General features: G+C 41.8%; 4 protein-coding genes across 8 annotated transcripts; 2 read left to right on the forward strand and 2 right to left on the reverse strand.

Moving 5' to 3' along the window:
- Positions 1-5,993: 5,993 nt before the first annotated feature.
- Positions 5,994-11,664, forward strand: LOC136174396 (olfactory receptor 52B4-like). 2 transcript variants are annotated; one of them, XM_065944561.1, is made up of 2 exons: positions 5,994-6,912; positions 9,953-11,664. In XM_065944561.1, exons 1-2 carry the CDS (start codon positions 5,994-5,996, stop codon positions 10,123-10,125), a joined length of 1,092 nt encoding a protein of 363 aa, XP_065800633.1. In that variant the 3' UTR covers positions 10,126-11,664. The 2 variants fall into 2 exon arrangements, with proteins under 2 accessions (XP_065800633.1, XP_065800634.1); XM_065944562.1 differs by lacking the exon at positions 9,953-11,664 and having other exon boundaries at positions 5,994-6,944.
- A 1,198-nt stretch (positions 11,665-12,862) lies between these two features.
- On the reverse strand, positions 12,863-24,344 carry TRIM21 (tripartite motif containing 21). Of its 4 annotated transcripts, none has more exons than XM_065944560.1 (9): positions 24,281-24,320; positions 23,455-23,590; positions 23,244-23,373; positions 22,713-23,031; positions 21,937-22,032; positions 20,444-20,674; positions 15,326-15,348; positions 13,994-14,094; positions 12,863-13,700 (listed from the first exon to the last, which is right to left on the reverse strand). In XM_065944560.1, exons 3-9 carry the CDS (start codon positions 23,330-23,332, stop codon positions 13,150-13,152), a joined length of 1,410 nt encoding a protein of 469 aa, XP_065800632.1. In that variant the 5' UTR covers positions 23,333-23,373; positions 23,455-23,590; positions 24,281-24,320; the 3' UTR covers positions 12,863-13,149. The 4 variants fall into 4 exon arrangements, with proteins under 4 accessions (XP_065800632.1, XP_065800628.1, XP_065800629.1 ...); XM_065944556.1 differs by having other exon boundaries at positions 22,509-23,031; positions 24,281-24,319; XM_065944557.1 differs by lacking the exons at positions 23,244-23,373; positions 23,455-23,590 and having other exon boundaries at positions 22,509-22,952; positions 24,281-24,344.
- Positions 24,345-40,865: 16,521 nt separating this feature from the next.
- LOC136174170 (olfactory receptor 51G2-like) lies at positions 40,866-41,819 on the forward strand. Its single transcript, XM_065944121.1, has one exon. The coding sequence runs from the start codon at positions 40,866-40,868 to the stop codon at positions 41,817-41,819; it is 954 nt and encodes a 317-aa protein (XP_065800193.1).
- A 13,115-nt stretch (positions 41,820-54,934) lies between these two features.
- Positions 54,935-55,882, reverse strand: LOC136175303 (olfactory receptor 52P1-like). The gene has a single exon (XM_065945634.1). It carries the CDS (start codon positions 55,880-55,882, stop codon positions 54,935-54,937), a length of 948 nt encoding a protein of 315 aa, XP_065801706.1.
- Between the last annotated feature and the right edge of the window lie 15,573 nt (positions 55,883-71,455).

Below are 71,455 nucleotides of genomic sequence, written 5' to 3' on the forward strand. Positions count from 1 at the left end.
CAATAGCAAATGCTATTTGGAGTATGGATCAGTAGGACTTTTACTCATTGCTGGCAGAAATGAAAATGGTAAAGCCACTTTGGAAATGGCTTCTGCAGTTCTTCAATTTCTTATAAAGCTAAACATACTCTTACCACATGATCCAGCAAGCACACTTCTTAGTATTTACCCAACAAGTTGACAACTTATGTATACAGGAAAGCCTACACACAGATATTTACAGAAACTTTATGCATAATTGCCAAATTTTGGAAGCAACCAAAATGTTTTTGAACAGGTGAATAGATAAACAAACTCTGGTACATCCAAACAATGGAATATTATTCAACAATAGAAAGAAGTGAGATATGAAGCCACAGAAAGATGTGGGGGAAATTTAAAAGCATTATGCTAAGCAAAATAAGGTGATCCACAAAGGTACCTACCGTATGATACAAATCTTGTGAAATTCTGGAAAAAGGCAAAACTACAGAGACAGTAAAAAAAAAAAATCTTTGGCTTTCAGGGATTCTGAGGGAACAGAAGAGGGATAAATAGGAAGCTTGCAAGTATTCTTAAGTTTTTGAAAATATTCTGAAAGTCATTATAATGGTGTACACATGTCACTATACATTTTTTAAAACCCCTAAACTATACAACACAAAGAGTGTACCCTGATAGAAGCTACAGACTTTCATTAATAATACTGTATCAGTATTGGTTCATTAGGGCTTCCCAGGTGACTCAGTGATAAAGAATCCGCCTGCCAGGCAGGAGACACAGAAGACGCAGGTTCAATCCCTGGGTCGGGATTGGAGAAGGAAATGGCAACCCACTCCAGTATTCTTGCCTGAGAAATCTCATGGATAGAGGAGCCTGGTGGGCTACAGTCTATGAGGTTGCAAAGAGTCAGACACTCACTCCAAATTTTCTCTCGCAACTCCTTTCTCTCCTAAGTTCATATAACCTATCAGGCACACTTTCCACATGAGGCTTCCAGCACTCAGACAAGAAGGGTTAAGGATTTTCTGGTTATGTCACTGAGGAGACCAGCAATAGAGGAGATCCTGGGGGAAAGAAAGACAACATGAGTAAGACCATGGTCCCCAAAGATGCTCAGAGAACAAATAACTTGCCCTGCAGTTTCTCCTCCGGCTTGATCTCCTGGCCACTGAACACAGTCTGCTGGTTATAGGAATACCCATCTAGGCAGGGGCATGACTCCAGTCTGTGGTTCCAAATGGCTATGATGACAGTTTGGGGTGAGGAGAGATGTAGGTTGGTACTGACCAGGGTAGCCTGGTGCCTCTTTGGGTCCTTCTGCCTATGGGCAGGAATGGTGGGGATAAAGGAGGTGGGAAATGCTGAGTTTATTAATGAGAGACATGAGAAACAATAATGGATTGCCTTCACCATTTGGTCACCCAATAGAGGCTCTGTTTGGAATTCTCCATCCCTTGAGAGCAGAGTCAGAGGGCAGACCAAAATGTATCTGCTTTGTGATATGGTGGAAATAGTGGAATGAGAGGCAAGAAATCTTAGCTCAGTTCCTCTGTGACCTTGGGGAAATTGCCTTTCCTTCATAAATAATAAATCATACAAGATTATTTTAAAACAGGGATCACCAAAAAGTTTTTGTAGAGTAACAGCAAATATTTTAAGTTTTAACATGGTCTCTGTTGCAACTACTCAATCTGTCCCATGAAAGCTGTCATAAACAGTATGTAAATAACTGGGCATGGCTGTGTTTCAATAACATTTTATTTATAAAAGAAGGTGGTGGGCAGGATTTGGCCCATCGGCTGCAGTTTGATGATTGCTGATATAGATTGCCAACCAATGTTGATATTTTACATCTCTGATTCATGTTTGGGCAATTCCAGAAGGAACTGGTGAAGCAGGAGATTATCTTGTGAATTGCATTCCCAGAGACAGTTCTTCCTTCTGGCATAGATTAGAGGACTGTCAGGCTGGAAGCAGGGGCAAGAGCTGAATAAACTTTGAAATATCCACCTCCTTGAGGAAACGGATTTAATGAGAGGAGAGCCAGCATACCGAATGGAGATTGGCAAAGTTATGACTTAGATAAGTGAGAGTGAGCTTGAAGGGGTAATGACTATGAGTTTGGGTGGGTATATATACGAAGGAAAATTTAAAACTGTGTGTGTGTGTGTGTGTGTACTTAGGTTGAAGGGGTGTTTTGTGTGAACAGGGAAAATGTGTGTTAGTATGTAAATCGTCAAAATTTGTATGAGTAAATAATGTGTGTTGTGATTGGATAAATGAATGTGTCTGATAATATGGTAATACGAATGGAAGATTGTTTGTAAGTGGATTTGTAGCAAGCAGAGCTGGAATTGAACTCAGGTAGGTCTAAAGTCCATATAATTTTTCCTATATTATATTGTTTACATGTCTTAGACATTCTGGTGAAATAAGAGAATGAGAAGGGAGTGGAGAGGACACCAAAGAAAGTGGTTACGTAATCAACAAAAAAAATGTCTGTTTCTAAAACTAATGGAAGGTTTGACTCAATAATCTGGGACTCAAATATCAGCTTAGCCTCTAACAGGTTGTTTGACTTTGGGCTGTTGCTTAATATGAGATTAGTTTCTTCTTGCAAGAACTAGTGATACTTTCAATTCCATAGGTTTTGTACAATAATTAGAAATAATAAATACATCTAACAGTAGGAATGGTTGCTATCATCAAAGAAGTATTAATGATAGAAATTGGATATTACTAGCAATAAGAAATGAAAAGTAATATTAGATTTGGCAACCATGATATGATAGATTATTTTAGAAAAGGAAGATTTATATATAGTAGTGTATATAAGTTAATTCCAATCTTCCAATTTATCCCAACCATCCTTCCCTCATATGCTTGTTCTCTACATCTGTGTCTCTATTTCTGATTTGCAGATAGGTTCATCTGTACCATTTTTCTAGATTCCACATATATGCATTAATATACAATATTGTTTTTCTCTTTCTGACTTACTTCATTCTGTACTAGATTGGAATTAACATATACACACCACTATGCACAAAACAGACAATTAATGAGATCCTATTGTATAGCAGAGGGGGGAAAAAAAGAAGATGCAATCTGTTTTTAGGACATATATTAAAGCGCAAATTGCTCAGTCGTGTCTGACTCTTTGCAACCCCATGGACTATATAGTCCATGGAATTCTCCAGGCCAGAACACTGGAGTGGGTAGCCTTTCCCTTCTCCAGGGGATCTTCCCAACCCAGGGATTGAACCCAGGTCCCCTGCATTGCAGGCGGATTCTTTACCAGCTGAGTCACAAAGGAAGCCTAAGAATACTGGAGTGGGTAGACTATCACTTCTCCAGGGGATCTTTCTGACCCAGGAATTGAACTGAGGTCTCCTGTGTTGCAGGTGTATTCTTTACCAACTGAGCTAACAGGGAATATTAAGTTAACCTTAAAAATGAATTTCAATATACATTCAGTTCAGTCCAGTCGCTCCGTCGTGTCCGACTCTCTGTGACCCAATGAATCGCAGCACGCCAGGCCTCCCTGTCCATCACTAACTCCTGGAGTTTACTCAAACTCATGTCCTTTGAGTAGGTGATGCCATCCAGCCATCTCATCCTCTGTTGTCCCCTTCTCCTCCTGACCCCAATCCCTCCCAGCATCAGGGTCTTTTCCAGTGAGTCAACTCTTCGCATGAGGTGGCCAAAGTACTGGAGTTTCAGCTTCAGCATCAGCCCTTCCAATGAACACCCAGGACTGATCTTTAGGATGGACTAGTTGGATCTCCTTGCAGTCCAAGGGACTCTCAAGAGTCTTCTCCAACCCCACAGTTCAAAAGCATCAATTCTTTGGTGCTCAGCTTTCTTCACAGTCCACCTCTCACATCCATACATGACCACTGGAAAAACCATAGCCTTGACTAGATGGACCTTTGTTGGTAAAGTAATGTCTCTGCTTTTTAGTATGCTGTCTAGGTTGGTCATAACTTTCCTTCCAAGGAGTAAGCGTCTTTTAATTTCATGGCTGCAATCACCATCTGCAGTGATTTTGGAGCCCAGAAAAATAAAGTCTGACACTGTTTCTACTGTTTCCCCATCTATTTTGCATGAAGTGATAGGTGCAAATACTGTTTGATTCTACTTATACAAGGTACCTACATAATCAAATTCTTAGAGTCAGAAAGTACATTAGCAGATGCCAGGGGCTGGGGATAAGAGTGGTGGGGGAGGGAATGGGGAGTTAGCATTTAATAGGGACAGAGTTTCAGTTTAGAAAGATAAAATATTCGGAGATGGATGATGATGAGAGTTGAACAACAATGTGAATGTACTTAGTCCCACTGAAACGTGCAGCCAGATATGGCTAAAGTAGTATGCTTTATAATATGTGACTTAACACAATGAGAAGCACTGAAAAAGGAAAAGGAAGTTTTAGGTGTTATAAGTTAAATGGCATTTGGTAAAGATTAGGAGGGTGGTAAGGGGATAAATGAAGAGAGAGTGCAGCTCTGCTTTTGTGAAACTGAGATGAATGGGGGAAGAGACACAGTAAGGAGAAGGAGTCAGCAGAGAGGGAGGGTTTGAAATGACCAGAGTGACAGATTAATGGAGAGAAGCTTGGGGTCCAGTGCACAGATGGAGAGCTGAGCCTTGAGTGGGAGAAAGAGGGAGAAGACAATTTAAATATAAATTTGTAGCTGGCAGAATGAGGGCGGTTAAGGGAATTAACAGATATTCTTTTCCTTGAACCAGGAACCAGGAAATCGCAATCACCTGATGAAGGGGACCCAGGTGGAGTGAGGTGGACATGGTGTGATTTTCAAAGCATCTCGTGTGTAGCCAAATCCAGTTTCACCATTTACTAGCCAGGTGACCTTGGGTACGGGGGATGAAAAACTCCCTAAGCTCTGTTTGCTCTCCATCAGTAAAATGGGAAAATGACTACAGTCATTTCCTGCTATGTTGATTGAGAAAATGCACGTGCAGCCCTTAGAGTAGAGATACTCTCAATTGATCTCGTCCCTGGTCCCTGTTCTCCAACCTGCCTCCTCCCTTCCATATCCTTCCTACATAGCAGGGCCAGAGAATGACCTCAAACGCAAACTTCACCATGCCCCCCTCTCATGGCAAACCCTTCGGTGGCTCTTCCTGCTTCAACATAAATCCTAAATTCCTTACATCAGTACCCAGAACCCTCAGTGAGTTGACCCCTACTTCACTGCCTCACATTATTTCCTATCATTTCGTGCCATGTCCTCCAGGCTATAGTAACCCTGAATCATTATAATTTCCCTACAAGCTCCTTGTCCTTTCAGATCTTTGTGACTTTGTTCATGTTCTTCCTCCTCCCATGACTTTACCTGGCAAACTCTTTAATTTTTTAAGGTTCAACTCAGAGTGGCAACTTTAGAAATCCTTTTCTGAACTTCTAGGAAGCTTTCCATGTTTCCACAGCTCCTGTGTTTACCTTTTCCTCTACACTATCTGTATTGTATAGATATTTTGTTTAATTGTCTGACTCTTCTCAGGGAGGTCCTCCAGGAGCCATGGTATGTGTTCAGTAAGGTTTGTTAAATTGATAATGAACTCAGTTACCATTTTCCTTTTGAGATGTATATCACATTCTGATAAGGTGGAAAATGCAGGGTTATTCACAGCTCTCAACTGTTTATAACAACCTGATGCTAAGGTCTATGGCATTCTAGAGCTGGGAGAATTCACTTAGAAATATATAATGCAGAGTCTCCCTGACTTTAGTTTTAAAGTGACAAATAAAAGAGAGACCCAGAGCAGGGAAGTAATGTTACCAAGATAACATAGCTGTTGAATAGAATGGCAAGGACTTTTAACCCATGTTTCCTGGTTTCTAACCAGGACCATTTCCACTTCTCATCCAGAGAAAAGTGATCTGTTTCCATTGCCCCCACTCCAGCTCCAGCCACCTGTTTGGAAAGAGAAAAGAGATGACTGCCGAATCCCATACACCAACATCCAGATGACTCATCCTGGCCATGGCAACCCCCAACCACACTAGTCCCAGCCATTCACTCTTCATTCTGCTGGGGATCCCTGGCCTGGAAGACCAGCACACATGGATCTCCCTCCCATTTTTTCTTTCCTACCTTGTTGCTGTCCTAGGGAATAGCCTCCTTGTCTTCATCATCATGACTGAACGCAGCCTCCATGAGCCCATGTACTTCTTCCTCTGCATGCTGGGTGTGGCGGACCTCATCCTGTCCACTACCACCGTGCCCAAAGCCCTGGCTATATTCTGGCTCCATGCTGGAGAGATTTCCCTTGATGGTTGTGTCACCCAAATCTTCTTCATCCATGCCACCTTCATTGCTGAATCAGGAATTCTGTTGGGCATGGCATTTGACCGCTATGTAGCCATCTGTGACCCATTGCGCTATACCACAGTGCTCAGTCAGGCAGTAATCATAAGGGTTGGTCTGGCTGTGGTCCTGAGGAGTTTTTCTGTGATCCTTCCAGATGTGTTCCTGGTGAAAAGACTGCCTTTCTGCCATAGCAACGTGCTACCACATACCTACTGTGAGCACATGGCTGTTGCCAAATTTGCTTGTGCTGATATTCAGGTCAATGTCTGGTATGGCTTGTCTGTCCTTCTCTCTACTGTAGTGGTAGATGCCTTGCTCATCTTAGTTTCCTACATCTTCATCCTCAATGCAGTCTTCCGTCTTCCCTCCCGAGGAGCTCGGCAAAAGGCCCTAGGCACATGTGGCTCCCACCTTGGTGTCATTTCCATGTTCTACTTGCCTGGTATTTTTACCATAATCGCCCAGCGATTTGGGCATCAGGTTCCTCCTTATATCCACATTCTGCTGGCAAATGTCTGCATGTTAGCTCCTCCTATGCTAAACCCCATCATTTATGGTGTTAAGACCAGGCAGATTCGAGAATGTGTGGTTAGTACTTTATCTTTACCATGGAAACTCTGCTGAGTTTGTATGACAGGTGATATGATTATCAACATAGGATCTTGCAATTCCTTTGCTTACTTTGTAGAGATTTATCAAGTTATGGTTGTGTTGACTGTGAACAAAATGATTTGCTGTGATTTTGAAAGACTGAATGCAATGTTATCTTGAGAAGGGTAGTATTTAGGAAAGAGCATGAGCTGTTGGATCAAAATTATATTTGAGTACTGGATTTTCCAAAAGTGATGCATTTGACCTTGGGGAAGTTAGCTTATTTTCTTAAAGACTTCTCAGTGTATGCATAGGGCCCCAGAAAAACAGAAATATCAAAACCAAACTAAGTCATATTAAACAATGAGAACTATTTCCTATAATAAACCTATCTACTAAAACATCTAGACAGAATACATATTCATTTAATAATATATACATTTGAGGTATAATAAACTTTTATTCTGAATTAGAAATGGGACCAGTGGAACAGAAAAAAGAGCTCAGAAATAAACCCTTGTGTATTGGTCAGTGAATCTTTAACAAGGATATCAAGAATTCTCAAAAAGGAAAGGACAACCTCTTAATAAATGGTTTTAGGAAAATTGGATATTCCTATACAAAAGATTGAAATCAGGCCCTTACCTTACACCATAAACAAAAGTTAACCTGGATGAATGGATAAGGAAGCTGTGGTACATATACACCATGGAATATTACTCAGCCATTAAAAAGAATTCATTTGAATCAGTTCTAATGAGATGGATGAAACTGGAGCCCATTATACAGAGTGAAGTAAGCCAGAAAGATAAAGAACATTACAGCATACTAACACATATATATGGAATTTAGAAAGATGGTAATGATAACCCTATATGCAAAACAGAAAAAGAGACACAGAAGTACAGAACAGACTTTTGAACTCTGTGGGAGAAGGTGAGGGTGGGATGTTTCAAAAGAACAGCATGTATATTATCTATGGTGAAACAGATCACTAGCCCAGGTGAGATGCATGAGACGAGTGCTCGGGCCTGGTGCACTGGGAGGACCCAGAGGAGTCGGGTGGAGAGGGAGGTGGGAGGGGGGATCGGGATGGGGAATACATGTAACTCTATGGCTGATTCGTGTCAATGTATGACAAAACCCACTGAAATGCTGTGAAGTAATTAGCCTCCAACTAATAAAATAAAATTAAAAAAAAATAATAAATAAAAAAATAAAATACTGGTACAGGAAGAAAAAAAAAAAAAAAAAAAAAGTTAACCTGAAGTGAGTTAAAGACTTAACTCTAAGTCCCCAAACTGTAAAAATCTTAGAAGAAAATATGGCGAAAAACTTCTTGGCATCAGTCTTGTCAATGATTTTCTTGATATCACACAAAAGCAAAATGAGAAGTGGGACTACATCAAACTGAAAAGCTCCTGCGTGTGTTCTCAGTCGTGTCTGACTCTTTGTGACCCCATGGACTGTAGTCCACCGGGTTCCTCTGTCAATAGGATTTTTCAGGCAAAGATATTGGAATGGGTTGCCATTTCCTCCTCCAGGGGACAGTCCCGACCCAGGGATCAAACCCATGTCTTCTGTGTCTCCTGCATTGACTACTGAGCCACCTGGGAAGACCCCATAAGCTCCTGCACAGCAAAGCAAACAATCAGTAAAATGAAAAGGTAACTATGGAATAGGGGAAAATATTTGCAAATCATGTATCTGCTAAGGGGTTGATATCCAAATATATAAGGAACCAATGAAACTCAGTTAGCAAAACTCAATAGTAAAATAACACACACACACACACAAAATCAAAAAGAAATAACCTGACTAAAAAATAGGCAAAGACCTGATTAGACATTTTTTGAAGAAGACATATAGTCAATAGGAACATGTAGAGATTCTCAACATCATCAGGGAAATGTGAGTTAAAACCACAATGAGGTATCAACTCAAACCTGTTAGAATGGATATTATCAAAAATATATGAGATGACAAATGCTGGCAAGGATATGGAGAAAGGGGAACCATTGTGTGGTGTTGATGGGAATGTAAATTTGTGGAGCCAATATGGAAACAGTATGGATATTTCTTAAAAAATTAAAAGTAGAACTATCATATGATTCAGAAATTGCACTTCTGTGTATTTGAAAACAAAATCGGTATCTCAAAGAGATATATACATCCCCATGTTCACTGAAGCATTATTTACAATAGCCAAGGCATAGAAACGACCTAAATGTCCATTGAAAAATTAATTGATAGATAAAATATTACACACACACACACATACACACATTTATGTTATCCAGCCATAAAAAGAAGGAAACCTTGCCAACTGTTACAACATGGATGAACCTTGAGAATATTGAAGTAAATGAAATAAGCTAAAGATAAATACTGTATGATCTCATTTATAAGTGGAATTAAAAAGAAACTCATAGAAACAGGGAAAAGATTGGTAGTTGCCTGAGGTGAGGGTCTGGGGGTAGGGTAAATGGGTAAAAGTGGTCAAAGGTACAAACTTTCAGTATTTAAGATGAGTATTTTATGAGGATGTAACATATAGTATGATGACTATAGTTAATAATACTTCTTTGTATATTTGAAAGTTGCTAAGAGACTAGATCTTAAAAATTCTCACCACAAACATGTATTAATACAAATACCACTATGTGAGGTGATAGATGTGTTAACAAAGTTTATTGTAAAAATTTTGCCATATGTATGTGTATTAAATCATTACATTGTGCACCTTAAATTTAAAAAATGTTATATTTCAATAAAGCTGGGAGAAAAAAAGAGAAAAATGTGGTACATACACACAATGGAATATTATTCAATCATAAAAATAAGGAAATCTTGCTACTTTTGATAACATGAATAAACCTGGAGTATCTTATACTAGGGCTTCCCTTGCAGCTCAGATGGTAAAGGATCTGCATGCAATGCTAAATGAAATAAGCCAGAAACAGAAAGACAAAAACAGTATGATTTCTCTTACATGGAGAATCCAAAAAAAACTGAACTCACAGAAGTAGAGAGTAGAAAAGTGGTTTCAAGAGGCACAGGGGTAGGGGAAATGGAGATATTGCTTGTAGGGTACAAACTTTCAGTTTGGGGATTCTATGTACAGTATGGTGACTATAGTTTAAAACATGGTATTATATACTTGAAATTTGCTGATTTGATCTTAAGAAATGTTTTAATTAAAATATTTTCATAAGTAAGTGAGGGGCACCATAATCTTTAAATTTCTTGATCATGCTTTTATCATATGGCTGTGATAGAACCGAAAATTTAAAGTATAAATAGGATCTTGAATATTGACAAAGAGTAAGCACTGGATAGATTTTTAACGTCTTCCTGTCTTAGCTTGTTTATCTTTAAAACTTTGCTATGATAATTTCTGCTTCTTCTATCAATACTTCAAAAGGAATTTGTGGTAACAAAGGAGATAAAAAAGTCAAGAGACCTTATTTGAATTTTAAAGGATAATATTAATCAAAATTAGAATTGGTGCTGGTAAATCTCTCATCTCTCAAGAGAACTAAAAAAATTTTTTTTGAAGCACAGTTGATTTACAGTGCTATGTTATTTTCAGGTGAATGGCAAAGTGATTCAGTTATACATGTACATGTATCTATTCTTTTTCAAATTCTTTTCCCTTATAAGTTAATACAAAATATTGAGTATAGTTTTCTGTGCTATACAGTAGGTTCTCAGTTATATATTTTATATAAAGTAGTGTATATATGTTAATCCCAAACTCCCAATTTATCTCTTCCAACCCCCTTTTCCCCTTTAATAACCATGTTTGTTTTCTATATCTGTGGGTCTATTTCTGTTTCATATATGAGGTCATTTATATCATTTTTTTTAAGATTTCACATATAATTGATACTTGTCTTTTTCTGGCTTACTTCACTTAGTATGATAATCTTATGTGTAACATGCTGGAGTGTACCTGGATCACTTGTTAGTAATTATCAGTGGGGATAAAAGTTGAGATACTATGAAATCTCTACTATTTAATTCTTTTTGGTGGAGATGCAGGGGATGGCAGTATGTCATCTGTGTAATATATCTGCAAACATCAGGGTAACCCAATATGCCAAGGTATTCAGATTTTGAGAAATAAAAATTTATTTAAGTTTGTATCATTATGGCAGTGTCCTCACATCAGCATATCAATGAAGGGGAAAAAAACCCACCATCATTTACATTGGCCACTCCCAGAGCAGAGAAGTAGAAAAGCTGATTTCATAATCTACCCTTCTAATAAAAAATATTTCTCTTTGACCCATGTTGGATATACAGAATCCAACCCTCCCCCAGCACATCCCATTCATGATGAACTAAATTCTCCATATTCTCTCTAGTGTATCAACCAAAGCACTGGTCACCTTCGACAACTTACATTAAGTTAGCTCTATGATGTCTCTTGCCTGAGGACTCCGTTGTTGCTATCTTTCCATCAAAGTGCCTTCTTTCTGTCCAGGGTTAAGACCTAAAAACAACAGCTTTTTTCAAGGTCACTGACATCCTTGTGTAGTATCTAAGTTTTTCATGAAATATTTAGCATATGTGCTAAGGGCAATCTGAGATTCTATTTTAGGTAAGGAATCACATTTCCTGGAAGGACAGTGGCTCTCAGGGAGCCTACTGATGTTCACATGTAGAGCTTCATTGTGCCAACTTAAAAAGTTTAAATTCAAAAGTGTGTGCTGAAATCAGGTGATGCTGTTATCTCCTTCCTGGCCTTCACACCAGTCAGGGTTCAACTGGAGGAGAACAGGAAATAAATATTATGAGATTTGCTTATGGTAAGAAATTTGCTTATACATCTGGGAAGGCTGGCCGGACAAGTCATAAAAACCACAGGGCAGATTATCCAGAAAGGTGAAGTTCAGACTCTTGGGCATGAGTTGAAGCTACTATTCACAAGTGGACTATCTTCTTCACAGGAACCTCAGATCCGCCCTTAGACTTCCACCTGATTGAACATTAGGCCCACCCAGCTTATCTAGGACAACCTCTCTTATTTAAAGTCAAATCTTTATGGACTTGGGTCAGATGGTAAAGCATCTGCCTGCAATGCTGGAGACCCGGGTTTGATCCCTGGGTCAGGAAGATCCCCTGGAGAAGGAAATGGCAACCCACTCCAGTACTCTTGCCTGGAAAATTCCACGGATGGAAGAGCCTGGTAGGCTACAGTCCATGGGGTTGCAAAGAGTCGGACAGGACTGAGAGACTTCATTTTCACTTTCATTATGGACTTTGATGACATCTACAAAAATATGTTTATAGCAACAATCTGGATTAGTGTTTGATTGAAAATCTGGGGGTTTATAGCCTAGGCAAGTTGGTCTATCAAAAAACCATCACATTGGTCATTTATGTTGATATGTTCTTTAACTAACTCCACTGTCATCAAGATGTGGTTGGGAGATAACAGTGGAAATGAGGGATCACAGCTGGTTAGATATTTAACATGGCAACCTAAGGCATGCATAATTCAGCCTTTATTTCAAAAGTTAATGCCTGTTTTCCTATAGGCACTGTGAAGCCACTTTTGATCAGATGTCTGTTGGGAAGATAATCTTCGAGGTGTACAAGGTAGGAATGATAGGATAGATTGAGACCAATTTATTTAGGAAGTCCTTTGCAAGATACATGGGACTTCCCTGGTGGCTCAGATGGTAAAGCGTCTGCCTACAACGCGAGAGACCCAGGTTCGATCCCTGGGTTGGGAAGATCCTCTGGAGAAGCAAATGGCAACCCACTCCAGTACTCTTGCCTGGAAAATCCCATGGACAGAGGAGCCTGGTAGGCTACAGTCCATGGGGTTGCAAAGAGTTGGACATGACTGAGTGACTTCACTTTCACTTTGCAAGATACATGGTAGAGATTGGACCAAAAGCCTAGAGATGGAGAGAAAGAAGCAAAACTTGAGTCACATGAAGAAGGTAGAAACATGCTTTAGTTGATCCAGATGAATTTGGGGGCCAAATGCAAGTAGTTTCTTTCATGGAGGGAATCATAAAGCAACATAGGGCAGGAATACTGGTGCTGTAGGTCATTTGACATAGATCACGGGTGACTTTTGTGCCAGTTTGCCTGCGGCATCCTGACACATCTGCAGAGACAAAGGTGGTTTGGAGTTCATGGGCACATGAGACAGGGTCACTGGCTGAGAAGTGGAACCAACAGAGGGGTTGCTTGTGTCCAGACAGAATCATCTGGATCTCTACCAGCCTGTCTTAAGTGGACAGAGGATCAGAGGGGCTGAGTTTGTTCCTCTATCATTGAAACCAGGATTGAAGAAGGGCCGCAGAGGTCCAGCAAAGGCACATTCGGAGAAAGTGTAGATGAGGGAGCCGTGGTCAGTGATGTTGTAGAAAGAGACAGTGCTGGCCTCATAATCCAGGAAGATCCCAACTCGGCTTGGAGGCACCTGAAGGTGGAGGGGAGTCTGAGGGCAGGTGCCAGCCTCGTATTTCTGTTTGTTCCACAGCCAGATTATCCAGAAGCCATTGTCAGGGTTGAGGGAAAACTGCCCCTTCCTTCTCACATTGTCTCTACAAACCCCCAGGTCCCAGGCTTCCTTTCCCGTCACATCTACCTCCCAGTAAACTTTCCCGGAGTTAAAGCGCTGGGCACCCAGGACCATGGGGTAAGTATCAAATCTCTCCTCATTTTCAGGCACGTCCTGCCGGGTGTTTGTAAGCCTCACTTGTCTCCGATCCTCCGAAAGGATGAGCCACGGATTGGCTGTCTGTGGATCCAGGGTGATGTGTACTGCAGAGAGAGGGTCACGGTCAGGCTGGGAGAGTGTGCAGTCAGCAACCCTGTGCCGGCGGTGGGGGGATGAGGATGAAGGGGTGACCCTGAGCCTCACTGTGTGAGGAGATGACCCCTAGCCAACTCTGACCCCTGCCCTGACCTTTGAGAGAACCACCTTCCCGATTTCTGCACCTGCCCCACCTACTCTAACTTGCCATCTTTTTCCAACCGAGGGATGCACTGGGCACCCTCCTTATCCCCTTCACTCCCTTGGCAAGCCAGTCCCACACCCCGGGTGCTGGCCTCACCTCCACACGTCCTCAGCATCTTCTTAATCCCGGGCACATAGAATACATTCCTCAGGTCTGTGGAGGCAACATCCAGCTCCTTCAGGTTCCAGGATTCACTCCTGTGGGAAAAAGAGTTAGAGAACCTGTCTCCAACTCCTACCTCATCCTGCCCAAATCCGATGGCTATACCACCCTTGTGGATGACTGATAATTTAATTCAATGCAAATTTGCAAACAGCTCTTGTGTTAGGGGGACTTCCCAGGTGATGCAGTGGTAAAGAATCCACCTCCCAATGCAGGAGACATGGGTTCAATCCCTTGGGTCAGAAAGATCCCCTGGAGAAGGAAATGGCAGCCCATTCCAGTATTCTTGTGTGGGAAATACTATGGGCAGAGGAGTCTGGGGCTACAGTCCATGGGGTTGCAAAGAGTTAGACACAGTGAAGTGAAAGTTGCCCAGTCATGTCCAACTCTTTGTGACTTCATGGACTGTAGCCTGCCAGGCTCCTCTGTCCTTGGAATTCTCCAGGCAAGATTACTGGAGTGGGTAGCTGTTTCATTCTCCAGGGGATCTTCCCAACCCAGAGATCGAACCCAGGTCTCCCACACTGCAGACGGATTCTTTACCATCTGAGCCACCAGGGAAGCCTGGACACAACTCAACAACAACAACAACAACAACCACAACAATCTGTGTTAGGATCCCTGGGGACGGAGGGCAAAAGTAGGTAGGATTTTGTTTCAGTCTAAGCCTTGATGGCTACATGAGCATCTGCATCATCTGGCCAGCCTGTATGTCTTTCTGGGTCATTACACAAGTACCTTCTGTTTCACTTCATAACTCAAGGTGTCTGACACAGGCTGAATCACCTCCATGAGGAACCTCAAGGAGTTTCGCCCATGCTGTGGGTCTTACCCATGGCTCTTTTGGAGAGGTTTGAAACAGGTTAGATACTTTTTAAAAGAGTCCCAGCCGGCTGTAAACTCAACTTCCCTGTCTGTTATAAGTTCACTTTGTGAAGATATGACATGCCAGTTACATTGGGCACCTCACCAACTGTGTGTGTTCAGTTGCTCAGTCGTGTCCAAGTCTTTGTGACCCCAGGGACTATAGCCCGCCAGCCTCCTCTGTACATGGGACTCTCCAGGCAAGAATACTGGAGTGGGTTGACATTTACCAACTGAGCTGTCCATTAATTAGCCTTCTGAGACCAGGACATATTTTAAGGAGGACTGGGTCTTTGAGAATAGGAAGGAGGATGGGGATGACTTCAATGCATGTTTTCTAACTAAAACTCTTTTTTAAGGTATAAACTGCCCCCTCCTCTAATGAAGAAAACCTTTCCTTACCTTTCCAGGACACTCTTCACCTCCTGAGGAGACAAGAAACAGACAGTAAGTTCTGGAGTCCTTAGTCCAATTGAGATTTCAGACCTGTGGGTAAAGCGATGTCACCCTGAGGTCTACAGAACACTGGTCTGCCCCAAGCCTCTGGACCAAGGCCTGAAAACTGCCTCTGACCATCTTGAAATGGATGAGGAAGCAGAAACCCAGCATGGGTGTGACCTGTAATCAGGGGAAGGAAGCTGCTGCTGCTGCTGCTAAGTCGCTTCAGTTGTGTCCGATTCTGTGCGACCCCATAGACAGCAGCCCACCAGACTCCACCGTCCCTGGGATTCCCCAGGCAAGAACACTGGAGTGGGTTGCCATTTCCTTTTCCAAAACATGAAAGTGAAAAGTGAAAGTGAAGTCGCTGAGTCATGTCCAACTCTTAGTGACCCCATGGACTGCAGCCTACCAGGCTCCTCCATCCATGGGATTTCCCAGGCAAGAGTACTGGAGTGGGGTGCCATTGCCTTCTCCGAGAGGGGAAGGAAAAGTAGCTTACAAAATCTGATTCAGAAAACAAATGAAAAAGATCAGATTCTTGGTGGGGGAGAAGAAAGGAGCAAATAGCTCTGCCTGGCTGAGGCCCAGACCCAGTCACAGAGAAAGAATGGCCAAGTCAGGACACACGAATGCACAGAAACTGCTCTCATCAGTAGACTTGCAGTGCTGGGGAGGAAGGGCTTAAAGTGCTGTCCTATGCTATGGTTAATGTCCCCGTCATGTATGTGAAACCAAAGCATCTGAGAATGTTCTGTGGCAGGGACTACGGTCCTTACCCAGGAACTGGCAGGCTCCTAGGCCCTCTCAAAAGTGCCTCAGAGAGCTCCACTCAGAGAAGGGCAGATGATTTAGATCATGGGAAGAAGAGAGCTGCCAAGTCAAATCAATCTTATTGGCTTTTATGCACAAAGAAATTTTCCCATGACTGTATCTGACCAAGAGACAATGAAAAGGTATGGGGAAAAGAGGAACAACAGAATGTTACAGCAGAGGGACTTTTGAGACCATGTAGTCCAAAGTTTCCCAAAGTGAGGCAAGCTCATCATTGCTGGGTGTGAGATGATTTTTAAGTAGAACATACTTCAGTGAATTTATTAAAAAAAAACAAAACAGAAACTATTTTAAAAATAAATTCATTGATGTGTGTTCTATTTAATACTTCTTACTCAGGTGATAATACCTCTTATTCAGGTCAACTTGGTTAAGTTTCTTAGCTTCAGTCTATCACTAAATCTCTTCACTTCTTTGTACCTTAAGTTCTCTCATCTATGAAATAGGGGTAATAATAATAGCATTCACCTCATTTCATTGTCATGAGGGAATGAATGCCTGAATAGCAATTTTATGTGCTATTTAAGAAATTTCAGTTATTCATAGTATTATGAAATAAATTAGAATTGTGTTGCTGAAGAAGACTCTTCAGAGTCCCTTGGACTGCAAGGAGATCCAATCTGTCAATCTGAAAGGAAATCAATCTTGAATATTCATTGGAAGGACTGATGCTGAAGCTCCAATACTTTGGCAACCTGATGTGAAGAGCCGACTCATTGGAAAAGACCCCGATGCTGGGAAAGATTGAGGGCAAAAGGAGAAGAGGGATGCAGAGGATGAGATGGTTAGATAGTATTGCTGACTCAATGGATATGAATTTGAGCAAACTTTGGGAAGCCTGGTGTGCTGCAGTCCATGGAGTCGCTAAGAGTCAGACACAATTTAGTGACTGAACAAAAAACAAAAATTAGGAAAAGTAGCAGTAACAACACATGGCTACTATGGCTTAGAACAGATTTTTTTTTGGTATAAATTGTTTAATTATTTCTAAACTCCTATTAGGTAAGTACTGCTATTTATATTCCATTTAAAGATTAGTAAACAGGCACAGAAAAAGCAAAGTGACAAGGATGGTTATATAACTCAATAATCTGTGCAATGAGCATATACATCAAAGCTGTATTACCAAATGAGAACCCTGGCTTAGGCCAAATGAGGGAGAAACAAAGTCATATTTTAATATTTCTCTAAAATTCTCATTTCTTTGTCCTTATTTTGCTGGGAGGGCAAAATAACTTGCACAGGGTTTAATTTTATTTCCTCAGTTATTTTACTTTTAGCTTTATTTTGTCATTTGCAACCTACTGTTTTTATATTCAGTAGGTCAGTCAGTCAGTTCAGTCATTCAGTTGTGTCCAACTCTTTAAGACCCCATGGACTGCAGCACGCCAGGCTTTCCTGTCCATCACCAACTCCTAGAGATTTCTCAAACTCATGTCCATTGAGTCAGTGATGCCATCCAACCATCTCATCCTCTGTTGTCCCCTTCTCCTCCTGCCTTTAATCTTTCCCAAGCATCAGGGTCTTTTCAAATGAGTCGGCTCTTTACATCAGGTGGCCAAAGTATTGGAGTTTCAGCTTCAGCATCAGTCCTTCCAATGAACACCCAGGACTGATCTCTTTTAGGATGGACTGGTTGGATCTCCTTGCACTCCAAGGGACTCTCAAGAGTCTTCTCCAACACACAGTTCAAAAGCATCAGTTCTTCGGTGCTCAGCTTTCTATAGTCCAACTCTCACATCTATACATGACTACTGGAAAAACCATAGCTTTGACTAGACAGACGTTTGTTGGCAAACTAATGTCTCTGCTTTATAATAGGCTGTCTAGGTTGGTCATAGTTTTTCTTCCAAGGAACAAGCATTTCTTAATTTCATGACTGCAGTCACCATCTGCAGTGATTTTGGAGCCCCCAAAAATAAAGTTTGCCACTGTTTCCACTCTCTCCCCATCTATTTGCCATGAAGTGATGGGACTGGATGCCATGATTTTAGTTTTCTGAATGTTGAGCTTTAAGCTAACTTTTTCACTCTCCTTTCACTTTCATCAAGAGGCTCTTTAGTTCTACTTCACTTTCTGCTCTAAGGGTGGTATCATCTATGGATCTGAGGTTATTGATATTTCTCCTGGCAATCTTGATTCCAGCTTGTGCTTCATCCAGCCTGGCATTTTTTTTTTTTTCAGCCTGGCATTTTGAATGATGTACTCTGCATATAAGTTAAATAAACAGGGTAACAATATACAGTCTTGATGTACTCCTTTTCTGATTTGTTAACAGTCTGTTGTCCCATGTCCAGTTCTAACTATTGCTTCTGACCTACAAACAGATTTCTCAGGAGGCAGGTCAAGCGGTCTGTTATTCCCATCTCTTTCAGAATTTTCCACAGTTTGTTGTGATCCACACAGTCAAAGGCTTTGGCGTAGTCAATAAAGCAGAGGTAGATGTTTTTCTGAAATTCTCTTGCTTTTTTGATGATCCAGCGGATGATGACAATTTGATCTCTGGTACCTGTGCCTTTTCTAAATCCAGCTTGAACATCTGGAAGTTCATGGTTCACGTACTGTTGAAGCCTGGCTTGGAGAATTTTGAGCATTGCTTTGCTAGTGTGTGAGATGAGTACAATTGTGTGGTAGTTTTAGCATTCTTTGGCATTGCCTTTCTTAGCGATTGGAATAAAAACTGACCTTTTCCAGTCCTGTGGCCCCTGCTGAGTTTTCCAAATTTGCTGGCATATTGATTAAACCATTTTCACAGCATCAGCTTTTAGGATTTGAAATAGCTCAACTGGAATTCCATCACCTACACTAGTTTTATTCATAGTGATGCTTCATAAGGCCCACTTGACTTTGCATTTCAGGGTGTCTTGCTCTAGGTGAGTGATCACACCGTTGTGGTTATCTGGGTCATAAAGGTCTTTTTTGCATAGCTCTTCTGTGTATTGTTGCCACCTCTTTTTAATATCTTCTGTTTCTGTTAGGTCCATACTGTTTCTGTCCTTTACTGTGCCCATCTTGGGCTTCCCTTGTGGTTCAGCTGGTAAAGAATCCACCTGCAATGTGGGAGACCTGAGTTTGATCCCTGGGTTGGGAAGATCCCCTGGAGAAGGGAAAGGCTACCCTCTCCAGTCTTCTGGCCTGGAGAATTCCATGGACTGAATAGTCCATGGGGTCGCAAAGAGTTGGGCACGACCAAGCAACTTTCACTTTCACTTATTTTCACTTTGCATGAAATGTTCCCTTGGTATCTCTAATTTTCTTGAACAGATCTCTAGTCTTTCCAATTTTATTGTTTTCCTCTATTTCTTTGCATTGATCACTGAGGAAAGCTTTCTTATCTCTTATTTCTTATCTCTCTTTCCTTGCTATTCTTTGGAACTTTGCATTCAAATGGGTATATTGTTCCTTTTCTCCTTTGCCTTTCACTTATCTTCTTTTCTCAGCTATTTGTAAGGCCTCCTCAGAGGCAGGTATTCAGTAGGTATTTTATAACATAAATGATAATAAAATTAAATAATATTTATGCAACCACATACTGTGTGCCAGGCACTGTTCTAAGCATTTTATATTTATGTACGGAAACCAAGCAGATCCCATGGGGTTCTCCCAAGAACAGATCCCTTGTGTTCTCTGCCTCTTTTTTTTCTTTTTATAAAATTGAAATACAGTTGATTGACAATGTTTCAGGTATATGGCAGAGTGATACAGTTATACATATATACATTTATACATATATAGCTCATAGAAGTGTAAACATGTTACATTTATAACTAAAGCCTGGGGAACTCCTTGTCATTTAGCCTATTCCCCGCTGCCCTTGTTTCACAAATGGAGAAATTAGGTTTAGGGAAAGAAAATGACTTAATTTAGAGTTACAGAAGGAATTGGTGGCAAGGTTGGGGCCCTGAGATATGTAATATTAAAATATCCATTTAACATAGGAGAAACCTGATCCTCAGAAAGAGTAAGGTACGTTCTCAAGATCATGAATCTGACTGTGTATTAGAACAGACACTTACTAGTGATGTCCATTTCTTGCATCATTCATGCATGATGTCATGCATGGAATATTCCTTTCTAATTTGTACCTTTTCAGGCCTTGAATGCAAACCACTCATAGGTCCGAATTCCAGTTTACTTAAGAAAATGCCAGGGACCAAGTTTCTGTGTGCCCTGAAGGTAGCCCAGAGGCACTCTGGGTTTTTTCAGTTACTCCCTGAATCTCAGAGGGGAGCTCTTCTCAGGCCTCACCTGCAGCAGCTCCAGCGCTGAGCCCCGCCTCCTCCTCTCCAGCTCTGCGATCAGCTCCTGTAAGGCCTGGACCTGCTGGGCCAGCCTGGCCTCTGTGTCCCCCAGGGTTCTCAGGTGTTGCCTCTCCTCCTCCTCTAGCTTCTGCAGTTGCTTTTGCTCCTCTTCGGCCAGGAAGTTTTTCTGCCTTACAAATTCTTCATGAATTCTCAATTTGTGCGCCTCAACTTTCCCCTTTGGTGTCAATGGAAAGAAAGAGGTGGTTTTTAATCATAATCCCCTAAGATTTAGGAATGCAAGTATCCATACCTACTCCTACTCCACTCTGGCTCTGTCTGGGAACACACACATACACAACTGTGCTGGGAAGGAAGGTGGGTGAGGCTTCTGGGTCTGAGGGGAATGGGACTGGTGGGGCGCGGTGGGGGAGGTGCACCATAGTTGCTCTCCTATCATAGCTGCATCAGCCTGTGGTATCAGAGATTTCCTCAACCTCCTTCAAGTCACCCCCGCTCCCCCAATGTGCCCCTTTGTCTTCATATCTTAGTAACTGAGCGAGTAACACCTGGCCCTACTCCAACAAACCTGCAAAGCCAGGCTCATAACCTGGTTCCTAAGTCTGGGAAAAAGGAGTCTTTGAGATATTCTATGCTTGCCCTATGCTGCTTCTAACTAGAGGGTCACTCAATACCACCGCAGCCTGCCTTACCCTTCCTGGGTCTCAAGTCTTCCTCTTCTGGGACCTCTTGGCCATGAGCTCCTTCTGTTCCTTTCTAGTCCCTGACCCACCCCACCTCCTAATCCCTGGGGTGGAACAAGCCGTAGCTCTCCCATTACATTCTGGACCAGTGAGCTGGACATGGTCAAGTAACTACCTGGTCAGACTGGTTTTCCTATCTTAGGCCTTTGAAAGTGAAAGTGTTAGTTGCTCAGTCATGTCCGACTCTTTGCGACTCTATGGGCTGTAGCCTGCCAGGCTCCTTTGTCCATGAGATTCTCCAGGCAAGAATAGTGGAGTGGGTAGCCATTCCCTTCTTCAGGGGATCTTCCCAATCCAGGGATTGAACCCGGGTCTCCGATACAGCAGGCAGATTCTTTACCATCTGAGCCACCAGGGAAGTCCATCTTAGGCCTTTATGGTTCCCTTAAGTCTGGTCCTCACAGCCACTGTCATTTCTTGACAACTTGTCATTTCTTGACATTGGGCATCTCTCCTGGCATTCCTCTGTCCCATATCCTGAGGCCCTGCACTGTCATCTCCAGAGGCTGGGCTCAAGAAGCAGAAGCATTAGGGTGTATCTTGTCCCTCAGCACCTTCTCCTAAGACTCTCTCTCCACCTGATTGGGAGCTCTTTTTGATCTCCATACTCTTTCAATCCCCTCCATCAAGAGACCTATGGGGCAGCTGGTTCTTGGGGAATGAGATATAGGGACTGGCATAGCTGGACCCTCCCCAGGTTTGTGACCTAAGATTCCCTACAGGATGTGACTCTTGCCTTCCAGGATGCTTTCTTCATTGCAATGTCCAATTCCAGCTTCTCAGCCAACTCCTGCTTATCTCTTAGTTTCTTTAATGCCACCTGAAGCTTCTCCTGCAGAGAATGAAAGCAAGATGATACCCAGTCAGGTCAAGAAGGAGGGTGCAGGGAAGATCATACTGGTTCTTAGAAGAGCCTGAGTGCAGAGGACAAGGGAGACTAGAGTCTCTTTGGGGTAGGAACTCTGTGGATGGGAAGGTTTTGGAAAAAGCCTGATATTTCTTATAAAATTGGGCCACATGGTTGGGGTACAAAGGGTGGGGGCACTGCTTGTTCCTAATTAAGCAGGAGGGCACAAGGGAAGATGATTCTTGAAGCATTTTCCCATGGCACATCCCTGTTCCTGGAAAATGAGAAAACTGTGCTGAGCTTGCCATTTCCCCCGTAAATAAGACATAGAAGGCAGGACACCCCTATCCTTTCCCCAGCCCCACAGGTAACTCTCTCCCATTCCCAGCTCTGGGGAACAAAGCCGTCAACAGGGCCCCATCTCCTTTTTACCTGTTCCTGCCTCTGGGCTGAGGCCTCACCTGGTACTCCTGAGCAGCCTCCTCAATAGGGACCATGGGATGACCACGGTGTTTCTGGGACTGGGAACACACCCAGCAAAGGGCCTTCCCATCTTCCTCACAGAAGAGGTGAAGTTTCTCTCTGTGCACCGCACACAGCTCCCCATGTGGGCCCTCCTTGGCACCCTGGCTGATTTTTTGAAGGTTGTCCACCATGTTGGCTACCTGTAGATTGGGCCGGAGGTTCTGGAGCAGAAAGTGGCACCTGCACACAGGACAGACGCTGCCCCCGTCCTTCCCGACCTCAGAGATGCACTCCTGGCAGAAGCTATGACCACATTCAATGCTCATGGGCTCCACCATGGGATCCAGGCAGATAGAGCACGTGACCTCCTCCCACATCATTGTCAAGGGTACGGCTGAAGCCATTGGGGTGATGCTCCTCTTCAGCAGTGCTGGGGAGATCTTGCAGTGAGGGGAGGAGAAGGGGAAAGGGAGGGAAGAGAAGAGCCAGGTGAGAAAAGGGAACCAGAGGGAGGGTGACCTGGAGGGAGTGAAAACAAGAAAAGACAAGGACCTCAACCTGAATAGCCAGCGCTCCTCTTCCATAGTCTGGGTCACTGATCCAGTCAGACAGAAGGGGACACTGAATCCCCAAGAGATAGCAAAAATTGTTGACAACCTGAGAGACAGCTGCTTATAATTCGACTTTCATCATGTTCACCTCTGCTTAACCCCTCAGAGTCCAGGCTTTACCTATTGATCTTCCGCCTCAGGCCACTGGTCTTCCACTCTGTTGAGAAGCTAATCTTAACAGTAGCGACCATTGACTGTGCTCCTTCCATGTGCCAGGTGCCACAAACTTCACATACATTCTCATTAATCTCTGCAATAGGCAGGGGTTATTGGTATCTATCTAATTATCAGTAACATGAATATATAAAAAAATATTTATATTTATTCTTACATATTCTCCTAAGGATACATGTATTATCTGTATTAAGTACATGGGCTTCCTAGGTGGTGCAAGTGGTAAAGAATCCACCTGCTAATGCAGGAGACACAGGAGACAGCAGGCTTGATCTCTGAGTTGGGAAGATTCCCTGGAGAAGGAAATGGCAACCCACTTCAGTATCTTTACCTGGGAAATCCCAGGGACAGAGGAGCCTGGAGGGCTACATACAGTCCATGGGGTAGCAAAGAGTCAGACACGACTGAGCACACACACATACGCATATGTATATGTGTGTGTATATATGTATGTGCATACACACAGAGGCGTGTGGTTTATTAAGAACTTCCTGGGCTCTTCTCTCAGCTACTCTGAACCTGGCACCGCCTTTGTTTCTTCTAGGGCATAGACCCACAGTTTTCTAATATCCTAAGCAACCCTGTCTCTCTCACCTCCAGTGGGGGCCTTTTGGGGACAGCAGTCTCAGGGATCGCGGATCTACCCCCACACCAGGCTCCCCTGGACCAACCCCGAGCTAGGCTGCCATCCTAGTTCTCCCAGTTTCTCTGGGTCTTTCTTCCCAGCTCAGGTGCCAGCGGAAGCAGGGCAATCCGAGCTCCTTCCAGGGGACATCCCAGTCAGGAGGAAAGCCCAGCCTCCTCCCAGGCTTCAGGGGAAGAACAGCTGGGTTAGGGTTGAGGGAAACCTATTGTGAAAGAAAACCTGAGATCGAAGTTTCTAGGGGTGGGGACGGCTAGGATGAGGCTCTTCAGACCCGGGGCAGGGGAGAGAGGTCCCCCAGGGAGAGTTGGGGTACCTCGGTCTAGCCAAGTTCACTCACCTTTTCAAGGGACGCAGTAGATAGCAGCCGCTTCCTTATTTCACTTTCGATTTCCCGTCTGAGGCAAATCTGATAGGGAGGCGGGCAGAGGGGGTGGAGAGTGGGCGGGGCCAAGGGAGGAGGAAGGAGGAGGGGTTGAGGTGCCGCTTCTTGGAGGCTGGGGGGAGTGAAAACTCCGCAGCGTTTAGTCCTTGCTTTGCGTTCCCTCCCGTGTCCTCCTTGTGTAATAGAGTGAAGCATCGTATCTGCTACGTGGAGGAGCCATGCTGCTTTCTTTGATGCTGGTCATCACCCCAGGCCTAGGTGCTGTGCCCTTGTGTGGGAGCTGCTTTTGAGGAGGTTTGGATGGACAGGGGTGCCTGGAGCTCTCCTCTAAAGGCCACCTTCTGTTCCCTACTTCCGTAAACAATTCCTTTTCAGGAGACTTGATATTCTTTTAACATCAGGGGAAGAGCGACTTATTCCGCAGTACCTCAGGGCATTATCACATCAGTGAGTGTTAAGAAGGGACTTGACATTTATTGAGGCACCAACTGTGTACTTCTCCCTGAGCCAGGGACTTTTCCAGGTTGTTTTATTATTATTTTAAATAATAAAATATTTATTTTATTGAAGTGAAGTGAAGTACGTATAACATTTACCGTCTTAACCGTTTTTAAGTGTGTAGTTCAGTGGCATTAAACACATTTACAGTTGTGTACTTCACCACGGTCCATGGGGTCTCAAAGAGTTGGACACAATTGAGCGATTAAGCACAAGAAACCTCAAAGAGCCAGGGAGCAGTGGCAAATTCCTCTTTATGAGAATCAGAGTTTTCACTCTGGTGGAAGAACTTCTTCCTTTACTAGACCCTTAGAACAAGGTTGAGCCCTATGTTGGGGGATGGAAAGAAAATGATCTGTAAATGCGTTACCAGTTTGAGGGAAATAGGAGCTGCAACCACCTCCCTTCTTTATTCTATGAAGAGTGTGTTTATAATGGCTATGAAAAATACCATCACCTGTTAGTTGTTGATCTTAGGTGTGCACCAGAATTTATGGTACAATGTTCTTATATCATAGAGTAGGGTTTTCAAACTGCTGCCATATCTGAGCCTTTAGCAGTGCATCTCATATTTTTACTGGACCATCTTTTTCTGGTTGATGATGTACATTGTAAGACCACTGCATTCCATAGTGCAATCCCATTATCAGAATTTTTGGACTGTAAAATAAGTTTCTTGGTTGTAAGTGATGTTGTTGGAGACCCTGAAGTTGTAAATCAAAAAACAGTGGTGCTGGCAGAAGCAATATAAGACAGCAAATGAATTATTCTCTGAAATAGTACCTATTTTGTGAGGATAAATTGCTGTTGGTTCAATGTCATTAACATGTCACTGAACGACTGTCTAGATTCTCTTAGAAATAGGGAAAAATCAGGCTCAGAGTTGGTCTTTTATGTACAGGTGTCTATAGCAGTAGGAATACAATTGCTGCCTGAGTATGGATTCCTTGGGTTTATCCACTTACCACTACTGATAAGGACACTTGTACAAGAGTCCATTGAATAAACACCAGGTGACTGAGAAAAGACTGATCAATACCTAGAGGATGGGTCATCTTATTTACCTGATTGTTGTTGTTTAGTCGCCCAGTTGTGTCTGTCTCTTTGCAGCTCCCCTGGACCACGCGTGACAGGCCTCCCTGTCCTTCATCATTTCCTGAAGTTTGCCCAAGTTCATGGTCATTGCACTGGTGTTGCCATCCGGCCATTTCATCCTCTGATGCCCTCTTCTCCTTCGCCCTCAAATCTTTTCCTACATCAGGGACTTTTCCAGTGAGTCATCTGCTGCATCAGATGACCAAAATACTGGAGCTTCAGATTTAAAATCAGTCCTGCCAGTGAATAGGATGGGTCATCTTATTCCCCTGATTATTGGGTGCCTTCTCTGCATTATATGTCCTCTGGTGGGAATTCACATAAGACAAAAACATTTTCACTCTGGGCCCTTTCCTAGTTGTTCAGTGTATACTTCTACCCATAACTCTGTCATCAATCTTTCAATCTTTTTTTCAGCCCTGGACCTACAGGCCAATCTGTAAGACAAAATCAGGTGGTGCATATACATCATATATAATTCATCTTTGGTTTCAAGAAAAATGGACAAGTTCTTGCTTCAAGTTCTGTACACTGGGAAGAGTTTCCATCACCATTGTCTTCCAGGGTGATGTGTATTGCATACTAATCTTGTGTACCATCTCAGATTCTCATGAACCCCTCTTATTCTCTTATTCAGCACCCTAGCAGTGCTGGTTACTGTTCTGTACACACACTTTTGGATTTGATAAGACATCACATACAGGGCATGGGACCCAGATTTCTGAGCAGTTGTTATAAGCAAATGGCACAAGCCCCAAAATTGCAGGGAGTTAGTTCCTCATGAGGTGAGCATTGATGGGAGAAAGTGGGAAAGATAAAATTCCCTTCATTTTCCTCCCATGGACTATTTCAAGGTGAGGTTCCCCCTTGTAGTTCTGATGAGCAAACCCATGACTGAGGGGCCTGTCATATATTTTTGAAACTCGTTATGAATGTCATCCACTGTGATAATGTATTGCATTGTTTTGTGTTTTTCCTTGCCTCCCTTCCCTTTTCTCCAAGGCTGATTGTCTGTCTTTTTTTTTTTCTTACTCTCATTGCCTGCTGAATAAAGATCACTAATTTAATTATACCTCAGCTCATCTAGAGGATCTGGTCAATCTTCCTTCAATATCTGCAATGCCTAAATCCAGTTAGTATCCTTTGTTGTGCAAAAGTTTTTAATTTTCCTTAGGTCCCATTTGTTTATTTTTGCTTTTATTTCCAATATTCTGGGAGGTGGGTCATAGAAGATCTTGCTGTGATTTATGTCGGAGAGTGTTTTGCCTATGTTCTCCTCTAGGAGTTTTATATTTTCTGGTCTTACATTTAGATCTTTAATCCATTTTGAGTTTATTTTTGTGTATGGTGTTAGAAAGTGTTCTAGTTTCATTCTAGCCAATGAGGAAACAGACAAAGGATTAATCTCAAAAATATACAAGCAACTCCTGAAGCTCAATTCCAGAAAAATAAATGACCCATTCAAAAAATGGGCCAAAGAACTAAACAGACATTTCTCCAAAGAAGACATACAGATAGCTAACAAACACATGAAAAGATGCTCAACATCACTCATTATCAGAGAAATGCAAATCAAAACCACAATGAGGTACCATTACACGCCAGTCAGGATGGCTGCTATCCAAAAGTCTACAATCAATAAATGCTGGAGAGGGTGTGGAGAAAAGGGAACCCTCTTACACTGTTGGTGGGAATGCAAACTAGTACAGCCACTATGGAAAACAGTGTGGAGATTTCTTAAAAAACTGGAAATAGAACTGCCATATGACCCAGCAATACCACTTCTGGGCATACACACTGAGGAATCCAGATCTGAAAGAGACACGTGCACCCCAATGTTCATCGCAGCACTGTTTATAATAGCCAGGACATGGAAGCAACCTAGATGCCCATCAGCAGATGAATGGATAAGGAAGCTGTGGTACATATACACCATGGAATATTGCTCAGCTGTTAAAAAGAATTCATTTGAATCAGTTCTAATGAGATGGATGAAACTGGAGCCCATTATACAGAGTGAAGTAAGCCAGAAAGATAAAGAACATTACAGTATACTAACACATATATATGGAATTTAGAAAGATGGTAAAATAACCCTATATGCAAAACAGAAAAAGAGACACAGAAGTACAGAACAGACTTTTGAACTCTGTGGGAGAAGGTGAGGGTGGGATGTTTCGAAAGAACAGCATGTATATTATCTATGGTGAAGCAGATCACCAGCCCAGGTGGGATGCATGAGTCAAGTGCTCGGGCCTGGTGGGCTGGGAAGACCCAGAGGAATCGGGTGGAGAGGGAGGTGGGAGGGGGGATTGGGATGGGGAATACGTGTAACTCTATGGCTGATTCATATCAATGTATGACAAAACCCACTGAAAAATAAAAAAAATAAAAATTAAAACAAAACAAAACAAAACAAACAAAAAAAAAAACCAAAAAAAATAAAAACCCAGTTAGTAACCAGGTCACAAGGGAGCCTTGGAAACCCAGCATTCAGGAATTAACCTCTTGCAATGAAGAGGGAGAAGGGATATATTTGAGAGCAAGTGACTGGCTCAGTGTTTTATACATGTCATCTCATTTATACCTCTCTAGATAGTCTTGTCATTTCAATTTTATAGAGAGGATGCTGATGCATTTAGAGTCCAGGTACCTGGCACAAGGTACCTAGTTTAAAAGTTAGGAGTTTAACGAAGTTCTGCTTGATTCCATATACAGTGATCTTAACTATAATCCAGGCAGGCTTTTAAAAATATATATATATTTAAGGCCAACTTATCCTTAAAGTCTCAACTCAAACATCATCCTCTTTTATATAAAATATTTCCTCTTTCTCTTTGTCCGCTAAAGTAGAGAATAATATACCATGTTAGTTTTTAGGCACTTTTACTAAAGAATACACTTGCCAATGGAAGAGCCTCAGGAGATACAGTTTCAATCCCTGGGCCTGTAAGATCCCCTGGAGGAGGAAATGGCAACCCACTCCAGTATTCTTGCCAGGATAATCCCATGGACAGAGGAGTCTGGTGGGCTACAGTCCATGGAATGGCAAAGAGCAGGCATGACTGAGCGTGCATTCTTGTTTAGAGGCATAAACTACTAGAGGGTAGGATTGGTGACTAATTAATCCCTGGGTAAAACACAGTGAGTAAATGAACCCCAATTTTGTGAGCTGATATGATTTTGGGTGGCCTTGGCCTGCAAAGTTTTGGAGCGGGGCTTGGGTTCCCAATCAGAGATTGGGGCCCAGTTGAGGCAGTGAAAGCACCAGATCCTAGCCACTCGACCAGTGGTTAGTGACAAGGGCCCTGGCCCTTTGGCTTTGTAGGAAAGAATTTCCACAAAGATGGAAAGTAGTGAAGCAAGTACAGTATTTATTAAGAGGAAAAAGAGTATAGTACTTGTGGATAGACACACGGGGGCAGACTCAGAGGGAGAGTCCCTGAGTTGCACCCTCGTGGCAATTTGAATTACTTTTATGGGTTATTTCTTTTGGTTTTCCTTTGGCAATCATTATAATTTGCCTGGTTCACAGTCTATATTTGGTAAATCTCAGGATCTTTCCACGTATGCACATGCATCTCTTAGTCAAGATGGATCCTTCCAAAGAGGCGTCTTTTTAGAGCATCCCTTGACATTGCTACCCCGTTGGCCTGCAAGTAACCTTTTCTGTGCATGTCTCACTGGGGAAGTCTCTTGATTTTGGATTGAGAAATATGTGGTCTGAGCAGGGCCCAGCCTCCTCCCGTAACTTTCCTGCTATTCTTGTCTTGGAGTTTTGGTCAGTAGAGAATGAATCTCCAATTGCCTTACTATGGGGGTGGTGTGGGGGTCATCTGCCTCCTGCCTCAAAGACTCTTGGACAATTTAGACTTTAGAATGAGCTGAATGGGGAGCAATCTCTCCTAAGCATATAGAATGAAGTTTCACCTGCTTACTTCCATTTATCATTTTCTATCCTATCCCTGATTTGAGAGACGATCTGGCATTAGCCATATTTATTACTTTTAAGGCAAGGAAATCATTTTAGAATTAGGTGCTAGAAAAGCTAAAAAAAGCATTTCATCAGAGAAACGTCAATATTTCAACAAACAGTTAAGAATCCATTAAAAAGTGATCTCTTTACCCCTAGAAACTGAAATATGACAAGAACCTCACAAAATTTTAAAATCTCAATGAATGAGAAAAGGGTTATTGGAAAGCTTAGATTAGGCTGCAACCCATTGAGGACAGAAACTGGTGTCCTGGTTGAAAGAACCATCCGGAAAACCCCAGGAACTGCTAACAGCCTCAAGCAGGCAGAATCTGAAAATATCCTGTTCTCTGATCTGCAGGAAACACTGGAACCTGGAGTGGAATAAAGAGGAGTCAGGACTCACAGATGTAGAGAACTAGTGATTGTGGGGGGCAGTATAGGTGTGGGGGAATTATTACAGGGAAGAATTGATCCCATGTTGGATCTGCTGTTTCTTTAACCTTTGCTTCTCATTATTATTTTTCACAAAAGGATACTGTTTATACATAATGGCCTGCCTTGGGGAAACCTGACCCCCTGTCTAAATATTAACCCGAAGAGCCTTTGTTCAGGATCCTGTTCACCTGGATGGCAGGAAGGAAGAAATTAACACATCCTTTCCCCAAGGCTTGCCATTCTAGGGAACCTTTGCAAGATAAATAGCCTTTAAAAAAAAATTTCCTCACCTTCCCCCATCTCTGTTCTACTAAAGAAGCTGGCATCCAGAACCAGATAAGATGATTTTTTTGAGACATTAGTCTGCCATCTTCTGGGTCAGTCATATTCCTTGCCTCAACACTTCATCTCTCGGATTTACTGGCCTGTTGTGTGGCGAGCAGAGCAAGCTTGGACTCAGTAAGAGAATGGGGGAGTACAAACTATTGGGTAAAGATAGCCTCAAGAGTGTATTGTACAATACAGGGAATAGAGATAATATTTTGTAGTAACTGTAAATGGAAACTAAGCTTTAAAAATTGTATAAAAAATAAAAATATATTTAAATAAAAAAAGAGTCAGCACACCCTGCAGTGTAGTCTGTCACCTCTACATTTTCTTCTCTCCACGCTGGAAAGAAAGGAAGAGGGAATGGATGAAGTTAATTCTACAAAATCACTATCCAACATTCTCAAGACTTGGTCATGAAAACCAAGGAAAAATTGAGAAACCGTCATGGACCAGAAGAGACTAAGGGGATACGATGACTAATTGCAATATGGTACCTACATTGAGTCCTGAAACAGAAAACAGACACTAGTGAGAAAACTAGTGAAATCCAAATAAAATCTGTGAGCTTTCATTAATAGTAATGTATCAATATTGGTCTTTTAGCTTTGACAAATGTACTGTGTTTATGTATTATGTTAACATTAAGGAAATTGGGTGAAGGGTATATGGAAATTCTCTACACTATCTTTGTAACTTTTCTGTAAATTTAAAGATGTATGTATCCTAAGATGTATCCTAAGATGATAAAATTTACTTTAAAAGATGCCAAACTCTGACTCTGAGTGGTGGAGGAAGTGTGGCATGTGGAAGGACAATGCAGAGAAGTCCAGGCAGATGACTGAAGCCTGTTCTCAATATCCTACTGGAAAGGAAAGGGAGTATGTACGAAATTTATATGATGTTCCTTTCTGAGTGCCCTCCCATTCTAATATAATTCTAACAACCATCCCATGAAATAACAATTGTTCCCAGTTTACAAGTGAAGCATGAAAGGTTCAAGGAGTTAAAGTCATTTGCTCATTATCATAGCTGATGAGTGACAGATTCAGAAATAAATCACCACTTTTCTGCCACATCATGCTTGATCCCTGAGTGTATTAACAGGTAAGAGCTGTTGCTTCATCATTACGACTTTATTTTCAACCACCTTCATTCCCTAGGTACAGGTGTAAATTTAGATAGAAAACTTTTCTCCTCTCCAACAGACTGTCCGTGTTTAAAGCACTCACACACGTGTCTTTGGTTACATGCCTGATTTCTCATTCTCTCTAGAAATGGAAATTCCTGGCAGCCTCTGTTGCCCCAGAGGAACAGACTACGGCTCGAACTCTGTTACCAACCGGGGTTCTTGGCCTTCCCCAATCAATAGAAATGGACTAATTGACTAGAGGGCAGACAAGAACTTCAGGCAAGGCTTTACTGCGGCCCTGCTGCAGAAGGGGTTAAGTGACAACCAGCAACACGTTCCCTTCTTGTTTGCTCCCTGAGGAGCACAAGCTTGAGGGTAAAGGTGTGTCTATCAGTGGGGCCAGAGGGGTGGCTTAGGTGCTCTGCCCACCTCTGAGGTGATGTCTGCAAGGGGTGGTTGTGCAATACCCTGCTTTTGTTCCCAACACACTGTTTTCCCTCCAGGCTCTTCCAAAGTGGCAGTTTTTTTTTTTTTTTTTTTTTTTTTTTTGTCTCTTTTGTATCTTTTGGAGCCAGAATTTGCCCCCACTGGCATGCATGCAGTTAATTTTAGTCCCATACAGTTTCTTTGTATTTTCTTGCTCCAGGAGAGGTGTGTCCAAGTGCAAGCTTTGCAACATTGCAGCAAACAGTCCCAGGCCCCAGCCTTCTCATAACCATCCTCTTAGTCCCCACCTACCTCCATTTATAGCCAGGCTGTTTAAGGGTTGGGTCTTTGGGAAGGAGCAGGCGCACTTTAACCTCCTTCTGGCGCCTCCTATTGAAAGTCATCAGGATGGACTGGTTTTTTTTTTTTTTCCCCCTTAAATGTTTACTTTGGCTGCACCCTGTCTTAGTTGTGGCACATGGGATCTTTGTTGCCTCATGCAGGATCTATCTCTGTGGCGCCCAGGCTCTCTAGCTGTGGCATGGGGAATCTAGTTTCCTGACCAGGAATTGAACCCAGGCCCCCTACACTGGGGAACGGGAAGTCTTAGCCACTGGACCACCAGGGAAGTCCCAGCATGTACTGCTTGATACTTTCTTCCAAGTCCCCCGGCTGCCTGGCCCAGCACTCAAGGGGTTCAGAAAGTTCAACTTCAAAAATCTCTTGGATTTGCATGCAGATCCCAGCAGACCTGTTATTTCCCTAACTTCATCAGGAGAATTATAAAGTACTGGTCTTCATTGACAGCAGAAAATGCGTTTCACAAACACTGGTTCAGATGAGAGGAGATGCAAGCTCTGGAGCCATGGTGAGTTCTGGGACTGGGGAGTCGAAGCCGGGGCCTGGGGCCAGGAGACTGAGCCTGAAGGTCTTGCACCACTGCCCTACACCAGCAGCATTTCAGCCCTACACATGCAGCCTCAGGGCAGCACTGAATGATCTCTGCTTAGGGCAGGCAACTATCCTTCAGGTCTTTCCATAACCTGAGAGGTGAGAGTTACCTCAAGGCCTTTGCTGATCCTCCTTATTATAACACACTGGGCTTGGTGGGCATCAGGAATGACTTTTTATCACATTAGTGTCCTTTCTGAGATTGATGGTTCCTTGTTGAGAAACATGGTGACCTCATGATAAAAGGAAACACTGATCCTCCTCAGTCCTCAGCCAACTAGCCAAACCAACAGAACAAGCCCCAGATACACCCCACAGGGACTGCTCTTTGCACAGGCTGAACCTGACAGCTTCCCTGCATCCTACTGTGGGGCTTCTGATTATGGGACAAAGATAGTCATAGAGGATGGATTCTGCCTTAATCTGGGGTCAAAGTGAAAGAGCAAACCTCCCCTTAGACTGTATGTTCTGACTAGTTTGAGCAGGCATAAAGGGGTTACTAATCCTTAGCTAACCCAAGTCAAGAAGGCTGACAGCTATGTAACAGCTGATCAGAGTTAACATTTGTTCGCTAAGGGATTATGCTTTCTTGATAGCCTCACCATAACTCAAGAGAGAAGTCTCCCTTTTACAGGTGACAGCGTTAGGAGAAAATGTTAAGGAATCTGCCCATGGTGATGTACTTAATCGGCAGTGGAGCCAGGATTTAAACGTAGGCAATCTGGGTCTGGAACACATTCTTCTACTCTGTGCTGCCTAGCCTGGATAATATATGTGTAAGATGCCGACTCTGAACATTCCAACCCCTGAAATGCTAATGTGAGGAGACTCATGATCTTAATAGAACAACCATTATTCATGGTATTTAAGGCCTTCAAGGAAATTAAAGAGATATCACATTTGCAGACATATGAGACCTGCTAAAACCATTTGAGACCATAGAAGGCTGGGTTATAATATATTCACAGGTACCAGTGGTTTACACAAATAAGCCTCTAAACCAGATTGATTCTACCTATCTACCTATCATTTTAACTTAAATGTTCAACACTTAGAGACATTCTGGATTCATTCCAGACCGTAGGGATTTCTTGCTAAATAACCAGGCTTCACCAGTTAAATCTAATTAAGAGTTTTGGTTGCCAGCTTTTGAAATGAGACAATACATATACGGTAGTCAGATTTGAAGGGGATCTACCGTTTAAAAATATTTAAAGAGATAAAAAATGTTTAGATGACTGATAGGATCAGATTTATTTAATAATGATTTTTTTCTATATGAATTGCAAAGCTATAAACAAACTAAAACCTTTAGAGGGATTACAATTTTCTTCCTATACTCAGATTTCACTGCAGTTTCATTGGTGTGTGCACCTAGTCGCTCAGTCATGTCCAACTCTTTGCAACCCCATGGACTGTAGCCTATCAGGCTCCTTTGTCAATGGGATTCTCCAGGCAAGAATACTGGTGTGGGTAGCCATTCCCTTCTCTAGGGGATCTTCCTAGGATCGAACTTGCATCTCCTGCAGTGCAGGCAGATTCTTTACCGTTGGAACCACCAGGGAAGCCCCATTTCACTGATAGCTTTCAGGATTTAAGTCTTGTATGAAAGCAGTGGTCTTTCAGTTTATATGCAGTGTGGGCTGAACATCTCTTATTCATTCCTAGAACATAAGAAGGCTTCAAGCTGCTAGAAAGCAGCAGAAGGTAAAGGGGTCTGAGTTATTTTTGGGGAGCTGGAGCCCTGCAGAAAGGTAGTGGCTGCCCAGTTACAGGTGTCCAGCCTAGATAGGTTTATGCTAAGCTTATTTCTGAGCAGAGCAGTATTAGAGCTATTCTTGGCTAAAGCACAGCAGCTTCATGGTCTTAGGGAAAACTTGGCTCCCCAGCTCCCCACAGTCCTTGCTAAGCCAGAGCTGCAGTGCCAGGGCCTGTTTTTCTGTAACCTTCCTTTTAGCCCTATGCCTGGGGCTTCTTCAGTCCCAGGATTCAACTGGAAAATCCAGAGGCTTAAAGTTTTGTATCCTCTTGGGTATTGGTTGCTGTGAGATCATCTTATGGAAAGAAGGTCTCTAAACTTCTCCAAGCTGGGTCATTTCTTTTTGGTGGCTCACAATTTGGTCTCAAACCAAACTGGGGGCAGACTTCTTTGGTTAGGGAAATATAGTTTTTGTACTATTCATGGTCTTCTGGAACCTGGATGAATAAGATGGTAGAGGGGCAGAGAGCATAAATCAGTTGTCTTTTTTAAACTCATCCTTGAAAGGGTGTGGTATGCATTGATTCTCTGTCACTCTCACCATCTCTTTCTCATTGTTTTTCTTTCCATGTATAGTTTTACCATGTTTTTCTTTTGCTCTCTCAGGGGAGTTCTTATTTGAGGAGAAAGTTCTTCCTAAGCCATGAGCCTATAACTAAACTCATGTAGTGTGCAATACAAAAATTGTCAATAAGCATGTGGGCCCCTTATAATCTTAAAACTTGAGGGATTGGTGCATATAAGCCGTCAGGGAGGAGGCAGGGATGGTAAATGAGATCTCATAAATTTGAAATCCTATTTCATCTTCTTTGGGGATGAGAATTTGCAGCTTTCATAATATTAATAACCATCATAGCTAGCAGGCAGAGGCAGCATAACACAGTGCTTAAGAGTGTGGACTTGAGTATAGCACAGGGAGCTCGACTCAGTATTCTATAATAACCTAAATGGGGAAAGAATTTGAAAGAGAATAGATGTATATATATGTATAACTGAATCACCCTGCTGTACACCTAAACTAATACAGCCATACTCCAACGTAAAGTAAAAATTAAAATAAAATTAGAGGAAAAAAAGTCAGGCTCTGGAGTCCGACTGCTTACTTTTAAACCTTTGCTCATCCACTTTCTTAATTTATGAGCTTAGGCAAGTTATTTGACCACTTAGTGTCCAGTTTTCCTATATGCAAAATGGGAATGAAAATTATTCCTATCATAAGGCAGTAAATACTTGCTTGATACAGATCAAGCATTATTATTTTTAAGTGCTTAGTATGTGCAAGATACTATCTGAAGTCCTCTGCATGTATTTCAGTCTCTATATTGATCTCGAGAGACACATTATTTTCGAAGATTTTAGAGCTGAGAGCACTGAGAAATGGATAGATGCATGAGGCTTGGAGTCAGATGGACTGTGCTTGAAGCCAGTTTCTTCTCCTTCCTCTTAATGGGGTCACTGACAGGTTTCCTCATTTCTCAGGCTCTAGTTCCTCATTTACAGAAGGGGAATGGCACCACTTACAGTTTTGGAAGGAAGGAGACTTGCTGAGATAATGGGTGTGGAAATAGTAGGTGTCTCTGCTTATTGTTACATTTTAATAAATACCTGCTCTGTGCTCAACAGGGCTTCCCTGGTGGCTCAGTGGTAAAGAATCTGCCTGCCAATGCAGGAGACGTGGATTTGACCCCTTGGGTTGGAAAGATCCCTTAGAGAAGGGGATGGCTACCCACTCCACTATTCTTGCCTGAGAAATCCCATGGACAGAGGAGCCTGGTGGGCTTCGGTCCATGGGGTTGAAAAAGAGTTCGATATGACTTAGTGACTAAACAACAACAACAGTGTGCTCAAGAAGTTTATATAGACTTTTCCATGTTCACAACCACTCTAAGAAGTCAGAGTTATTGTTCTTTTTTTTTTTTTTTTTTTTTTTAAGCATTATAAGGGTACAGCCTTTTGGTGAGCTTCTTGTAACGCCTGCAGCATTAGAATGGAGGGAAGAGGAGGCAGCCTCCCTGGTATCACACACTGCTGAATTCTTGGGTCTTGGGTGCAGGGTCTTGGGTGCATGGTAATTTGGCCATTGCATCCGGATGATGAGCGACAACATGTGGAGAGGCTGGGAAAATCTGGGAGCGATGGAAGCAGAGAGGCTTGGCTGGACTAGTTTGAAGACTACTTCCCTTAGGTGATTTCACTCTGGTCTCAGATGTCCCCATCTGCTTTAATGGGAGATGAGGGTGGAGGCGGGGTGGGGACAGAAACACTGATCTTTAAATTATACTGAGGACAAAAAAATCTAATAATCACAAAGTATCAGAATTGCCTTTTCTTATATGAAGCACTTAAGTGAATAGTCTTTCTCTTTAGGCCAGCTGGGATTTAAATCCTGGATCTATCACCTAACATCATGAACTTGGGAAAGTTACTTAGCCTTCCCGAGCTCCAATTTCTTCATCAGAAAATCAAAAAATGTCTCACAGGGTCAGAGGATTAAGTAAGCATGTGTGTAGTGAAAGTGAAAATGTTAGTCACTCAGTAGTGTCTCTTTGCAATCTCATGGACTGTAGCCCTCCAGGCTCCTCTGTGCTTGGAATTCTCCAGGCAAGAACACTAGAATGGGTTGCCATGCCCTCCTCCAGGGAAACCTTCCTGACCTGAGGATCGAACCTGAGTCTCTTGCACTGTAGGCAGATTCTTTACCATCTGAATCGCAAGTGAAGCCCAAGCATATGTGTAGAGAGCATTTATAAAGGACAAATAATGTAATTTTCTGACCCTTACTATTATTTAGTTAAAAAAATAAATAAATAAACTTAGGACCCTGAAGAAGTGTCAGAAAGCAAGGGACCTGGCAAAAAGGGGAAAAATTAGGGTAAGGCAAGGTGGATGTAACTTCAGCACAGTGATACAGGGATCTCTAGGGACCAAAGAGAAGGGGGATGTCCAGGTTGCTTGAGAAAGTCCAAATATTTGAGAAGGCTGTCCTCTTTTTCAGATGGGATTGTGGACACATGGTTGTCATTTGATTACGCTGTGGACAGAAGCTTTATGCAAAACTATATGATGCCATATGGAATGATAGTCCATGAAAACATTGCACACAGGTGGGCCTCAAGCTGCTATTTTGTGTGTAGGCTAAGTTGTATCTGGAGAAGAGTCTTTCTGCTTGGGCTCTGTCCTATCAGATAATGCATGTCATGCCTGACAGTTTGGGAAATATTTCATAAGCTTTCTGCTTGAGTATCAGGGTTGAGCTGAGATCAGGATCACTCACTTTGGCTTACAGCAAGTTATTCAACCTGAGAAGATGGTAGCAACATGCTCACTCAGTGTCTGACACATAGTCAATAAATTACAGCAATCACTCTTACTGTTGTAATCACCATCAGAAACTGATGGGTGGAAGGAAGCTCACAGGCCCATATTGGAACAAATAAGCACATTCTTTTAGGGCAGGGGCCCAGCCTACAGGATCTAATGCCTGATGATCTGAGGTGGAGCTGATGTAATAAGAGAAATAAAGTGCACAATACATGTAATGTGCTTGAATCATGCCTTCCTCACTGGTCCATAGAAAAATGGTCTCCCATGAAAATGGTCCCTGTTGTCACAAAGGTTGGGGACCACTGCTTTAGGGGACTCCTGTCTTACATGAGCTTTCATTGCTATATGCTGTTTCTTAGTGCAGCACTTGACACATAATGGAAAGTCAGTTTAGTAACACAGTAAGTAAAACAAATCAAACCATCTGTTCACTCCTTGAATAAAGAGAGGCAGATAGAAAAGAGTATATGCTGCATGATTCTTACAGGTGAAATTAATCCGTGGTATTAGAAGCTGGGATAGTGGTTATCACTGAGAGGATGGAGTGACTGGAAGGAGTCACAAGGGGTTCCTGGGTGGCTGACAAAATTCTGTTTCTTGATCTGGGTGCTTGTTATGTGACTGTGTTCACTTGGAGGAAATGCATTAAGCTTTACATTTAGGAGATATCGACTTTTCTATGTGTATTTTATATTTCAACTAAAATGAAATTTTTTAAAATTAATTTTTGTTGGAATATAGTTGCTTTACAATTTTGTATTAGCTTCTACTGTGCAGCAAAATGAATCAGTTATATGTATACATATAAAGACATTTTAAGTATTATCAAATATGGTCAATTTGCTGAGTAGAAAGATACCTTATGAATAGTGCTTATAATGCTTAGGGGAGAGGTGACTGAGTAGGCTAAAGATGTCAAAATAACAGGGTTCTTCCTCTTCTGGACCCAGTATAAATATCTTGCTTAGAGCTGATCTTGCAGCATCAGGGACCAGTGAGGATCATTAAACAAGGTAACGATAGGAGATTTCTTCCTGAAACAGATCTGATCACTGTGTTTCCTCCCCAAGCATATGCTCATTTAAATGTCCATGCTTTACTTTCCTTTTCTTCAGTATTCTGATCATGATTTGAATGAAAATTTGGAAGGTGGATCAGAATACAGAAATACTGAAGAAAGTGGAATAGTTAGGAGGCTATAATAATATATGGGAAAATGATGATGATTTTGGCTAGATTATTTTCTTTGGGATCTGAAAGGGGGAGATAGTTCAAAGATAATTGGTTTGGGGAGTATATTATAGAGTAAAAAGAGATACTGAGGTGTTTTTTTTTTTTTTCTCCCTGGAGATTTCTAGGATAACAGCAGAGGGACAGAGGCTCAATAGGTTTTGGAAGGTGAGTTCTGGGTGGAAAGAGAAATTATAGTTTGTGGTTCTGCAGGACATTCAATTCACAGGCATACCAATGTGAAAATACTTACTAGAAAAATGGAGATACAGTCCTGTTGCAAAGGAAAGAAACGGGAAGCTTTGTAGTCCAAAAGTGTTACGTGAAGTAATGGGAAAAGATGGGCTTACACACCACACTCCGGGCTCCTTGCTTAATGTCATCAACCTTCTCTGCCTGGCTCTGTAGGTGGTGCCCCTCAAGACCGGTCAGGTTCACCCTGCAGCCTCCAGCTCTGGAGAACAAAGCACTTGGTGCTGTTATAACAGCTTTTATGGTAAGAGGGGATTAAAAAAAAGATAGTTAAGGGAAGATTCCTTCTAATTAAGCCCATGGCCACAGGACTGTCTCCAAGGGTCAGAATAAAATGTGCAAGTTTAAGTAGCCCATGAGGTGGAAGTGGGATTGGGGAAGGAGTTTAACAAAGGTGAATCCATCTCATTTGCCATCTTGTTTACCAGATTTAGCTTTAAAGAACACTTGAATACTCCTTCTAGGTCAACCCATCTTCATGGAGGAGACATTTGTCACCACTGAGCACACTGGAAAGAACCTTTGGACCTCAAAGTCTTTTCCAGAAGAGAAACACAGAAAATGTTGGTTCCAGAACAAGAATTAGAGGAAAAAACAAACAGCTTTCTCAGAGGATGGTTTTGAAAATATTTCATGGGTTTGAATGTGTCCCTTTTGGTGTATTTGTATCTGTTAAGATAGGTCACACTATGGAAGACCTGCCTCTAAGAAATAAAAATGGAATCTAAACTGCTTGTTTCTAACAGCATACTAAATTCAAATACAAAATTATTCTCCTTTCTATATTATTTAGTCTGAGAATACACTTCAGATAGCTTTTGAGTATAGCTTAAGTGAAAAAGGAGGATGTTTAGACCAAAAATATGGTAGATATCCAGTGGCTAAAGCAATATGCAGAGATTAGCTCACAAAATTTATTCAGTATGACTTTATTCAGGGAGAAGATTAAATGATCCAGGAAACAGAGGGGAATGGAGCTCCTCAGAAGAATGAGGTTTCTCTCATGGCCTGAGAAACAGTGACGGGGCAACTCTTCTTTTCTAGCCCTTAGTTCTTGGTAGGGACTTTATAAGTGATAATCACAGGAATGAGTGCTTCTTCCTTGTAGGGTGGACCACTGCCTCGTGGAATCACTATGTTCTCCTGCAACACCACCACTTCTGGTCATTCTACCTTCCTCCTCACTGGCTTCCCAGGTCTGGAAGCTTCTCACCATTGGGTTTCCATCCCCATCAATCTCATCTGTGTGGTTTCCATCCTGGGGAACAGTATCATCCTCTTCCTGATCAACACAGATCCAGCCTTACATGAACCCATGTACAGCTTCCTGTCCATGCTGGCAGCCTCTGATCTGGGCCTCTGTGCCTCCACCTTCCCCACCATGGTGTGGCTCTTCTGGCTGGGTGTTCGCGAGCTGCCCTTCGATCTCTGTGCGGCGCAGATGTTCTTCATCCACGCCTTCACCTATGTGGAATCTGGGGTGCTGCTGGCCATGGCCTTTGATCGCTTTGTTGCCATCCGGGACCCTCTGCACTATGCCTCCATTCTTACCCACTCAGCCATGGCCAAAGTGGGGGCTGCCATCCTTGTGAGGGCCGTCCTGCTCAATCTCCCAGGACCCATCCTCCTGCGGCGTCTGCTCTTTCCCCAGGTCAGCGTACTCTCTCACTGCTACTGCCTGCACTGTGACCTTGTGGGACTGGCCTGCTCAGACACTCAGGTCAACAGCCTGGTTGGCCTGGTCTCCATCCTCCTCTCTTTGGGCTTTGACTCCTCCCTCATCATGCTCTCCTACGCCCTGATCCTAGAGACCGTGCTGAGCATCGCTTCCCCTGGGGAACGATTAAAGGCACTCAACACCTGTGTCTCACACCTCTGCATTGTTCTCATCTTTTACTTGCCCAAACTGGGGCTGTCAGTTTTGCACCGAGTAGAGAAGCACAGCTACCCTGCTCTGGCAGTGCTCATGGCCAACCTGCACTTCTTGGTGCCACCCTTCATGAACCCCATTGTCTACTGTGTCAAGTCTAAGCAGATCCGTCAGGGCCTCTTAAAGCGCTTCCAGCAGAAAAGGGTTGATGTCTCTTAGAACAGCAGAAGGATCTCGTGGTATGCAACCCCTGGGGGTCAACCTGAATCTTGGGGGAGGATTAGTGCTGTAGTTAATTTTTGAAGTTTCTGGATGGTTCAGATCTTACCACTGAGCCTTTTTTGGGGCACCATCAGCTTCTATAATTATAGTTTTGGGGGACTGAGATCATTGGAAAGCATATAGAAGTATCATCTTGATAATCCTCTTGTTGCTCTGATCAGAGTTGAAGTATTTCAGACTCATGTATACCGCAACATCTCCTGGCCTGGGGTACTTAACCCCACCCACTAAGAGGATGTGTATGCATATCTGTTTGTATAGACACTTCTATTCATTTCCCCACCAGATTCCACCCTCCCCCCCAATTCATTTCAAACCTTTGAAAAAGTTATATTCCTATTGTATTGTTTATAATAAGGATATTATGTATAAGTATATTCTTTACCATCTGAGCCACCAGGGAAGCCTAAATTATATTCATCTGAATACTATATTTCCCACATTTAATATTAACCAACTCATATACCAAGAAACAGAAAAGGGGAGTGGTTGGTAGGAAATGCATAGGATAAACTGTACATGCTAAGTCCATCTCTACCTATTTACACCTTAGGGAGTAGTAGTTTTCTCTTGGTCCTCTTCATGTATGTCTCTGCTTTGAGCTAGAGAGAAAGTTTGGCACTGTTAAGCCCTTGAAGGCTGCTCACTGTTTATTTAGATTTTATGATTAATTATTTGAAATAATGGTTAGATCCACTTTCTGAGCTTGCGTTAGAGCCCACATGAGGGAAGAGTCCAGATTTGGTGCTAGATTCCATGGTTTTAATTTTTAAGAAAACATTTCACCCAGGATTTGCAAAATCTCTATATTGCTAAAACTGCCAGCCCTATTGGATATGATTTGTAGGGATGTAAGTATTAATTTCCACATTTATTCTGTTGTCACTTGGTAACTGTGTGATAGGTGAGCCATTACCATGCATGAGACAGTGAAAGGAATTCCTGTAGCATTAACAGTGCCTATCTTTCAAGTCTTAATTGTTTTTTTCCTTCCTTCCCAAGGGTATTTTTTTCCTTCCTTCCTTCCTTTTATTGATTCACTTAAAAAAAAAAACCCACTTAATTACTGAGGTATGATTGACATATAAAAAGTTGTGCATATTTAGTGTATACAACTTGAGTTTGGAGATAAGAGATCTGATCTGTACAGCATGGTGCCTATAGTTAACAATATTGTATTTTAAAATTTTCTAAGAAGGTAGATCTTGTGCTCTTGGCAAATAAAAATGATAATAAATAAAAAAGGCAAGAGGAAAGTTTTGGAGGTGATGGATATGCATATTCTTAGATTGTGATGATAGTTTCAACACGAGCCCTTAATTTTATTGGCGTCTTCACTTGATATTTTTATATGTGAACCCTGTCAGTCTGATTGAACACTTGTATCATAGGAGGCTGAGTAGGTTTGTGGCAATGCCCACTTTAGCCATTTGCCTTTGTTTTTTTATTAAATTGAGGCATTGTTGATTTACAATGTTATGTTAATTTCTGATGTACAGCAAAGTGATTCAGTTATTTGCTGCTCAATCACTCAGTCATATTTGACTCTTTGTGACTCCATGGACTGCAGCACGCCAGGCTTCCCTGTCTGTCACCGACTCCCGGAGCTTGCTCAAACTCATGTTCATTGAGTCGGTGATGCCATCCAACCATCTCATCCTCTGTCCACCCCTTCTCCTCCTGTCTTCAATCTTTCCCAGCATCAGGGTCTTTTCTAATGAGTCAGCTCTTCGCATTAGGTGGCCAAAGTCCAATACAGTATACTAACACATATATATGGAATGTAGAAAGATGGTAACGATAACCCTATATGCAAGACAGAAAAAGAGTCACAGATGTATGGAACAGACTTTTGTACTCTGTGGGAGAAGGCGAGAGTGGGGCGATCTGAGAGAATAGCATTGAAACATGCATATTGTCAATTGTGAAACAGATCGCCAGTCCAGGTTCGATGCATGAGACAAGTGCTCAGGGCTGGTGCACTGGGATGACCCAGAGGGATGGGATGGGGAGGGAGGTAGGAGGGGGGTTCAGGATGGGGAACACATGTAAATCCATGGCTGATTCATATCAATGTATGGCAAAAACCACTATAATATTGTAAAGTAATTAGCCTCCAGCTAATATAAATAAATGAAAAAAATGTAAAAAAAAATAAAGGAAATTACTTGAGTGGAAAAAAACAAAAAAAAGTATTGGAGCTTTAGCATCAGTCCTTCTAATGACTATTCAGGGTTGATTTCCTTTAGGATTGACTGATTTGATTTCCTTGCTGTCCAAGGGACTCTCAAGAGTCTTCTCCAGCACCGAAGTTTGAAGGCATCAATTCTTTGACACAGTCATTTTTATTGTCCAGCTCTCACATCTGTACATGATTACTGGAAGAAAACATAATTTGACTATATGGACCTTTGTTGGCAAAGTAATGTCTCTGCTCTTTCACATGCTGTCTAGGTTTGTCATAACTTTTCTCCAAGGAGCAAGCGTCTTTTAATTTCATGGCTGCAAGTCACCACCTGCAGTGACTTTGGAGCCCAAGAAAATTGTCTGTCACTGTTTCCTATGTTTCCCCATCTATTTGCCATGAAGTGATGGGATCAGATGCCATGATCTTCATTTTTTGTATGTTGAGTTTTTTCTTATTTTTTTGTATGTTGAGTTTTAAGTCAGCTTTTTCACTATCCTCTTTCATTTTCATGAAAATGAAAGTTTCTCAGTGGTGTCTGACTCTTTGCAACCTCATGGATTATACAGTCCATGGAATTCTCCTCGCCAGAATACTAGAGTGGGTAGCCCTTTCTTTCTCCAGGGGATCTTCCCAACCCAGGGATCAAGCCCAGGTGTCCTGCACTGAAGGTGGATTCTTTACCAGCTGAGCCACCTGTGGGTGGTCACTCTCATCAAGAGGCTCTTTAGTTCTTCTTTGCTTTTTGCCATTACAGTGGTGTCATCTGCATATCTGAGATTATTGATATTTCTTCTGGCAATCTTGATTCCAGCTTGTGCTTCAGCCAGTTGGGCATTTTGCATGATTACTCTGCATATAAGTTAAATAAACAGGGTGACAATATACAGACTTGACATACTTCTTTCCCAATTTTGAGCCAGTCTGTCATTACCATGTCCTGTTCTAACTGTTGCTTCTTGAGCTGCATACAGGTTTCTCAAAAGGCAGGTAAGGTGATCTGGCAATTCCATCTCTTGAAGAATTTTCCACAGTTTGTTGTGATTCATTTAGTTTAGTCACTCAGTCATGTCTGACTCTTTGCGACCCCATGGACTGCAGCACTCCAGGCCTCCCTGTCTATCACCAACTCCTGGAGTTTACTCAGACTCATGTCCATTGAGTTGGTGATGCCATCCAACCATCTCATCCTCTGTTGTCCCCTTCTCCTCCTGCCTTCAATCTTTCCCAGCATCAGGGTCTTTTCAAATGAATCAGTTCTTTGCATCAGGTGGTGAAAGTATTGGCATTTCAGCTTCAACATCAGTCCTTCCAATGAATATTCAAGGTTGATTTCCTTTAGGATGGACTGATTGGATCTCCTTGCAGTTCAAGGGACTCTCAAGAGTCTTCTCCAACACCACAGTTCAAAAGCATCAATTCTTTGGTGCTCAGTTTTCTTTATAATCCAACTCTCACATCCATACATGGCTACTGGAAAAACCATAGCTTTGACTAGATGGACCTTTGTTAGCAAAGTAATGTCTCTGCTTTTTAATATGCTGTCTAGGTTGGTCATAGCTTTTCTTCCAAGGATTAAGTGTCTTTTAATTTCATGGCTGCAGTTACCATCTGCAGTGACTTTGGAGTCCCCCAAAATAAAGTCTCTCACTGTTTCCATTGTTTCCCCATCTATATGCCATGAAGTGATGGGACTAGATGGCATGATCTTAGTTTTCTGAATGTTGAGTTTTAAGCCAACTTTTTCAGTCTTCTCTTTTACTTTCACCAAGAAGCTCTTTAGTTCTTCTTGATTTCTGCCATAAAGGGTGGTGTAAGCCATTAGTCAAAGGCTTTAGCATAGTCAATGAAGCAGATGTTTTTTTCTGGAATTCTCTTGCTTTATCTATGACCCAACTGATGTTGACAGTTTGATCTCTGGTTCTTCTGCCTATTCTAAATCCAGCTTGTATATCTGAAGTTCTCAGTTCACATACTGTTGAAGCCTAGCTTGAAGGATGTTGAGCATTACTTTGCTAGTATGTGAAATGAGTGCAATTGTGCAGTAGTTTGAACATTATTTGGCATTGCCCTGCTTTGGGATTGGTTGTACATACATACCTTTTATTTCATATTCTTTTCCAGTGGAATTTATTACAAGATATTGAATATAGTATGCTGTATAGTAGGACCTTTTTGTTTATCTAGTTTGAAACTCATTCTTCATCCTCCAAATTTATCCCTCCACCCCATCCCCCTTTGGTAACCATATTTGTTTACTATGTCTTTGAGTCTCTTTCTATTTTATGAATAAATTTATTTGTATCACATTTTTACATTCAACATATAAGTTATATGTTATTTTTCTTCATCTGAATTACTTCATTAGTATGATAATCTCTAGGTCCATTCATGTTGCTGCAAATGGCATTATTTCATTACTTTTAATGGCTGAAAAGTATTCCTCTGTGTGTGTGTGTGTATGCCACATCTTTATCCATTCATATGTTGATGAACATTTAGGTTGCTTCCATATCTTGACTATTTTAAATAGTGCTGCAATAAACATTATGGTGCATGTATCTTTTTGAATTAGACTTTTTTCTGGATATATGCCCATGGATGGAATTGTTGGATCATATGGCAACTGCATCTGTAGTTTTTTAAGAAACATCCATAACATTCTCTATTGTCGCTGCATCAATTTACAAGCCACCAGCAGTGTAGGAGGGCTCCCTTTTCTCCATACCTTCTTCAGCATTTATCGTTTATAGATTTTTTGATGGTAGCCACTCTGACCCATATGAGATGACACTTCATTGCATGATCTTGTTGGTGAGAGTACCCTAGATTGCAGGCTATTTCCTTTCAGGACTTGAATATATTTTGTCATTCACTGTGGCCTGCAGTATTTCTGTAGAGAAATTAGTTGAACTAAGTCTTTTTCTCTTGCTGCCTTTAGAATCTTCTCTTTATCTTTCACTTTTGCCACTTTAATTATAATATATCTTGATGTAGGTTTGTTTGGGTTCATCTTATTTGGGACCCTCTGTCCTTCCTGTACTTAAATATCTGTTTCCTTCTTTAGTTTGGGGAATTTTTCAGCTATAATTTTTTCAGATACATTTTCAATCCTTTTCTCTTTCTTCTCTTGGGATTCCTATTATGAGTATATTGGCTCAGTTTATATTGTGCAATAGAGCTCATATATTGCTTTCATTTGCTTTTCTGTCTGCTCTTCTTATTGGATGATTTCCATATTCTGTCTTTTAGATCACTTACTCATTCTTCTGCATTATTTAGTTTGTTATTTATTGCTTTTAACTTGACTTTTGTCTTGGAAAATGAACCTTCTAATTGGCTCCTCTTTATAATTTCTAGTTCCTTGTTACAGTGATCCACATTTCTATCAAAAGTCTTTCTTAATTCATTCAGTATTTTATTTATCTCCTTTTTGAACTCAGAATATGGTAGACTGGAGAGATCTGTTTCATTGTTCTTTCAGGAAATGTCAGTTATTCTTTTAGTTGGGAGTGGTTCCTTTTCTTCATTTTAGTTTTATTTCTCTGACTATGAATTTGGGAGAAACAATTTGAAGGGCTGTTTTTATATGAGAGTGTCCCTGTGTAGCCTGTATGAGTCTGATACTTTTGTTACGAGGGCTGTTTTTAGTATGGTTGTATGCCATATCTTTCCTCAGTGTGTGCTGGTCATTATCCTCTTGGTAGGGATTCCAATTGGTGTTGTGGTGACAAGAGACTGCTCTGGAGGTTGGGTGGGGCCTCCTCTTTGCTCTGTGGTTGTAACAGCCTTATGGGGGGCAGAGTCTGCTCCCGTTGTTGGAGGAGAAGCCCCCAGACCCATTTCTGAGCTGCAGTGTAATGCTGGCTGGACTGGAATACTTTTGCTGGGAGAGGAGCGCCTAAGTACCCCTTCACAGGAGTTGTCCACCTGGAGGTGCTCTCTTGGGTGTCACCTGTTACCTGTTTTGTGGGCTCAGAGGTACACTGTCATTGGCATTACTCTCATACCTGCCTCAACCTGGCAGCACAATCAATTACCCTGGACATCCCTCAGGAGCTGTGCTCACAAAGCCACTGGTGCATATCCGCCAGTGCACATCTGCTGAAGTCAGGCTTTGGGACCTGACGGATTCGTGCACTGGAGCTACAGAGTCAGCGCAGACCCAGCCCTGGCTCTGCATGTGCGTGCCTGTAGAGCCTGCAGCTGCTCACGCCAGACCCACCCCAGTCTCAGGAGCCTCACTGACCTGCTTGGATGTCCCCTAGGCACTGAGCTCATAAAGACCCCTGTGGAATAAACCCGCCAAGCAACACAGCTGTGCAAACACACACAACTTCTGGAGCAGACATCCCTGGGTCTCTGCACTGAAGTCCCGGTTTCAACCCCTTTGTGCATCAGCAGATCTATGTCTCAGCCTGGGGAGTGTGGTGAGGTGCCTATGACCATCTATGCTGGTCTCTCTCTGTTCTGCCTGCCTCAAGCCAGTTGCCACATTCTCCTCTGAATCTCCAACGCACTCTCTTTATCCCAGCTGATCTAGCCAGTGAAGGCAGTTTCTAGGAGACATTCTCTTCCACAGCTCCCTTCCAGGGGTGCAGGTCCTTTCCCCATTTCTTTTTCTTTCTTTTGTTCTGCTTGGTTATGATCCTTCCTGCAGCTTCAGTTGTATGAGATCGGCTGGTGTTCAGTAGGTATTCTGTGAGAATTGTTCCATGTGTAGATGTATTTTTGATGTATCTATGGGAAGAGGTGAGCTCTATGTTCTCTTCTTCACTTTCATCTGTCTCCCCTATACACACTTTTATTTCATCAATTTCTTTTTTTCTTTACAGTCTTTTCCTCTTCTGACTTTGTACCCTGGGTGGCTTAGGGTCTGTATACCAATCTTACGACTTTGCAACCTATCTTCATTCTTGGAAAAACTCAATGGAAGTTGTTCCAACCCAGTTCACAAGGACATTCTTCTGGTTCCAGCCACCAAGATATCTAGTGTCTTCTGACATGAGATGGCTGAGGCAGTCATCTTACAGTCATTCCTTGCTTCAAATTACATATTATTGTCAGTCACTTGTTTAAGCTTATCTAATCACTCATTTCACGGAGAAGGCAATGGCAACCCACTCCAGTACTCTTGCCTGGAAAATTCCATGGAAGGAGGAGCCTGGTAGGCTGCAGTCCATAGTGTCACTAAGAGTCTGACATGAATGAGCGACTTCACTTTCACTTTTCACTTTTATGCATTGGAGAAGGTAATGGCAACCTACTCCAGTGTTCTTGCCTGGAGATTCCCAGGGAAGGGGGAGCCTGGTGGGCTGCTGTCTATGGGGTTGCACAGAGTCGGACACGACTGAAGCGACTTAGCAGCAGCAATCACTCATTTAAATAAGATATGATATTAGCCCCTGGCCTCTTGGATTTACAAAAAAGAGAAAAGTGGTCTAGTGAGAAAGTCTTGGATTCCTAATATTGCTGGGAGAATGCTTAAAAAGTGGGTGTCAGAAAGGATAAAGGGACCAAAAGGGCCAGAAAACTGACCCTCAGATGAAGGAACATGGTGGGCCTAAGATGAAACAATAGAGCAGTACATGTGATGAGGGATCAGCTGGAGAAGAAGAAAGGGGAGAGCTCAATGATCCTGGCCACTAAAAGAGAAGAGCAGACTAAGCCCAGAGTAAACAGAAGAATGGAAATAAAAAAGAGCAAAAATCAATGAAAGAAAAAGCAAACAATAAAGAAAAATCAACAAATCTACAAATTGGTTCTAAAAATTAATAAAATTGATACATTTCTCTCCCTTCCCCCCTACCCCCACCGGCATGATAGAACAGGGCAAACTCACACAAATAACCTATATCAGAAATAAAAGAAGTGACAGGTACAGAACTGAGAGAATAAGAGGAAGTTATAAACAATTTTGTAATATATTAGTATATTATGTTGACAATTATATTATTTTGGTAATTTAGGGAAAATTGGAGAGCTTGTGAAAATAGAAAATCTGAATATACCTATATTTATGAAAAATTGAATGTAAAATAACAAAACAAAGAAATGTCAGACTCAGATATTTCCTGTAGAAGTCTATCAAATATCTTAGGAATAAATAAAATAAATATTACATTTTCCAAAAATAAAGCAGTAACGAATACTTTCTAATATGTTTATGAGGCAAGCAAAACCCTGATATAAAAACCTGATAAGGAAATTATAAGAAAGAAAATTATAAGATAAATATCTATTATGAACATTGATACAATATTCTTATCAAAATATTAGCTCTAGTAATATACAAATATGATAATACATCATGACCAAGTGGGGTGTATTCCAGGAATGCAAGGTAGTTTGACATTTAAATAGAAGTCAATATGGTATACCCCATTAACAGAATGAAGGGGAAAAACTAAATGATTACTAATTATATAAAGAAAAGTTAATTTACTAAAGTCAGTGCCATTTGGATAAAAAACTTCCAACAATTGGTAAAGGGTACACTGTAAAAAGCCTATAGTTAACATGATACTTAATGATGAAAGATTGAATGCTTCCTGAGATTAGAGGCAAGGCAAGGATGCTTGCCTTACTAATTCTATTGAACATTATGTTGGAGGTTCTAATCAGGACATTAAGATCAGAGAAAGAAATAAGATTCATTAATCAAAACCATAGCAATAATCTTTACAGAAATTAAAACATGGATTCTAAAATATAGGAATGCAAAGGACATAGAATAATAAGAACCAGTGCAGAAGTACAGTGTTGAATGACCTACACTACTTCATTTTGAGACTCATTATAAAGTTATCATTAATAAAGCAGTATAGTATTGATGGAGAAGGAAATGGCAACCCACTTCAGTATTCTTGCCTGGAGAATCCTGTGGACAGAGGGGCTTGGCGGGCTGCTGTCCACGGGGTCACACAGAGTCAGACACAACTGAAGCGACTTTGCATGCATGCATGCATAGTATTGATGTACTTGATATATTTGATTCCATAAAAAAAATCACGGAGGTCTTTACTTACTTGGTGTGGATTGGAACTACAGAGCTATAACTCTAGAGTTGCAGTTTTATAGAGCAAACACTAACCATGCTGGAACTATCTTTCAAGAAAGGATTCTAGAAAGCTGTAACTAAAACTCTGAAAAAGGAAGGGAAAAAGTACTAAAGATGCTGAAAGAGGGCTATTTGATTTACATCTGCAAAGTGTTGAAACAAGTCATCCATACAACAGTATCTCATTGAAAGCCATGAGCATCATGAACTCTTCTGTCACTGATATCTTTGACAGTATCACGGGGAGGCATTGCACTTGGCCTATTACAATAAGGGTTCAATAATTACTTCTAGGGAGATCCAGGTGGCCATGCACCTGCTGCTGCCTGGGGAGCTGGCCAAGAACACCATATTCAAGGGCACCAAGGCCATCAAGTCCACTAGCTCCAACTAAATATCTTTCTACTTAACCCAAAAGCTCTTTTCAGGGCCTTAAAAAATAATTTAAAAAATCTAGAAATACATTCACAAATAAAGAGCTGCCTGATTTTGAATAAAGTTGCCTAGGAAATTCAATTTGCAAAAAATGCCTTTTAGACAAATAATGCTGGAATAGCGGGATATCCATATGTGAAAAAATAAATCTTGATTCTACTTTACATCATACACAATTATTATTTGTGTTGGAAGACAGACGTAAAATTAAAAGCTAAATCTATAGAACAGAGAATAAAAATTGATTGTTTTGATTTTATCACAACTAAGAATTTTTTTTTCATAAAAACAGAACAGTAAGAAAATCAAATGGCAAGACACAAAATTGGAAACAATATTTTCACCATGTATGTAAGACAACTTGTATTCAGAACACATAAATAGCTAGTACAAATCAATAACAAAGCAAAAAATTTGATTAAAATGGACAAAAGATTTTAACAAACATGTCACAGAAGGTGTATGCATGAACAGTAAATGTACAAAAAGTTGCTCAACATCATTAGGCATCAGAAAAATGCAAATTAAAAGCACAACTTTCTACCATACATGTATTAGAATGGATAAAATAAAAAAAAAGGATGACAGTATCAAGAGCTGACTAGGATGTGGAGCAACTAGGAACTGTCACACATGACTAGTGAGAGTGTAAAACGATATGATTACTTTGGAAAACCATTTGGCGGGTTTTATTAACCATACACAAACCTTTATTTTTATTGACGTATAGTATATTATATTAACTTCAGGTGTACAATGTAGTAATTCAGTATTTTCATAGACTATACTCCATTGAAAGTTATTACAAAATAATCACTATATCTCCTTGTGCTGTATAATATATCCTTGTTGCTTATTTATTTTGTACATCACATTGAAAGTTATTACAAAATAATCACTATATCTCCTTGTGCTATATAATATATCCTTGTTGCTTATTTATTTTGTACATCATAGTTTGTATCTCTTAATTCCAAACTGTTATTTTGTCCCCCCCATATAACCTAGAATTTCCTCTCCTAGGTTAAGAAATATTCATAGCAGCTTTATTCATCATAGCCAAAAATTGGATATAACCCAATATCTGAAAACAAATAGCTAAACTTTGGTGAATATACCAAATATTCAGACAACGAAATGCTTCTTAGCAGTAAAAAAGAATTCACAATAACGCAAATGAATCTCAAAAACATAATGCTGAGCCAAGAATACATACTGTGTCAGTTTAATCCAAGGTAATAAAAATCAAACAGTTGTCTCAATGTGGGAGCAGGGGTATGGCCTGGAAGGAGCACAAAGGAACTTTCTGGGGTTATGAAAATATTCTGTATCTCGTTTAAGGTGATGGTTATCCTGATAGTTATCCATTTGTCAGAAATCATCAGACTATACACTTAATATGTGTACTTCATTTAGGTAGATTATACCTCATCAAAAAAAAAAAAAAAAGGTTTGGAAAAAATAAATCTAACCATAACCAGTGTAGTCCCAAATAGGATGGAGTTGATTCTCCTGACTTCCCTCATAGTTTGAATGAAATATTCTGGAGATTAGATTTTATTGGTCAGTTTGAGGTCTCTGATTGGCAAATTAAAGCTATCAATTTCATGTGTGCCGAGCCCTGGAGTGAAGGAAGAATTATGGTAACCTGAAAGTCACTGGGAGTATAGAGGGGGATTTTGCTGAGGTCTCATAATAAAGTTGTCAGAGATTTTATCTTCCTGAATCACCATTACATCTCAAAGCCTCTGGAATAGTGTTTGGCATGTTGCATATTCTCAGAAATGTGTGATTTAGAGAAAGAATTATCCCCTCACTCCTAGATTAAGCCTTATTAGATTCTTGGTCATTGGGCCTAGATTTATAAGAACTCACCTGGTGAAGAGTAAAGAGCAAGGGATTTGGAATTAGAAAGATCTGGGTTTGATTTCTGGCTCTAATATTTACTTGCTTCTTGGATAAGTTACTGCCTTCCTAACCTTCCACCTCTGTCTCCATAAAGTGTGTGTAGTTAATCATATGTTCCCATCAGATGGTTCTGAGACTACAGTAAGTTGATGCACATCCTCTTGGTGCACTGCAGTGTTGAGCTAATCTGTTGCTGCTTCTGGATATAGTTCTGGGGTCGTAGGTCACCCTGAACCTGCTAGAGAAGCTTTCCTATGTAAATTCTTTCCTAGCTTATTAATATGCTTTACTGGGGCATATTATCAATCTGCCTGCTGATTCTGAGCAGGGAGGCAGACCCAGAGCCCCTGAGAACTTTGGACCCTAAGGGGCCTTCTAGTTGCAGCTATCACTATCATTTTTGTAAACCTGCTCAGGAGGTCCCATTGGATTGCCTCTCCAAACAAAATGCGTGATCTCCTTAAACCTTTGTGATTTAGTGATAGCTCCATGGGGCTACTCCCAGGGAACAGAAAGAAAGACTAAGGATGTTCAAACTTGACATTATCCAACCCGAGACTTTGTTCCCACACCTTACATCTGGCAGGGCCTTTCCTATCCATGCAGAGATGAGTTGGGCCCAGAGAACTCGTTCCTCCTGATTAAGTTAGGTGTCCTTACTTAGTACCCACGGTCCCTCTGGGTAACAATCGTAATCATACTAGTGTTATTTGGTTTAGCTGTTCTTGCCTCATAGGTATGTTTCCTCTAATAGAGAGCAGTCATTGTGAGAGGACTTTTGACCTAATCAAGGCCGTACCCCTAGATTTTAGCAAGATATTTGGCTCCATAGCATGCTCAGTGAAAAAATAAAAGCTCTCATCTTCCAGAGAACCTTCCTAGATTGGCAGTAATATTGTTGCTTAGTCCTCTGTTCAATGGATGGTTTGCCCTTGATTCTTATTTGTTGTCGTTGTTGTCCCTTTGGCCCACTGCTGACTGCTCTGCCTCTGTGTCTTTCTGCCTTTCTAAATTCTGTGTGTTTCTCCCACCAGATTTAGTGCTCACTGAGGGAGGTATCCACATATCCCCATCAGAGTAGGAACACCTGACTATGGATGAAGGTTATTTCCCCTTGTCAGACCTCTAGTCATATCTTTCTCACTTTATCAAAGTCTTCTGGAAGGCAGGAACCATGTCAGAACAGCAGAGTGGGATTCCCTGGGAGGCCATCTTCTGCTTGGTAACCATGTTTCGCATTGCACAGAGGCTCCCAGGGCATTGTAACCACAACCACGTCACAAGTGGGAAACACCTGATGGTTCTTCTCCCATCCCGCCTGTGCTGTGCCTCCTTATCAAAGGAAGGATACCTTTGAATGTAGGTTTCTGTCTCTCCATCATGCTGGGAACCACTGATCTCTTAAGACATTGCCCAAAGGCTAAGGGAAGAATACGATAGGGTCTCCGGGTGGGGTTGAAGACTTTATGACTGGACAATACTTCGCTTCAGCAGTCGGAGGGCCCCATCCCGGATCTGCTTGGTCTTCATGCCATAGATGAGGGGGTTGAGCATGGGTGGCATGACAAGGTAGAGGTCAGCCAAGAGGATGTGGATGTGCCGGGGCACATGCTGGCCAAAGCGCTGAGTATAGAACGAGAAGAGTCCTGGTGTATAGAAGAGAAGGATGACGCCCAGGTGGGAGCCACAAGTGCCAAAGGTCTTAGCCCTTGCCTCCTTGGAGGCGAGGCCTAGCACAGCCCGGAGGATGAGTGCATAGGATATAGCAATGCAGATGGAGTCAGTACCCACCACCAATGTGGCAGCAGTGATGCCATAGATGTTGTTTGGCTGTGTGCCCCCACATGCCAGCTTCACCACAGCCATGTGCTCACAGTAGGAGTGGGCCACCACTCGGCCACAGTAGCTCAGTCTTGCCAGTAAGCAGGTGAGTGGGGTCATGAGTCCCAAGCCACGAAACACAGCAGCAGCCCCCAACTTGCCCACAGCCTCTAGGGGCAGCAATGACCCATAATGCAGGGGCTGGCAGATGGCCAAGTAGCGGTCAAAGGCCATTGCCAGCAAGATGCCAGATTCTACAGCTGAGAAGCCATGGATGAAGAACATCTGGGTGGCACAGGCCCCAAAGGCAATCTCAGCAGCATTTGCCCAAAAGAGTGCAAGGAGCTTGGGCACAGTGGAGGTACAGAGCACCAGATCGATGATGGACAGCATGCATAGGAAAAGGTACATGGGCTGGTGCAGCTCAGGCTCTGAGTACACCACCAATAGCACTGCCATGTTGCCGAGTACTGCCAGGGTGTACATGGAGCAGAATGGAAATGCAATCCAAAAGTGGGAGGCCTCCAGGCCAGGAATTCCCATGAGCAGGAAGGAGGTTGGATTCTGCTGGCTGTGGTTTGTGAATTTCATGGCTAAGTCAAGGTAGGGTGGGTAGAGAAATTATTGTCTTGATCTGAACTTTAGGAAGTGCTGAGAGATGAAGCATTTAGGATGCATCCTTATGCTATGGCTGAAACAGAAATGGCAGCAGGAAATATTTGAGTTAGATATCATAAAAAATATCCAGTGTGAGCAGATTATAGAGTGCTGGGAAATGATTGCAAGGCAAGAGGTGAAGTTATCATGATCAGGATTCATTCAAAGGAGCCCTTTCCTCTTATGTCTGATTTGATAATGTCTATCTTAGAGGGTGAAGGGTGAGTGGAATGGGTGTAGAACTGTCTTCATGGTGAAGATGAGCATCTAGAAACTCTTATAGCTTTCTTTCTTTTCCTGCCTGTGAATCATCTTCTGCCTATACTCTGCCTATATCCATCTACTTAATCTGAGTCATCTGCCTGAGTGACAATATATATATATAAGGGTAATGTCAAGGTCAAATGAATCAGATGTGGTTACTTTTCAAGATGGGAAGATCAGGACTGAAGGGAAGAGAAGGGAAAGCAAGGAAATCGTCAATGGATTTTTCCATCCATTGAGCCTATGATTACTCACAGATAAGGCTCAAAATCTGGGTTGAGGGGACTTCCCTGGCAGCCCAGTGGTTAAGACTCCATGCTTCCAATGTAGGAGGTACAGGTTTGATCTCTGATAAGAGAACTAAGATCCCATGTGCTGTGTGGCCCCACCAAAAAGTTTTTTAAAAAAATTAAAAAAAATATGGGTTCAGATCAGGCACAGTGAAGCACATGTTGAGGGGCTGGGTCTCCTGTACACTGTTACAGCCACAACACTGCCTGAGTGATGTTAGTACTGGGATCCTGTGCTTGCCTTAGGTGTCCTGTACGGATGCTGCTAGAAAACAGGTGAAATCATGCAGAATTTGTCAATGGTAGATGTCAGGTGATTTGGCCATAATGGGTGATCTGAAATAGTTACTGAGAGACAATTGCAGACAAAGTATAGTCTCTCATAAAAATCAAAATTACATGGGAAAAAAAGAGGGGACGAGAAGTGAATTTTAATCACCAGAAAAATAGACTCTCTTCACCGTAAACAAAGAGAGAGACCAAGGCTGGTCTAATGATAGTACTGACCTCCTACACATCTCCTCCCCATCTCCGTCCACTACTCACACTCTCTGTATCCCCTGATCTCCTCTCTCTTACATGTGCCTTCTTATTTCTCTCTTAGCCACTAGCTAGCCAGTAATTGAGAATCTGAGAAAGAGGGGAGATAAAATTTAAAAATTCAATAAGGAGAGACACTAGACGGAGAGGAGATAAGGATGAAAAGGAGAGAATAAGAATCAGAAATGGACAGAGGAGAGAGTAGAAGAGAGTGGAGGGAGACAAAGCTACCTGTCACACCCTGGTTTCTAAGACAACAGATGTGACGATGTTCTGATTGCTAGTTGGGACAGAGAGTGTGAAACTGATTGGATCCTCTGGAGATAGCCCATGTGTATCCCTAACTTTAAGTGGCAATATTCCTTGTAATTGCTTGCACCAGCTGTCCAAACCCAGAGACAGAGCGGCAAGAAAAGAAAGGGCGAGGTCTTCCAGTGTGATCTGGGGGAAGGAACCCTGGATCAGGATGCCTGATTTTCCACACCTGTGCTAACTGTGGCTCTTACTGTGGTATTGAATGAATCACCTTGTGTCCTTCTGCCTCCTCCTCCTTTCCTCCATGTATTCCCTACTTTCTCTTCTGTGCTATCTTCTTCCCCAAGTTTTCACCATCCATCTTGAACCCAAGCAGATCTAGAAGGGATTTAATTTGGGTGGTGGCTGAAGGGTCAGGGACAGAGAAATATCTGGGTGGGGGGATTTCATGAGATGGTATATTCCATGCTATGAATGGGAATACTGTGTGTTTGGCTGAGTGTGTGATTGTGTGTGTCTGTATATGTTGTGCAAAGCACATGTGCAAGGCTGTATTCAGAAGACGTGGGTCCATATAGCCAGATAAGACTTTGTTTTTGGAGTGTGCTTGCTTCAGAGCCTTTTCTTTGGTGTGGAGGCAATTGGGAGTTGGATTAATAATAATCCAGGTTTAAATGGAGCAATCTTGTTTTCTTTCCTTTCCATGTTTTCCTTCCCCCACTCAGTCTTTTAATAATTGAATCAAGTTTCCTCAGTTCCTAAGCTGTCACTCAAAATTGTGCCACTTTTACTGTTTACTAAAGCAGCAAGAGCTCATCTGAATGCTGGTGATGATAACCCACTTCCTGCCTTGCATTATTTCCCAAAGTCCTGCAATCTTCCCCTCCTGGTTTTCATGGGATCTAACTAATATTAGCGAGAGGGCCAGAAAGTGAGGATCCTAAAGCCCTCACCTTCACCTTGACCTCTTTCCTGGAATCTGAGCATTTCTTGTGCTTAACAAAAAATATTCCAACTTCATTTTCCCCACTATGCAAATGGGGACTCAGCAAAAACAAAATGACCCTCACCTCTCTTTATTCCTAATTATCTTCGTATTTGGAATGAGAAAGCCTTTACTTTAAAATATACAAGACTAGAAGCTAAAGTACTGGAACAAGGCTGTCCTACAAGGAAAAGAGCAAGTTCTGTGTCACTAGAGGTGCTCATAAGCACCTGGAAGTTCCCTGCCAAGCTGTGTGATCTCAGTCGTCACCCAACCTCTCTCCACCTGCTTTCTCATCTGTGACCTGGAGGGGATGATTCCTATGTCAGGGACTACTACGAGGAATCATTATGGGAGACACGTGTCTGAAGAGCAATAAGACCACTTGGCACAGAGCGATGATCAAATGGTTTGATGCCTTCCTAAGCCCTTTTTGTCTGAAGTGGAGAATACCTCAGGAGAAAGCTATCTTAAAACTTATCTCAGTAGCTGTCTGGGCTTTGATCTGCTGAGTACTGTGCCTGTTGTAGGAATGAACACACAGGCTTACCGGGTCTGGGGGAGGAAGTGGTAACAGAGCCTCAGGTCCTGCAGGGCTTGGAGTGTGGGGAGCAAAAGAACTGGAGTATTTATCTTGTTATTTGGGCCTTAGCTGAGACTGAAAAATTCCCTGGGGATGAAGGCACTTAAAAAGACCTCTGGGATGCTGCAAAGAGCCAGAAAATTGAAGTTAGGAAATTTAGGCTTTGATGGAGTAGGAGGGAAGGGTAGGACACCAAAGAAGATCTACCCTGCAAGTTCAGTGTGGGTAGGAGGTGGGTAGGTGGAGAGACCCCCAAGCACAAGTAATCCTAAAAGTTTTTGTCATAGGAATGCATTGTAGGATATATATAAAACTAATATTGCTTTCCCTCCTGGTCCCTTCCGTTTGTTCCAAATCCAATTTGTTTATCAGTGGGTTTTTTTGGGGGGGTGGGTGGGGGTGGAGCAAGTTACTTCTCTGAATGTCATTTCTTTATAAAACAAGGAGGCAATGAATATTAAATGAGATAATATATTCAGGGCATAGAACATTTTGCTTGGTTTATGCCAAACTCTCAATAAAAGTAAGAGTTTTTATTATTTTATCCAATTTAGTGATCACTGGTTGAGAGTCTATTATATGCAAAAAACTATGCAAGATGTTAGGGCACAGAGTTGAAAGAGTATGCCCCTTTACTCAAGGAGGTCTTACCCTGGTTTGGAGAATGGGTAGACATATAAAAGTTAATTAATTCAATAAGATATGTATAGACATAAAAAAGACACAGAAGCTCATTTAGCAGGGAATTAGGGTCAAGGGTTTCGGGTTTAGAAGTACAAGGTGGGCTTGGAGAAAGGGGCACATGAGGGAGAGAAGACAGCATGTGTAAAACATGACAAATAAGGTACAATGAGCATTTCCTGGAAACCTCTGAAGCCCAAATCAAAGTTTCTATTTTTCTGAATCGTCTCTGATCCTCAGAGCCACAATGAGTGTCCACACAATATCTTATCAAATGCTGCTTGTGTTATAGGGTCTACTTTAAATTTCTTTGGTGTTACCTTGTTGTTGTTCAGTTGCTCAGCTGTGTCCAACTCTTTGCAACTCCACGAATAGCAGCACTCCAGGCTTCTCTGTCCTCCGCCGTCATCCAGGGTTTGCTAAAACTCATATCCATTGAGTCAGTGATGCCATCCAACCATCTCATCCTCTGTCATCCCCTTCTCTTCCTGCCTTCAATCTTTCCCAGCATGAAGTCTTTTCCAATGTGTTAGCTCTTCACATCAGCTGGTCAAATTATTGGAGCTTCAGCATCAATATTCAACATCGGTCCTTCTAATGAATATACAGGATTGATTTCCTTTAGGATTGATTGGTTTGATCTCCTTGCAGTCCAATGGACTCTCAAAAGTCTTCTCCAACACCACAGTCAAAAGCATCAATTCTTTGGTGTTCAACCTTCTTTATGGTTCAACATTCACATTCATACATGTCTACTGGAAAAACCATAACTATATAGAGACCTTTGTTGGCAAAGTAATCTCTCTGCTTTTTTTTTTTTTTTTAGTTCTACCAGTTTATTGCTACCAACCCATCTCCCTCCACCCTCGTGCACACATGCTCAGTCATGTAATCCCATGGACTGCAGCCCGCCAGGCTCCTCTGTCCATGGACTTTTCCAGGCAAAACCCACTGGAGTGGGTTGCCATTTCCTTCTCCATCTCTGCTTTTTAATATGCTGTCTAAGTTTGTCATAGTTTTTCTTCCAAGGAGCAAGCGTCTTTTAACTTCATCACTAGAGTCACCATCCGCGATAATTTTGGGGCCCCCTAAAATAAAGTCTCTCACTGTTTCCATTGTTTCCCCATCTATTTGTTATGAAGTGATGGGACCAGATGCCATGATCTTAGTTTTCTGAATGTTGACTTTTAAACCAACTTTTTAACTCTCTTATTTCACCATCATCAAGAGGTTCTTTAGTTCCTCTTTGCTTTCTGCCATGATGGTGGTGTCATCTGCATATCTGAGGTTATTGATATTTCTCCTGGCAGTCTTGATTCCAGTTTGTGCTTCATCCAGCCTTGTATTTCGCATAATGTACTCTGCATATGAGTTAAATAAGCAGGGTGACAATGTACAGTCTTGACATACCCCTTTCCTAATTTGGAACCAGTCCATTGTTCCGTGTCTAGTTCTCACTGTTGCTTCTTGACCTGCATAGAGGTTGATAAGGAGGCAGACGAGGTGGTCTGGTATTCCTATATCTTTAGGAATTTCCAAAGTTTGTTGTGATCCACACAGTCAAAGACTTTTAGCCTAGTCAATGAAGCAGATGTTTTTCTGGAATTTACTGCTTTTTCTATGATCCTGTGGATGTTGACAGTTTGATCTCTTGTTCCTCTGCCTTTTCTAAATCCAGCTTGAACATCTGGAAGTTCTTGTTTCACATATTGTTGAAGCCTAGCTTGGTGAATTTTAAGCATTACTTTTCTAGCATGTAAAATGAGTGCAATTGTGTGGTAATTTGAGCATTCTTTGTCATTGTCTTTCTTTGGAATTGGAATGAAAACCGACCTTTTCCAGTCCTGTGGTCACTGCTCAGTGTTCCAAAATTGGTGTATTGAGTGCAGCACGTTCACAGCATCATCTTTTAGGATTTGAAATAGCTCAACTGGAATTTCATCACTTCCACTAGCTTTGTTTGCAGTGATACTTCCTAAGGCTCACTTGACTTTGCACTCCAAGATATCTGGCTCTAGGTAAGTGATCACATAGTTATCTGGGTCATCAAGACCTTTTTTGTATAGTTCTTTTGTGTATTCTTGCCACCTCTTCTTAATATCTTCTGCTTCTGTTAGGTCCATACCATTTCTGTCCTTTATTGTGCCCATCTTTGCATTCAATGTTCCCCTGGTATCTCTAATTTTCTTGAAGAGATCTCTTGTCTTTCCCATTCTATTGTTTTCCTCTATTTCTTCACATTGATCTCTGAGGAAGGCTTTCTTATTTCTCTTTGCTATTCTTTGGAACTCTTTGGCATTCAGATGGGTGTATCTTTCCTTTTCTCCTTTGCCTTTCACATCCCTTCTTTTCTCAGCTATTTGTAAGACCTCCTCAGACAACCATTTTGCCTTTTTGCATTTCTTTTTCTTGGGGATGGTTTTGATCACTGCCCCTTGTACACTATTATGAACCTCCTCCATAGTTCTTCAGGGACTCTGTCTATCAGATCTAATCTCTTGAATCTATTTGTCACTTCCACTGTATAATCATAGGGAATTTCATTTAGGTCATAACTGAATGACCTAGTGTTACCTTAGATAAATTAAATAACCTCTTCTTAGCCTTTTTAAATATGGGAAGAGTTGTCATATTACATATAAGATGTTTAACACAGTGCCTGAGTCATAATAAGTTCTTAATAGAGTATTGTTACCAATTCTACATTATTCATTTTCAGTCATCTTCCTACACAATGGATTTTGTGAAGTCAAATGCCATCGTGAATCCATCTTTTTCTCTGATGGTGCTTAAAATGAGATTGTGTGATTTTAGGTTTGGAGAGAAAGCTGTTGAATGAGCAGCTTGTCCAGTGATATTCTAAACAAATGTAGGCCAGGTAGACATGAAACTTATTTTAGACAACCAGTAAGTCAACAAATGTATATTCTTTACTTAGTATGTATCTGACCTTGTCTTGGAGATATGAAGAACTGAAAAGAATCCCACTTTAAGTAGCTTTAAATGCAGATGGTGGAGGAATGAAGTAGTGGGAGATGGCATGGCCCAGATGACAGAGAGAAAGGTGGTGTAGGCTTTGTTCTCTGCGTATGGATTCCCAGAGGAGCTCATAGGAGCCTCATACTTCAGGAATTAAGTTTTTGCGACTCTGAGTTTTGCCTATTCTCTTATTTAGTTCTTCCAGAGACACATTTGATTCTAATAAAGAGAATAAGTGGCAATAGCAGATTCATGAGCTGACTCCTAGATTTTATTCCAGTATCACAGTGCTCAGAGCTAAGCTTATGATCTTCCTTATCTTGATATGCCTCAGGGATAGGCATGGCCACTCATTGTTAACTTGGGACGTCATTGGGCAGACCTTTATTCAACTAAGTAGTGAACAAAGAAAACAAAATCCTTGTTCTCTTGTAACTTCTAGGCTAGTAAGAGAGACTTTGTTTAGTGTTTGCTTTGTTTTTTAATCTAATTTTTATTTAAATTTTTAGCGGTGTATAGTTGCTTTGCAATGTTGTGTTAGTTGTGTTAGTTTCTGTTGTACAGCAAAGTGAATCAGCTATGCATATCACCTCTTTTTTGGATTTCCTTCCCATTTAGCTCACCATTTCTGAGAAAGAAATGGCAACCCACTCCAGTATTTTTGCCTGGAGAATTTCACAGACAGTGGAGCCTGGTGGGCTACAGTCCATGGGATCGCAAAGAGTTGGACATGACTGAGCGACTAACATTAGGTCACCAGAGAGCATTAGGTAAAGTTCCCTGAACTATACAGTAGGTTCTCAGTTGTGTATCAACAGCGTATATATGTCAATCCCAATCTCCTTATTTATCCCACCTCCACCCCTTACTCCCTTGGTGTCCACAAGTTTGTTCTTTATGTCTGTGGAGAGACTTTTATTTTTTAAAAAATAATACATGACACAAATAGGTACTCATAAGTTTTAAGAAGAAAATAGTAGGGTAAGAAGATAGAAAATGACAGGGAGCACAATTTTGGATAGATTGGTCATGGTTGGCCTTTCTGCAGAGGTGACATTTAAGTAGAGATCTTGATGTGAACATGACATGTGAACAAGACATGCAGCTATATGAAGGACAGTGTTCCAGGCAGAGGGATCAGCAAATGGACAGGTCTTGAGGTCTGAAATGTGATTTGTGTATCTGAGGGACAGTATCAGGACAGTTGCTGGAGTGAAGTGATTAAGAGGAGAAGGTAGGAATTGGGAAGGGTAGCCAGCGACCAGATAATAGGGGGTAAGCCATGATGAAAACTAGAATTCATTTGAAATGAGGTGGGGAAATACTGGATGACTTTGTGAAGGATTCTGTTATGCTGTAACTTAAGTTTTAAAAGTTCTACCCTGAATTCTATATATAGGGGGACAAAGATAAAAGAGAGAAGCTAATTTGAAAGTTATTGTTATACTCAAAGAGTGAAATGATAGTTTGAGTCAGAGGATTAATTGTAGAGGTAATGAAAAGTGATTATGTTTGGAATATGCTTTGAAGATGAAGCAGATAGGATTTATTAATGGATGGACTGGATGCAGGGTTATGAGAATATGATGAACTTCAGGTTGGAGACTTCCAGCCTGAGGAACTACGTGAATTAGAAGGGTTTAGTGCAATGGGAAATACTGAGATTAAAGTAGGTTTATAAGAGTGGAGGAAGAAAGGAAATGAATCAGAGTTCTGAACTGGATGTGTGAGCTTGGAAATATATGTTAATATTAGATATTCAAGCATAGATATCAGGTGAAGTAAAAGTCACTCATTCATGTCCGACTCTTTGTGACCCCATGGACTGTAGTTCATGGAATTCTCTAGGCCAAATACTGGAGTAGGTAGCCTTTCCCTCCTCCAGATATCAGGTTAACAAGTTATATTTACCAATTTGAAGTTCAGGAAAGATACCTGAGTTGAAGATTGACATTTGGGATTCATCACAGAATAGATAGAGCCATGAGATATGAGTAAACCACCTAAAGAATGAGTACATTTAGAGAAGAGACTCCACCATAAGAGGCCAGGAAGAGATGAACTGGACCCTAAAGGATACTCAGAAGACATAATAAGATAGGGAGAAAACCTTCAGAAAGTGTTATGTAGGAAACCAGGAAGTAGGGAGTGTTTGATGTCACCAGAAAATTGAGTAAGATGGTGTTTAAGAATTATTGATAGTTAACAACACTGTGTCATAAACTTCACATCTGCTAAGATGACAGATCTTAAGTGGTATCTTGATGGGAAAAAGAAAAAGAAAAGAAAATGGTAATAGATATATTACTCAACTTGATTGTGGTAACTATTTCACAATGTAGATGTACACCAAAACATCAAGCTATAGACCTTAAATATATACAATTCTAAGTTATTAATTATACCTCAATTAAAAATGGAAAGATTGATTATTGATGCTTCAATAAACTGCACTGGAGAAACTAGATATCCACATTCAAGATAAATATATTCTTTTATACCATATACAAAAGTTAACTCAAATTGCCCAAAGACCTAAACAGAAGATCTGAAATTATAAAATTAAGAAGAAAAGCTTCATGACATGGGGTGTCATAGCCAAGAAATCATTGCAAAATCTAAAGTGCAGGCACCAAAAGAAAAACAGATAAATAAACTGAACATTATGAAAATAAAAAACCTTTGTTCATCAAAGGACACTATTAAGAGAATGAAAAAGTACCTTACAGTATGGGGAAAGCATTTGAAAATCATTTGCTGGTAAGAGATTAATATCTAGAAAATGTATGCAATTTGTATGCAAAATGTATGCAATATCTAGAAAAATAATGCAATTCACAATGGGCAAAAGATTTGAATCTAAATGGCCAGTAAGCACAAGATACTCAACCTCACTAATCATTAGGGAAAAGCAAATCATAACACAATGGGCTACCATTTCATATCTGTTAGGATGACTATTATAAAAAAACAGATAATAACAAGTGTCAGTGGAAGTGCTAAAATTGGAACCCTGTCCATTGTTGATGGGACTACAAAATGGTACAGCCACTGTGGAAAATGGCATGGTAGTTCCTTTAAAAAATAAACATAGAATTACCATGATCTTTTTCTAACTCAACCTGGGTATCTTCCAGACTGCTCCCAACATCAGCATGTGAACCTTAAGTCTGGATCATGGAAACCTCCAGATAGACTTTGTCTCCTCAGCCTAACTCAGACTCTACTGACACAGGCTCTGTGTAGAAGGTCTGCCTTAGCCTGGTGGGTTCTGAAGACTCCAGGAGAGACAGGTGAGTCCTTTTCCCTTAGGGACAAACATTAGGACATCTGAGCAGGATCCTGAAGTCTTTGTGGGAAAAGAGGGGTGGCCTGCAGGATACAGTAGGAGCTGTCGGGATGGCTCAGTAGGAGCTGTCGGGATGGCTCATAGAGTGAGTTCAGGTTAAAAGACAGAGCTTGCCATTGGGAAAACCAGCTTGCCCTCTAGGACCATGGCAGAATAGCGGATGCTGAGAACAGTCACAGTAGGAAAGTGTTTCCTTTAGTGTTGTCATTAATGGTTAAGATGAGAAACGCTGGCCTGGATGAAGCACAAGCTGGAATCAAAATAGCCAGGAGAAATATCAGTAATCTCAGAGATGCAGATGACACCACCCTTATGGCAGAAAGTGAAGAGGAACTAAAAAGCCTCTTGATGAAAATGAAGGAGGAGAGTGAAAAAGTTGGTTTAAAGCTTCAGAAAACTAAGATCATGGCATCTGGCCCCATCACTTCATGGGAAGTAGATGGGGAGACAGTGGAAACAGTGTCAGACTTGATTTTTTTGGGCTCAAAAATCCTGCAGATGGTGACTGCAGCCATGAAATTAAAAGACGCTTACGCCTTAGAAGGAAAGTTTTGACCAACATAGATAGCATACTAAAAAGCAGAGACATTACTTTGCCAGCAAAGGTCCATCTGGTCAAGGCTATGGTTTTTCCAGTGGTCATGTATGGATGTGAGAGTTGGACTGTGAAGAAAGCTGAGCACCAAAAAATTGATGCTGAACTATGGTGTTGGAGAAGACTCTTGAGAGTCCCTTGGACTGCAAGGAGATCCAACCAGTCCATCCTAAAGGAGATCAGTCCTGGGTGTTCATTGGAAGGACTGATGCTGAAGCTGAAACTCCAGTACTTTGGCCACCTCATGCGAAGAGTTGACTCATTGTAAAAGATCCTGATGTTGGGAGGGATTGGGGGCAGGAGAAAAAGGGGACAACAGAAGAGGAGATGGCTGGATGGCATCACTGACTTGATGGGCATGGGTTTGGGTAAACTCCAGGAGTTGGTGATGGACAGGGAGGCCTGGTGTGCTGCGATTCATGGGGTTGCAGAGAGTCGGACACGACTGAGTGACTGAACTGAACTGAACTGAAGCAGTAATAATGACATTGATAGTTATTCTCCAATGATCACATTGGATCTTTCCTAAATCATGAGAGGTAGGCAGGATTGGGATGAAAGTCCCCACATGATAGATAAGGAAACAATTCAAGGAGCAGAGAGGTTAACAGCCTCATCAAAGTCACAGACTGGGACTCAAACCTAATTTCTCACTCATAACCTTAGCTCACAGTTCTGTCCACAATACAGCATAAAATCAAAACTCCAGATTAAGTCAAACACAAAATGAATAGCAAACCTTGACCCAGTTGTGGCTGATTCCTACTTAAATAAGTCACACTCAGAAAGCACACACATCAGGCAGCTCTTTGCATCTTCAGGGGAGGCTGTGTCCTCAGCAGGCCCTGCAGGAAGGAGGGTGAGGGTGGAAAGGGGTAGAGTGGTCACTGAGATCACAGGATGCTCTGCCTCCAGGGAGACGTGACTGATGCAATAGGATGTGAAGGGAGCCGGGGAGGGGCCCCAGAGGACTGGAGACTCACTCCAGAGAAGACACCAGGCCCATCTTGGGTCCCTTTTGGCTGCACCTCAGGGACAGGGCCTATTGTTTCCTTTTTCTTTTGGGAATAGAGTAACTGATCATGAAGATTAGCCAGACCGCTTTATAACCCTCTTTCCCACCCTTCCCTCACTAACAGAGGAAAATGGTACCATTTGTCCTAAGGCCTCCAGAAAATGAATCGAGCCTCATACTGAGGGGTGAGAGCTTGTGGCCTGTGGTAGATGGTGGGTGGGGGGCAGGAGATCACAGGGCACAGTAAGGGAGCTGCACAACCAGAATGAGAGGCAGGCAGACCTGGGAGCGGGACTTCTGGGATCAACTGGCTCCCGGAGGGCTGGAGCAGAGGCCTGGGGACACAGATCTAAGAATGAGGCCAAGTGAGTTGGGGCTGGCAGAGAAAACCAGAATGACCAGGATAACAGCAGAGACCTGACGATATAGTAATCACTAGAGGGATGACACAAAGTTTGAGTAAAGAGCGAATAGAAGAGTGCTTCATGTTTGAGAAGAACAGGTTAGATCAGGGACATGAGCCTAGGGTCCACAGGGCAGATCCCTCTCTCATGGACTCTCATACCCAGACAGAAAATATACCTTCTCTATGGCTTCTCATCCTTGTATGTGTGTCCTTGTCTAAGAGGAGAACTTCTCTCACCCCTCTCCCAATACTTGATCTTCTACAAGCTTCAGGTCCTGCCATTATTATTAGAAGAAACCCTCTGCAGCCTCCAAGGCCTGGGCTCCTGTGTTGTGTGTTAGGGACCACCTCGTGCAGATCTTAGCTATGTAACCCAGACCAGGTTAGTATCTTCCTCCTGTGAGTGCTACTTGCTCTCCTCCTGCCTTGGTCTGGCCCCGCCTCAGTCACAGCTGCTGAAATAGCCTAGAGAGAAAAAGGAGAAAACAAAAATAAGGAGATGGAAGGGACAGATCAGTTACACTCACTTATTAAAGGTGCAGCATCAATGAGTTCTATCTTTTCAGTGTGATCCTGTAGATTGAATATTGGCATTAATGTTAGAAGATGTTAAATTGATTCCTTCATTTGCCCCTTATTTCCTCCATGATCACTTGGGGACTCTGCTTCCCAAATACATCATTCTGAGATGCTCTCAGATTAAAAAGGTAGCCTACCTAACAGTTTACTGCACTGACTGAATGCTCTCTAGATATGGAGCCACATACAATTTTGGGGGAGACATTGAAATAAATGACACAGGCTTTCTTTAGTCATTTGCTCACATTTTTGCTGTGGAGGTAAGAAACAAGACATTGACAGGTAAGGACTTGACAGAACATGCCTGCCAAGTGTGTGGAAGGGTGGGAGGAAAGAGAAGAAACCAGATAAGCGGAATTGGATTGTGAATGACACTAGAGGTATATTTTTGTTGAATCTGGAAAGGGGGAAGATGGTGGATTATTAGGCATTTTCAACAAGACTAGTCAAGCAGTAAGACTGAGGTTGTGTGGGGAAAGAAACTGGAAGGCCTGTGATGGAGCTCCTAGGAAGTGGACCCTCAGGGAGGAAGAGAGACCTGTTTGGAACTGGAGAAGCACATTCACTTAGGATAAGGGTGACACCACGGAGAAGAGGATATTCTTTCATTTATTCCAGAATTATTAGCACGTTTCTCTACCATGGATATACTGGCAGTAAATGTAAAAATACAGCCCCAGTGTCATGGGGCTTCCCATGCTGTTGGTCCCAATGCTGTATTAGAGAAAATGTAGATATACATTAGATGTAGAGACATTTCTAACTAAAAAACAAAACAAAACAAACAAACAAACAACAACAACAACACTTCTTATTCTGACCTAGTTAGCCAAAGCTGATGGAAGGTTTTAGAGAATTTCCATTTGTGGAGGCAATTAAGAGATAGCCGGTAAGCCTCACTTTGCCTCAGAGGTATATTATCCAGCAGCAGAAAGGAGGAAGATTCTCCAGGAATGGAGTCCTTCATGTGTTTATTTAAAAACCACCTACTGAGCACCAAACAGGTTTAACAGAGTCCATGAATACAGAAATGAAGAAAGCACAATCCTTTTACTAAAAGCACTCACTGTCTAGTGAATGGACAAATGGGTGCATTAGCAACACACATCACACCCTCCCCATGTTATTTAATTCAGCCCATTAATAAGTCTTCCTTCAAAACACTGAGAAAATCTATCTGGAGGAGACTGCAAAGGCTTCACCAAGAAGGTGCCAGGATCTTGGCCAGGTGTGGAAATAGGCAGGGGAAAGTATTCCAGATAAATAGTGCGAGCCGCAAGCATGACTGTTTCAGGTAGTGTCAGAGTCTTCAGTGTGGCTGAACCTAGGATGAATATATAGAGAAATGGTAAGAAGTGAGGCTAATAATATAGGTAAGACCAAGTTTGTATCCATGTTGAGTAGTTTAAAATTTTTCTTGTAGTCATGAGGTCTCCAGTGGTTTTCAGGAGGTCCGTCACAGCATGGTAGATAGACGGATTGGTAGTGGAAAACTATAGCGAGAGCTTTCTAGTAACACAAGCAATTGATGATGAGACTTCAGGAAGACAAAAAGGGTGGAAAGAAGCACCCTTTCATACAAGCAGCATGAAAGAATTCAGGGGAAGGGCCCTGGGGGCACGTTATTGAGAAAGATCTGGCAGAAGCTGTATGACTGAAGCATAATGGAGAAGGGAGACATAGAAAGGGATGAAGCTGAAAAATGAGCAGGGACTAGACTCGGCAGGAACCTGTAAACCAGGGTGAGGAGTGTGGATTCCATCATTAGTATGGTGATATTAGTAATTCCAAGGTCTTAGGCAAAGCCTGGCATAATATAAATTTGTCTTTTTAATAGTCTCTTCAGCTGTAGTATGGAGAACAGATTATAAAGTGTCCAAGACACAGACCACAGATCTCAGTTAGGAGACTTTCAAAGTCTGGGTGAAAGATGATGGTGGTTTAAATGAGTGTTAGTGGGAGAAAAGAAAAAGGGTAGGGAGTGAAATACATTTTGCAGATGGATAGGATTTGCTAATTACCCAGATATAAAGGAAGAGGTGAGGGATTAAACTAAGGATTATCCCTGGGTTTCTGACCTCACTACTGGATGTGTTCAGTCATGTCTGACTCTTTGCAGCCCCATGGGTTGTAGCCTGCCAGGCTGCTCTGTCCATGGAATTTTCCAGGTAAGAATACTGGAGTGGGGTGCCATTTCCTTCTTCAGGGGATCTTCCTGACCCAGGGATGGAAACTGTATCTTGAGTCTCTTGCATTGGCAGGCAGATTCTTTACCACTAGCGCCACTGGGGAGCCCTCACTACCTGATGGACAACAGTAATATGTACTATGATGGACAAGTCATAGGGAGGAAATAGGCTGTGAGGAGATGAAAAGATGTGTTTTTGCTGTATTTTGTTTGAGATGACTGTGAAATATCTAAGTGGAGATATCCAACAGGTAGTAGGATATACTAGTCTGGAACTGAGAGTAGAAGGTATGTGTCTGAAAATTCTCTGAACAGAGATAGTTTTAAAAATCATCACAGGATCAACAAAGGAATGGCAGGAATTTATCCTTTTTATGGCTGAATGGTATTTTGTTATGTATATATGCCACATTTTATTTATCCATTCCTTCACTGGGCTAAGTGTTTTAAAAAAAATTATCTCAGCTAACCCTCAGAAGAAAATTTTTATGTAGGAACTGAGAATAAAAGAGATGGGACACAGTTCAAAATTTTAGAAACAAATGATCTTGCACTTTCACAGTAAATGATGATCAAAGAAGAAATAAGGAGATAAAAGATCACAGAAGGAAGAAGAATGGTGTAAAATTTCAGGAAATTCAGAGGTTAGTCGTGCAGAAAGGTGAGAGTAGAGCATCTCTTCTGAATGTCATGACTTCTAGAAAGAAAGCAGGTAAATGTAGAAGTAGGTAGAAATGAAATCTAAAGTTCAGAGAAGGAGAACAATAGGGCTTTTCACATTCTCAAGTTAACTGGAAG

The sequence above is a fragment of the Muntiacus reevesi genome, chromosome 9, assembly GCF_963930625.1.
Source record: "Muntiacus reevesi chromosome 9, mMunRee1.1, whole genome shotgun sequence".
Classification (NCBI taxonomy): Eukaryota; Metazoa; Chordata; class Mammalia; order Artiodactyla; family Cervidae; genus Muntiacus; species Muntiacus reevesi.

Bases quoted from the DNA above. Each gene is read 5' to 3' on its own strand.
- LOC136174396 (XM_065944561.1), top strand. From the start codon at position 5,994: ATGGCAACCCCCAACCACACTAGTCCCAGCCATTCACTCTTCATTCTG. The intron at 6,913-9,952 runs GTACTTTATCTT...AGAGTAGAAAAG, and splicing joins GATTCGAGAATGTGTGGTTA to TGGTTTCAAGAGGCACAGGG.
- TRIM21 (XM_065944556.1), bottom strand. From the start codon at position 23,332: ATGGAAGGAGCACAGTCAATGGTCGCTACTGTTAAGATTAGCTTCTCA. The intron at 15,349-20,443 runs GTGAGGCCTGAG...TTGTCTCCTCAG, and splicing joins CAGCGCTGGAGCTGCTGCAG to GAGGTGAAGAGTGTCCTGGA. The intron at 14,095-15,325 runs GTAAGGAAAGGT...TTTTTCCCACAG, and splicing joins GTGAAGAGTGTCCTGGAAAG to GAGTGAATCCTGGAACCTGA.
- LOC136174170 (XM_065944121.1), top strand. From the start codon at position 40,866: ATGTTCTCCTGCAACACCACCACTTCTGGTCATTCTACCTTCCTCCTC.
- LOC136175303 (XM_065945634.1), bottom strand. From the start codon at position 55,882: ATGAAATTCACAAACCACAGCCAGCAGAATCCAACCTCCTTCCTGCTC.